The sequence below is a fragment of the Xiphophorus maculatus genome, chromosome 19, assembly GCF_002775205.1.
Source record: "Xiphophorus maculatus strain JP 163 A chromosome 19, X_maculatus-5.0-male, whole genome shotgun sequence".
Lineage (NCBI taxonomy): Eukaryota > Metazoa > Chordata > Actinopteri > Cyprinodontiformes > Poeciliidae > Xiphophorus > Xiphophorus maculatus.
This window is the reverse complement of record NC_036461.1, coordinates 3199041-3271129: the sequence shown is the minus strand read 5'-3', so window position 1 is coordinate 3271129 and position 72089 is coordinate 3199041. Positions and strand designations below refer to the sequence as shown.

Below are 72089 nucleotides of genomic sequence, written 5' to 3'. Positions count from 1 at the left end.
CCGAGCGCGCTTGGAGTTAATAATATGTGAGTGGCTGCTGTGATGGACGGCGTAAATTATTTGGACGGCCACCTTGAACCACTTGCCGAACTGCGTTCAGGCAAACACAAACATTTCGGTTTTACATGAAGTAAATCCAAAGCTTATCGCGTGAATTTTATCTTATTTTCCCAGAGGAATTGAGTGGTTAATCTATTTAAGACCAATCACGGATGTAAATATGTCCCCTCCTACTATCCATCACTTTTCAAAGACATTTGAGGGATTAAAAGAGATTATTTTAACTCCTTCTCCATGTTTTCAACTTTAACAAGCTTTACTCTAAGGCTTCCTATAGAGTTACAACCAAAGATGGAGAAATTAAATATACACCAATTTAAATAATTCACAAAGAAAAGCTCCACTTGGCTTAATCATATAATTCCTTCTAACTATTAAAAAGAATCATGAATCAACTTATGATTCATTGTTTTTAATCATTTGTTAGTTATTAAAGTGTCTTATAAAACTATTCACATCTTTTCCCGCTCCAAAACTAAAGTTAGACACATTTTATTTTGTAGGATTGAGGGAAAATATGACTAAACTGTAAAGGCTGCTAACACCTGATGTAATTCAACAGCACAACTACATTTCCTTTTATATAGTTCAATACAACTTTGATTTTTTAATTTTTTTGTAGCTACACTGTAAAAACACAACATCTTACCAAATATTTTAGTCTTGTTTCTAGTGCAAATACCTTACTACACTGGAAATAAGACAAACTTAAAATAATCTGCCAATGAAAACAAATTTTTGTCAATATTAAGTAATTACTTACTTAAAACAAGCTCAAAAGTTATTTATGAGTTAGTTTGACCTTATTTCATGTTTACTAAGATATTTGATCTAGAAACTAGACTAAAAATACTTGGTAAGATTTTGTGTTTTTGCAGTTAAACTTTGAATCAAATCGACTATCTGACAGGTTTGGTTGGATCCGACAGTTATGCACATAGATACGCCACTTTGCACCAGACATTAAATCAATAGCACTTTGGGCAAAGTGCTCTTTTAGATCCATGTTATAGAGCCGTCGTTTCCAAAGGATCCACAGAAATATCCGGTGAGCGAGGGTCCAAAGACACGGGACATTTGGGGACGGAGGGACCAATGGACGGTACATTCACCAGTAAACACGCAGGATAAGCTAAAACTGTGATTAATTAAGCAGCAGAAATTATTCTATAATTTTATTCTGTTTTACAATCCTTATAGGATTATTATGAAAAATGCAGTCATGTATTTTATTTGATGTTTAAGAGGTGAAGAGTCTTTCATAATAACATCACTGATGGATGAATTTGTTTAATTTTTCCCATCAGTTTTTTAAATTTCCCACAGTGCTCATTAGGGTTGCAAAGAATTAATCAATTTCCGATTTAATGTAAATTTTTCTCAGAATTTTGACTTCAGTCCCAGAATTCAGATTTTAATTTTAGACTTTCGATTTTAATTTGAGAATTCTGACTTTGTTTTCTGAGATTTCTGATTTTAATCTCTGAATTTTCACATTATTTCTCAGATTTATTACTTTTTTTCTCAGAATTCTGATTTTTAAAGTCAGATTTCTGAGAAAAAGCCAGATTTTTTTTTTTCAGTGGCCCTAATCGTCTTCCGTAGATCACAGCTGTGAAAATGCAAGACATTTTTGAAATCAACTACACCCTAAATAAAACATTTCACATTTCGATTCAGCTCTGCTAAAACTCTGATAGCTCAAGATGCATATTAAGCAATTAAACCCAATTCACCCTCTGCAGGGATAAAAATGTTTTTATCTATTCTGCGCCTTCTGGACCTTTTTACACCTGATGTCCGTCTCAGCTTTTTTGTGAAAGCAGCTCCGTTATGCTGACGCAGCCCTGCGCTTTGCTCCACTTGTCTGTATAATAGGGGTGTCACCCCACTGGCAGCCAGTAGCTGAAGTCTATTATGGCCTGTTGTTCCGGTACACTTTTCCAAATCTCAGAGTTCCTCTTAGCGCTGCCTGGATGGCGACGGGTCGTGTGAGACCACAGGCGTGGGTTCGGTCAGAGCGATGGAGAAACTCCATTATTGTTTCTGCAACATTTTACGTGCAGGTGGAAATTCAGTCATCCAGCGAGACCCGCTGCGGTCTGGGATGAACAAACACGTCATCACTGTTATTTACTGTACCTGCCTGAAATCTGACTGCAGAGCAAAAACCAAGAGGTGAGCGACCATCATCCACTCTGTCACAGCAGGTCTGTTCTCTGCGGCTCTGCGTTTCCACCCGCTTCAAAAGTTAAGGAAGGATCCAGAACAGGTGGAAAAAAATCACCATTTTTTTTTTCCTTTTGATCCCATTGTAAAGAAAACGTGTTGAAGCAACAGCTGCCACATTGTCGACATAAACAGGAACATAAATGAAAACTACGGAGGTCAAATTCAAGCTTAACGAGCCTTTCGATGAGACAACTGCTGATGACCGGAAGACCAGGACTGTGGTTAGTCTTGTACGTAGTACGTAGTACTCACGTGACGTCAACTTTGTCATAACTGACGGCCGTCTTGGAAGGCAGTTGCTATGGAGTTGCTATGACAACAGTAAACACGCTACAAGCTTAGAACTAGCTCTCATTCCTATCGAACTTATAAACAATATAAATCCATTACAACTATTACTACATTACAGTTTCAGTACTCTACCCACCTCTGTGTAATATCAACATAAATATCAGTGATATTTACTTACTGCCGAACTAGCTAAATTAGACATAGCTTTTATCTGCTAGCTAAGACGGACATGTAGAGCTGTGGTTCTCAAACTTTTTTCAGTGATGTACCCCCTTAAAAATATAATTTTAGTCAACTACCCCCTGACACGGGCAAAACGTTTTTGGAATAAAAAAGAGGTACAGTGCTGTAAATACCCTGTAAATGCTGAATATAAAATTCAGTGCATGAACACACATTTATATTTTATCGAACTTTTTACAAAATAATTTTTCCCAAGACTTATTATGAGGAGCCTACTGATTTTTTAAAGATATTTTGAAAAGCTTCACGTACCCCCTGCAGTACCTCCACGTACCCCCAGGGGTACGCGTACCCCCATTTGAGAACCACTGATGTAGAGAGTTTACTTACTCTGCCAGTCATCAGAACCTTGTTATTCACATGAAGAGCTTTTGTCTCTTTTGCAAATCTGTTTAAACATTTATGCGTCCATGGATTTTAACTCTTCGTGTTCACTAATTAGTGAACTATGTCACAGGAGGATATCAGGCAGCTTGTCCACCTCTCATACAGGTTGATCCCGACAGCAGCCAGTTTGTTGATATTTCTCTTGCACATTGGTCAACAGTATCAATAAACTCAATCAATAAATTCAAGCAAACATAATGGATCACCTTTGGAGCTAAATCTAATATAATTGTATTACAATCTGATCAAGAGGATATAAAACAGCAGAGTCCTGATAGCATAATAAAACTGAGAAGATTGTTTTTATTACATCTTACAGAAACGATTAAAGAGATAATCAAAAAGCAGAAGTGGAGTATTCTCCTGATTGATGTAATTCTGAGTCAGATCTTTGCTGAACCAGCGTTAATAAACTTTATGAGATAAATTAGTTTATCTTCCATCAGATACTCCACAGATAGTTGGGTTTAAAACGGCAGTGCTCACTGTTAGAACTTTACTTATGAAATGGAGGTTCTGGAGTGGCCTATACAAAGCCCAGATGTCAATCTGATGGGGAATTTGTGGCAGGACAAAAAGGTAAATATTGACTTGAAGTAGGTGCAATAGATTTCTACAAATCTATTGCATGATTTGTAGATGTTAGTTTTCATCTTGACATTGAAAGATGTTTTCTTTCAAAAATACCAGATTATATCAAACATTATTGATTTGCAAAAGCAGAAAAATGATGAAACATCAAAAGGGTTGAAAGCAGGGTGAGTCATGTACATCTTTTCTTTTTAATTCTGTGCTTAAAGGGCTACCTGTGCTTGAATCTAGGCAAAGATTTTCATTAATCCATTTTCCATCCCTGTTTAATCCTGTTCAGGGCTGTATGAGCCGTTCTGCACTGGTTGATGGCTGGAGGAGAGTTACAGTCGCAAAGATTCCCGCTGATTTTTCAGATTTCTCTTTTACCAAAGCAGATTTTATCTAGCTTTGTTCCACTGCTTTAGCCCTTCACCGAGCTGAAAAAACAAAACACCTCTGATCACTGAACTCTGTTGGCTTCTCATCTTCCTGCTTTCCGATGCACTATTATGCATCTGTACATCTTTGAAGAGCAGAAATGGAGCCTCCTGCATAACTAACAGGAATGCAGCAGGTGGTTTCTAGATCAGCAACAAATCACTTGTCTTTTCCAGCAGCCATTGTACAGCGCATACAGCAGTAAAACCAGATGACCAAATGTGCTGGAACTCAGCCTGGGTTGCTAGGTAATGGGCGGAATGCAGCCGGGGTTGCTAGGTAACGCTACCTGCTGACGGAAGACTAAAAACATGCAAAAACAGAATTTTTTCATAATAGGTTCCCTTTAACTTTCATTTGGAGGCTCAGAAAACTTTTGCAGGTGTTTTGAGTTAATTAGCTGGTTAGGTTTCCAGTATTTTTCTTTTTTTGCAGTATTAAAACTTTTACTCAAGAATGAATGTAATATGAGTTTTACTACAGCAGAGTATTGCTAATAAAAAGTAAAGGCATAAAATTATAAAAAACTTAGCTCGCACAAGAAAAGTTGAAACAATATGAGAATAAAGTCAATATTTCAAGAATAATCATTATATGTGAATATTGCACATTTAATATGAGGATAAAGTCATAATATTATGAGAATAAAGTTTGTAAGAATAAAGTTTTAATATTACCAGAATAAACTCATACTGTTATGACTTTATTCTCATGTTTTGGTTTTTTTTACTTTTCTTAGCGTGGCCCTAATTGTCAAATTTCACCTCCTGAATATTCTGTATTTTTTAGCCTCACAGCTCACAGTGTCTCATAAATGGTTAAAATTACAGTAAAAGCCACAAAATTTGAAACACAACATCTGAAATGCTTCAAAAACAAAACTCCTTAGCCATTTTCTCAATTTTGATGGAATATTTTCAGCTTTTATTGTCTCTTTTCTCAATCGATTTAAAAAAGAGAGAACATTGTAGCGTCTCTGAGTGAGAAAACAGCCGTGGGTTGAGTTTCTTCATTTGTTTGAATCGGGGGAAATGAAAGCGAATCCTGTGCAGCCCACTTTCCCTCAGGGAGTAAAGATCTGCTTTATTTCCCTCTTCAGGGGGTCTAACTTAAATAATCAGCCCAGGTTACTCATGAGAAAAGTTTGCAACTTAAGACTGACTTATCTGAACTTCCTGTTATGATGCTGATTGATAATGATGATTCCTTAAAAAATAAATAAATCACCCAAACCTTTGATGTGATACTTTGATTAAACACTAACAAAGCAATCTACCAGCCTAAATTATGATGCCGGGTACAGTGAATCAGCAGTAACAGGATCTTCACCCAATCTTCTTTCTAATCAGAGTGAAACTTCACACGATTTTTGGTTTTAGTTGCATTTTTTAAAATATCAATGACAAATTTCCCCTGCGATGGACTGGCCACCTGTCCAGGGTGACCCCGCCTCTCGCCGGTTCAGAGCCGGAGATCGGCACCAGAACCTGTCCTGACCCTGACCCTGACCTTATGGTGGAAGGAAATGGATGGATGGACAAATACGCTGCATGATCATTAATTAACTACAAAGTTTCCCATTTTCCCAAAATTGTCAAGACAAAAAGTCATATTTTTAATTAAGCATCGCACTGTGATATTTTGTTGTTTAATGTTTTAAATGAATAAATTATGGATTAGAGTTTTTCTTGTTCGAAAGAGAAATGTAAAGTTTTATTGAGCTAAAATTTAAGAAAGGTCTTGGTGCAAAAGAGAATCAGGGCTACTAAAAACAATCAAAAAGTCTGACTTTTTTCACAATTCTGACTTTAATTTCTAAAAAATTTTCTCAAAATTCTGGTTTAATCTCATAATTTTTACTTTTGATCTCAGAAGAAGTAAGAATTCTGAAGTTAAATTCAAAATTCTGAGAAAAAGTGTAAATTCTGAGATTAAATTCAAAATTAGAAGAATAAAGTCTGAATTCTGATCAAAACAAAAAAATCAGATTTTTTTTTTAAAAAGTCAAAATTCTGTGATTAAAGTAAAAAATTTTCTGGATATATTTGTCAGATATTTATTGAAAACATATTTAGTCAGTTCGGAGCAATAACAGCAGGATTTAGATCGCTCTCTATTTTTGAAATAAATAGATTTTTTTTCTTTGCATAGAAATGCAAAAAGTGTGTTTAGTTAAACGTGAACACTTTGTAATTCTTCCCCAATTAAAAATAAATATCCTCATCATCTCAAACCATTTGATTACAGTTAGAGGCCACACAAAATCAGTTCAGGGGCCACAAATGGCCCTCGCCCCACACTTTGATCATCCCTGCATTAATTAGAATACCTCATCGGTATCCGCTGCGTCCTTTTGCAGTTGCAGTGAAAATAAAGTCACTTCTTCAGCGAACTCGTCCTAAATATTCTGATCTCCCAGCTGTGAGTTTGTGCATCAGCGTGACCAGAAGCGATTCATCATATTTGCTAAAACCGGCACCGTTTGGAGCATACTGACCATCTGGACAGGGAAGTGTAGGAGGAATACGCTTCAGAGGCTTTCCTTTTTTTTTTCATGGACGTATTTAAACGCCGTCCTCAGCGGAAACCTGTCAGAGTGAGGCATCTTGCATCTGACGTTAATTGAAGTTGAGACGCAGCTGCGGTTTCCTAAAAACTGAGAAACTTCAAACTTTAAACAATGAATCTTTAATCAGGACGGTGAGAGGAGTCAGAAGCTGTTAAATCAGCTGCTGTAAGGTAAAAATAAACTTTCAGGGGGTTTTCCTGAAACTCCTTTGTTTTGTTTTTTTTTAACTCTCTTTAAGGATTAATAATTCTGCTCTTAAGCAGAGAAGTCATTACTGTGTCATATGGGGAATATTTAATTCTCTGATGTCTGTTTTTGAATAAAACACTGCAAAAACACAAACGCCTACCAAACATTTTTGATTTAGTTTTTAGTGCAAATATCTTAGCACATTTGAAATAAAACAAATCTGACTTAAAAGTAACTTTTTTAACACGGTATAGGTGCTTTTCAAAGTGAATAACTCCTTATTATTGATGAAAATTTCAGAATAATCTCAGAAATCTTCTTGAAACATGAGGAAATTTCTCAGTTTGAAAGGTCAACACTTTTTTACTTGAAACTCAGATTTCCGAGTTTTTTTCAAACATTTCAGAGTTTATTCTAACACTTCTTTGACTTTTCAAAGTCAAAATTTTTTTCTAGAGAATTTCAGAGGTTTTTTTATACCTTATTCTGACATGTTTTAAACATTTTGGTTTTGAATCTTCCCCATAACAGCCATGTTTGTATAAATACTTTTAATTTAATCAAGGATAAACTAAATGCAGGAAATCTAAAAGTGAAAGAATAAAGCAGCCTGCGGTGTTTTTTCTTCTAAAACCGTTAAACGCTCCTAATGAGACAGATGTTCCTGATGCTTTCTGGCATCTGTAGTAAACAATAACATGCAGGACTGAAAGTAATTACTTCATGTCCAATTAAAAGTATTACCTGAAGACATCCTCCAGTTTTTGTTCCATATGTAGTTTAATTTGCTGCTTTTGTTTTAGCCTCTGCAGCTGTAATTTATTAATTACAGCTCATTGAAGCTTAAAATTCAATCGTCTGGATTCTTCACCGACTCCAATTCATTTTATTCAAACGCTCCAAATTAGCATCTTAGCTTTTTAGGTGACATCTTGAATATAACTGTGGATATAACACGTTAGAGGATATAACAACTATCAACTATATGAGGTGATAGTTTATGTTTTATTAACTAAAAATCACTGATGTAATAGGAATTACAGGCTCAGTGAGAAACAGAGACGAGTTGATGTCAGTCTAAATGACCAACATTCACTCGTCTGAATCAAATATCTTTTGATATATAAACAACGTTTAAAGTGAATTTCTTCACTTTTCTGCTTAAAGAATGGGAGTCCAAACTTTTTGGCCAAAATTGTAGATTAAAAAAAAACTTAAAATCAAATAAATATTAAGCTTATATGTATTTATACAATCAAGCATGATATTTACTCTAGATCCAAAACTTTTTACGGCAGTATATTGGGGCCATTTCAGGCAGAAAAAAGGAGCAAATTTCCACCAAAAACTCAGACATTTTGTGATTAATCTCAGAAATTTCTGGAAAATTTTTCAAAATAAAATTTTACATGTGATATTCAGAAATTTTCAAATTTTTAGAGAAAAATTCTCATATTAATCTAAAAAAAAAAAAAAATTCTCAAATTTTCCTTTTTTTCAGTAAAAGTCTCTTGGTTTTACCTTTTGTTAAAACTTGGATGAACATTTTGTGTTGTACTTTACATTTTCCTGTTTAAGAAAATTATGTTGGTAATAATTTTTACCCTAATTACAAATTAAAAGTCTCCATCTGCATATACAGGCTAAATTTGTGTAATTTTTGAATTGCACTTGGGGGCCGCAAAAGATCAGTCTAAGGGCCCCAAATGGCCCCCGAGTCACACTTTGGACATCCTTGCCTTAAAAGAATCATAATAATCATATTTTCTGCATCACCTGAGTTACATGATGAAACACAGGATGTTTCTCCTGGCGGAAATGACAAAGAAGACAACAGGAAGTGGTCGGAGGATGATGATTTTTAATGACTTGTGTGTGATTTTAATTTAGTTTCTTATTCAATGGAAACACCGAAATGTGAAATTGTGTTTTTTGAACATTTGAGGACCATCGACAAAGTTTTGCTCACATTTTTAATGAAAACGCAGCTACTGTTGAAATCCTGGGCTGTTTAGTTTTCATTTGTGTTTTTGTCAATCTCTGTTCAAAATAAAAGTTCTGAAATTTAACAACAAAGCAGGAATATCCTACTTTAATTATGGCTGAAGGTTTTGTAACTGACTAAAATTTGGGTTTTCGCAATTTTTGCTGCATCAGAGCGACTGAGAAATGAAAAATGGATCATTACAGACGAATATCACTGCAATTCAAACTGGTTTTCCGGATAAATATTTGCTTGTGTTGATCTTTTCTACTGTCAGCAAAACAAACTGAATAATGACAGTAAACACAGATGTTCAATGTTCAGCGACTGGAAGAGCCGTTTTTAAACACAACGCTTTGTTTTGTTTACTTTTTAGTTTAAAATAAATATGATATGATTTGTTACTCTGTTAAATGATCCGTATTTACAGCATTACGAGTCATTTAACAACTGTCCCAAACAAACCGTAACAGAGGAAAGTTTAAATGCTTTGTGAAAAATACTGAGCTGCAGAGATGAATGATTGATAACAACATTAACACTTAATGGTTTTTTTACAGAAACTTAATTTAATTATCAGTAATAAAGGCCGAAGAGATCAGAGTACAATTAGTTTTAAAGATATTTTAATTAAAACAGTAATATTATACTTTACTGTTCTTCTGTCAGATCTCACAAACACAAGCAGTTTTTAAAGAGATAAACTAAAATTCATGTTATTTTAATAAACATTGCTTATCACTGCTTCTCAAACTGTTTGAGTGACGCAGCAGGTTGGGCCAGTGCCGCGTATTTTACCAGTTAGCTGCTCTCACATAATTATACATAATTGCATAAGATAAAAAAATCTGGTTTATAAAGTCAAAGTCTTAAAAAATAGACTATATTTTAATGTGTCTGGATATACTGAGTGCTGCATCAGAAATTCAAAAACAAAATCCTGAATTTTAGGCATTGCATGTTACACTGAAAAAACAGTGTAACATGTTAACATGTTAGACCAACTGCTAGTGCAAATATCTTAGTTCACTTGAAGTAAGACAAAACTAACTTACAAGTAACTTTTCAGCAAAATATAGAAGCAAGTTTTAAGTTAATAATTCCTTAATATTGACTTTTAAAAAGTTCTAGTTCCACTGGAAAATTGTTTCCCATATTATGAGTGGATTAATCTGCTAGGCAACTAGTACTTTTTCATCAATATTAAGGAATCATTAAGGAAAAAACAGTTTACCAAATGTTCTGGAGCTCCACTTGGGTTGCTAGGTAACGGGCTGGGCTTGACTGGGGTTGCTAGGTAACGGTGCAGTGCCTGGGAATGTGACTCAACATGTTACAACTGAAATAATCAGTAAAAAACCTACTAGTTCCACTAGTAGGTTTTTTAAAATAAATATTAAGGAATTATTTGCTGAAAACTTGCCTGTTGGTACATTTGTTTTACTTCAAGTGTACCAAGATATTTACATTAGAAATTAGACCAAAAATACTTTGTGTGTTTTTTCACTCCAAACAAGGTTCAATATCTGATGAAAACATTTTAACTGATTACTTTTGAATTTTACATTTTTATTTACTAGGTACATAGGCTATTGTCTACTGATATTATTCTTTATTCTTTCAAACAATTCAAACTGCCCAGGTAAATGCAGCACTTAGCAAAAGCAGTCATCCAAACTTTCTTTTTCTGAATCATTCATGGACTGTCACCATTATGAACCTGGCTTATGGAGTCTGCAGGAATATCCATCTATCCTCTCTTTGGAAACCATTTTCAGTGAGAAATACTAGAGTGAAGCCCTTTGCATCGGGAGAGATGCCTCTCATTTGCACTGCATAGTGTCAAATCTTCTGCCTCCTGGAAAAATAGATTGCTTCAATAAATCAAGAACATGGAGAACTACTAAAACTACTTGAAAGCAAAACGGCAGCTTTTTTCTGCTCTCACTCATCCAGACAAGAAAAAAACAATATATAGAAATGGCTCCGAATCCTCCAGTTGCTAAAATCTGATGCCTCCATTTTTGTTTACATGTTGTGAAGAAAGAAATTACGTTCATGTTTTCTTCAGAGGTTTTTGTATCGTTTCCTTCAGTGGTTCATGGTGCAGCGCCCCCACAGGCGAGGAGGGGAACAGCTTTTTCAAAGGCTTTGCTTGGTTTCACTCAATGCATTTTCAATGTGAACTATAGCAGTTGAAAATGTAACAAATGTTGCAATTTTCATCCCCAGTTGAACCAAATCTGCTGACCTATCAGGTGTGAAAACACCCTAAAATGTCCCGGTAAAGATGGCAGCTCTAACTCTGGAACTGATCAAACACAGTGGACCAAAACCAGCAGGCTTCCTCACACCTGTGCACCTTCTGCTTCAACACCTGTAAAAAATGATTCCTACAAAGACTGAGCAGGTATAAAGAATGAATGGACTTTTTCCTTCCGCTCAACCTTCCATTAATATTTTTGGATGCAGCGCTAATTTGATCAATGGAATTTTTTGGCTAACTTACTGATATCAGTCACTTTCTGAGAAATTACTGACATAATCATCAAAATTACCAGAAAAAAATATGATCTTTTAGCAATGAATCTATAAAAATATGAGTTTTATTTTTTGATGGAATAACTTAAATAAAAGCAACTTTTTAAGGATGTTCTACTTTATTGAGACACCAGTACAATGTTGATAAACTATGTAAACAATGGCGACATATACATGAAGTAAATGCTGTGAGCCTCTAAGCTACTGCATAAATATTTTATATGTCTGACTTTAAAAAAAACGAACAGTAAGACAAATGCGTGTGTAAAAACCCAGCTGGTGCCTCTAAAGGTTTTGTTAAACTTTGCTCACGTTTTCTGCTCTCCAGGCATTTTCATTCAACTTCTCACCATGAAATATTTAATAACGTCAAAACAGCCAAAATATGAAATGTATGTATAATGATGCTTTGAATGGGAAAGTACAGAACTGGTGCTTTGTATTGTATATTGTGTCGTTCTGCGGTGCCAGTTTGCTCTGCATGCAACATTTAGGGAAAATCATTCAAGCAAGTGTTGGAGCAATTTAAACTGATTTATGCTAAATAAAACCTTTAAACCCAGAAGTTTCACCCTGATGAGCAAACAGTGTCTGCAGCTTTAAGTCTCATATAAGAACATTTTTAAATGCTGCAGCTTCACTTTGGCTTTCTAATTATATTTTGTTTCTATGGAAACTTGCCGATTTTGATTATAAGCAGCAATTTGATGCCACAGTTGAGTGAATTTTACGCATACAAATACCATCCACATGAATATTTTCCATGAAGGTTTGCATATAAGATCCAAAACTACAACAGATTATTAGTACCTTTATAGTTACAAATAAAAAACAGAAGTAAAGTTCACCCCCAAAAAAACCCAGAGAAATTCTGAGGTCCAATAGTTGGAAATTTGCAAGAAAAACTTTTTAGATTAATTATTATTTTCTAGAAAAATGTGGAAATTCTAAGTTTGAAAAGTTGTAAATTTGCAAGAAAGAATTCAGAAATTTCTGAGATTAATTTCAGTAATTTTTAAGAAAAAACAAGCATGAACCCTGAGCTTGAAAAATGGTAAATATGCAAGAGAATACGAATAAATAAAATGAATATATTTTTAGATTAATTTAAGAAATTTTCAAGAAAAAAACAAGGAAATTCTACAAAATTCCAAAATTTTTGTAAAATTCTAAAGTATTACATATTTTCAAAGCTCAAAAAAATGGAGTTCAAAGAGAAAAAAAAATACTTTTGGATCTCAGAAAATGTCCAGTTTCAATTTTAATTTTAAATGTTTTATTTTTTTATGAAAATGTGAAATGAATTTCAATATTTCCAAGTCTCCAATTTCAAGTTTCAGGTGTCTTGAAAACATTTGAAATTGATCTCAAATTTATGACTTTTTCAGCTCATCAAATCATCCAGTTTTTTTTGTTGAAAATTTCTGAGTCTAATCTCTGAATTTTAGTTATTTCGCAGAAATTTACTGCATATAAAAGTTCTTCCACGTGAACAAAAATGTCTTTTCAGTGATCAGTTTCATTTCTGATTATTGATCTCTAATAGTTCAGAGGAAAAGAACCTTCAGAGTAAAAAGGTTTTTTTTTCTTCTCAAACTTTAAGTTCTAGTTTAGTTTTATTTTTTAACTCAATTTGTTAGTAAAATGCATTTATTGATTTTAAGCTAAGGTTTTAAACTGCGTTTTCAAACTGTAGGGTAGTTTCTGGGAATGTGTGTCTATAAATGTGTGTGGGCCGGCAAAATTAGAAAAAGTAAATCTTTTTAGGGATCTCATGTTTATTTAGTTTTGCTTTATTAATGCAAATCGAAATTTGTTCCCTTTTCTAAAACTGTTGCTACAAAACAAACACCAGTCGTTCATAGCGGTTTCCAGAAGTGCAGGTTAAAGGTCAAGTTTAGGACTAAAGTGTGAATTGAGTTTAGATTGGGATTAGTGCAGGGATGTCCAACATGTGGCCTGGGGGCCATTTTGAGGCTGTCTGGATGATATTTTATGGCTACTTGATAAATAATTCAAGATTGTTTTAATTTAATAGCAAAATCTCTGTTTTGATTGATTGGACTGTGTTAAAAACTGTAAGTGCAGACTGACTTTTGTTGCAAACATAAAAAAAATGACAAAAATCAGGACAAGGAACCAAAAACCGTGGAAAATATTTACCTGCCATTTAATATGTCAACAAGATTTGGTGATTTTTTTTTTCTTTCTACAAAACACAGACAACTTTGCTGTATTGAAATATTGTGAATTTAGTGTGTTGCTGTAGAGATACAAACAACTTTCTGTTTTAATTTTTTAAAAATTTTGACTCTGAAATTCTCTCAACTTGACAATTTTGGACACCATTGGTTTACCGTAGAGTTTGGGCTGTAGAAATAAATGACAAATGACTGGAAGTCAATGCAAAGTCCCTGTAAATATAGACAGACAGACACACTATATCCGTGTGTGTGTGTGTGTGTGTGTGTGTGTGTGTGTGTGTGTGGGTGTGGTTGTGGGTGTGGGTGTGTGTGTGCTGTTTATAGGACACCCAACAGGAAATTAAGCGACTGCTGATTATTGGACTTTCAGGAAAGGAAACGGCGACTGTTATTAAAAAGGTTCTGATGCTGCAGGTTGATGTTTCACAGACAGACCTCAGTGAAATCCCAGTGCAGTTTCCTTTTTCTTCTGCCTGTTTTTTCCCTTTAAACATTTTAAATGATCAGATTTTTTTTCATATTTGTACATGTGTTTGTGAGGCAGACAGATGTGATCTCCTGTAATCTGATTGCCCAGCAGAGCAGCAGAAATGTCAGCCATCCTGAGGGAAACAAGCTCCACAGTCTCACCTCACTGCTCCTTTCTGTCACTAACAATCACTGACTTCTGTTTTCAGATGTAAACAAAGAAAAGGGTCGTCAACTGCAGATTTTATTCCGACTTTAGCAACAAAAACCTTCAGAAAACATAGAAACCAGATCAGTTTGTTGCAACCTTTGCGGTGAACGGTCAAGGAAACTACAACTGTGTTAGCAACAGGTGTCTTAAATTAATACTATACCTATTAACAAATACTTAATACAGGTATATTAAGCCCTTACTATTGATTAAAAATATATTAGTTCCATTGGCAGATTATTTCACTTACAACATGAGGAAAATGTTTTGTTATGAGTGAAATAAGTTGCAAACGGAACAAATATTTTTCTGAAATTTTAAGAAATTATTGACATGAAACAAGCTCCTATGTCTTGTTTAAAAGTTACTTCTAAGTTAGTTTTGTCTTATTTCAAGTGTATTAAGACATTTGCAATAGGAACGAGACCAAAGTTACTTGGTAATTTTTTTTTTGCAGTGCACAAACAGCTCATATCTTTAGACATGTAAATAAGACCATATTTAATTTATTTTTATCATTAAAATGACATTTAACAGGTTGTTAAAGATTTTTTGTGCAACCTGCTCACATTTTGTTGTGCATTTATTCAACATCTTTGTGTTTGTAATCAGATTAAAATCCTATGACTTTTTGTCCGGTACCATTTCTGTCCTCATTGACGGTCCTTTTGGATTAGCTTCTCTGACTCGGCCAGCCCACCTGAAGGGCATTTTCCAAACTCGTTTTTGTTTCCCTTTTCATCACTTTCCTGTACGTTTAATTTTCTTCCTCAAAGCTACGTCCTTTCAACACTTACAATCAGACTCCAGGCAGTGAAGCCAAAATGGGCTGGCGCTTAAAAAACGGGACGGCAGGAGACCTTATGAATCTGAAACACTCTGTAAACATCTCTGCACAAACGAACCGGGAAACTGACATTTTTTTTTACCTTTTCCACTTCGCATAATGAATAGAAGATGGAGTTTGCATTAACATTTCCCTGTGAACATTAGAAATGCTCAGAAAACTACAGCTGTCAGGGTTATTTGGGCGCTTCGGATTCCCTCACAGCTGAATTTAATACATTTTATTCATATGTTATGAAGCGTTTAATGATTATTATTATTATTATTATATGCATTCATCTTTACAGCATATAAACTGAATTTTTTGGCATTTTGAATCTACCCCATGCATGTGTATATTTTGGTTCCAGTTTTCTCTGAAAGCATATTAAGCTAAATGTGTAGAAGTGAGTTTGTGAATGGATGTTTTTCTGGCAGATATTTTTCTTTGTTTTCTCTTTGACCTCTGGGGTTTATTCTGTACAGAATAAATTAACTTTGTAATTTAACTCAGGCTGTGAAGAATTGCAAACGTTGCTGGACGTGTTCCACAAAGACGTACAAATGACGCACTATCACAAAACATGAAGCATCATTAAAATTACAATTAGAGCAGATTTTTATGAGCTGCATCAATTGTTGCGTTTCCATTGACCATGTGATTGCGCAATTTTACATTTCGAAAATAAATTTGCTTATTGGCAAAATGCCAATTTTGAACTATTTTCGATCAATATTTTGCATTAAACAAATCATGTCATTAACAACTGGATGTTACTACTGGCGGAAACCACAAATAAGACGACAGACGACAAACTGGGAGCAGTTCGGTGACTGGGCCTTCTGAGACATCTGGCAGGTTAAAGCGAATGATAAAAATGATCTAACAGTGTAATAGAAAACACATCCCTGATTCATTCACATTCAGGAAAAAAACAAAACAAAATAAAACATATCTTCACCACTGACTTAGCATCTAAACACAGACATGGAGATGAGATGCGAAACAGAAGTCTGAAGAAAAACATCTCCAGCTCTGATCTTTATGGACCCGTCCTGATGAAGTCCCCGGGTCTCCGCGCTGCTCTCTGGGTTAATGTGCTTTCAGTCCACTTCAGGTTCGCTGTTATATCAAACAAATTCTTTTAATCTACATAAATTATAATAAACATCTCACTGACCACTGACGTACCTTAAAGTAACCATGGTTGGCCAGACAAACAGCGACTTGTCTTGCCAACTTCTAGGTAACCATGGCAACAATAAACAAGCGTCCGCTACAGGTTTCTCATTGCCTCTCCCTCTTTAGAAAAACAACACAGTATAAAAAAATTAGCTAAGCTAAGAAAATAGTCAGAGTAGTTAACTGGGGCAATTTAGTTGCAAAAGAAATATTTCTCTGTTGTTTAGAAGTTTGTTTCACCACGGAAATGCACAGTACCGGCCACAAAGTCAAGAAATTCTGCTCGTAAATTTATGTTATTATTATCTTTAATTCTTACCTGTGAAAGATAAAGGCAGTGGGTCCATTTTGTACTGTAAAACTGTTGAAACTGGTCCACGCAGCACGTTTTCTCCACTGCCACTTTCAAGATGGCGGCGACATAAGTAGGACTCGGCGTATACGTATTCATATTGTCCAATCAGCGATTTCTCAGGTCTCCAACTGGGACATACCCTTTCCGTTTTGTTAATGTTTTAGTGCTTCATTAATGTTGTTGTATTTTTGATTTTGTAATTGTGCTTCGTTAATGTTGTGTTTTTGATTTTGTTGAAGTGGTTTGCACCTCAGGGCCACCGTACTTTTCTCCAATTGAGCTGGTTTCCACCCAGAGTCTAAAAAATGGAGCCTTGGCGAAAATTCAAACTGGGAGACTCGACCAGCTTCACCACATCATCCAATCACTACGCCCGACCGCAGCCAATCCGGACCGAAGCTTCACGCCGCTCCAGCCAATCGTCGTCCAAAGACACCTTCAAAAGTCCGAGCTACCCTGGGGTCTTCCTGCTCGTCAGCCGTGCTTCGAACCTACGTGAACGCTTCTCCTACCTCTCCGTCATTCAGTCAACAAGTTTCAGCTGCCTTCCGTCCGCCCAGATCCAGGCAGTATCCCTCACCGGCCGGCTGCGCTCCTGTCGACTCCCCGCCACTCCTCACCAATCTAACCGCCCTCATCACGCCTTCCTTCGGCCTCCATCGGCGACGACGAGCCGGAATTTTCCGTCCTCCCCTCGTTGACGTCGCAGTCCTCCGCTATCTGCCCGGTTCCCCGCTCCGGCTCACCATAGGCTGCTGCGGCTCATTGGCGCTGTCCCCCGCAGCAAGCGCTGGTTGTCTCCACGATCCGCCGTGGCTGCACCGACGCACGTCGGCTCTTCCTGCTCGCCCCACCATGGACTCGATCCGTTGCCCGATCGTCTCTCCCAGTTCGCCTCCGAGAGGACGTCGCATCAGACCGCTACGCTCACCTCCACCTATCTCGGCTCGCAGCTGGCTTGTCAGCCTCATCAACCCGCAGCTTCATCTGCGCCCATTGGGCGTCGTCTAGGTAAGACGTACCTGCTCCTGACTCGTTCATTCTCCCTTCGCTTTACGTCTCTGTCAGCGTACCAGTGCCTTTAACTCATGTTTACCACGCCTCCTATCGCCGGTCAGTCTTGGCATTTCCAGGGTCGCGACTAGCTCGTTCCGTTAGTTCCCCGCTCAGGCCGCCGTAGCCCTCTCTTCCCTCTGTTGCTAAGATCGCTCCAAATTCTGTCAGTAGTTCCAGTTTGCATTTCAGCTCATTCTGGCCTCCGCCCCAGCTGCCGCTGGTCTCCTAATCGCAGCACCATTTTCTTTAAGCTTTTCACGACTAGTAGAGGGGATCCGCCTAAAGTTCCATATAAAACGCACCTGAAAACAAACGGAGTTATGGGCAATCTTTTATTTACAATTTCTCTTTATGGGAAAAAAAAAAAAAAAAAAAAAAAAGCTGTGCTGCCCCTTCTACTCCAGATCCATGCAAGCAGCCCATCCACACAGATGGCAGAGCATCCGAGCGCTGCAGCTCCAAAATGGTGCAGTCATCAGGTGTCTGAAAGAGAAAATACCTTAACTATGGACCCAGCAGGTAGATTACCCGAGAGCAGAGACGCAGCCTACCTAGATCCGCGCTTATCATCTGGTGAACCAGGTGGAAGCGTAACAACGCTGCAGGAACACACGAATGGCTTCATTAGTAGGTCCAGCATCCACAACAACCGCAATCCCAGCCATTGACCGTAGATGGCTTGACGATCTCAGTTGTGCAATCAGGAACACAAGCCACCCAGGCAGCCGACATACACGGGGAGAAACAGTCATGCACACACACCTTAGCAGCACCATCAATCACGGGGCCGCTCCTGGTGCACAAAGCGGGGAGGATGGTTCTCCTTCCCCCTCAGTCGGGCCAATGTCTCACCCCGAGTAGTCTGATCATCAGAAGCCGCTCATAGGCTCTCTAATTTTGCAGCTTCATTGCAGCCAGACCGGATCTCATCTGCGTACTTTCCAGTCGTCAATCTTAACCTCCACCCTCGAACAGTCAGCTTCACCTGCACAGCGATACGAACTTCACGAGTCCTCTTTCAAGTGATTCATAGTTCACATCGCCGCTCGCTCTGACAGCTTTCTTTCCTCGTCATCCATTGGTTCCGACCCATATCAAGGAGGCATACACACAGTTGGTACGCAGCCATGCGCGCTAGGTGGTCAGCGTCATCTGTACAGCCGTCAGTTCGATACACGCGACGGGATAAAACCAGCCAATGTTCTTCTGGTAAATGGATGGTCAGTAATTACCGCTGGAGCTAGTCGTAGCCGACCACAAAGCTCGCTCGTATAAAACAAGCCTCCCGTTCCCCGATAATCCGACTGCTTACCACCAAGCCGGACAGTCGCTGGCAATATGGCTCACGAAGATCTAACTTCCCTGTTATGTGGCCGATTACCTAAAAGCGTTTCGGTAATCCCTTTCTGTCGGTCGCTACTAGCCGTTGGAGCAGGACGTATGGCGATCCTCATTGGCAGGAAACTAAACTCCGGCCCGACGTCGACTCTCGGTCTCGTGTCCGTGCTGTAGTCTACCGCGCAGTAGGAATCCTGACTTGTTCTACCCTTTTCCTTGCGTTCTCTAAAGAGCTTTTGGGGGATTTACAGGCCCCTATTATTTAGCGATCCAACTTCGTCTCATTGCCCCAGCATAAGATAAAAACACTCCAGGATTTCGAGAATTACATCCACGCATTCATCCGTAGTTGCATTAATTAATTAATTAGTTAAGCAGGATTCGTATATCCGTACAACTTAATCATATTACAGCAGATCACAGGCAGCCAGTCTGTCCCTCCAGGTCCAGTTATAACTCCCACATCTGCCTCCGTGCAAAGCATTCTTACAGCTTCCCTTCTTCAGTTCTTTCCTACATCCGCAGTCTGCTCGCTGGAAGCAACTTTCACGCTAAGCTTTAGCAACCTACCACATCATCTAGTCTAGTCGAACCCCGCTGTGAATTTCTTCTCAAGGGATTTCTAAGCATAGCTCCTCTAATCCTGATAGCTGGAAACCCATCTCATTCCCATCACTTGGGAATCTTATCACTGCACACCAATCCGGCGCCTTCGTCCCCTACATCAGAGCTCCACTCATGCGCTTTCCTCCTAGCCTTCTATGGATTTCAGGTACGGAGTGAGTTCACACTGCATCTAAAGTATTCAATCAGTTAGAGACTATCTAACTCGATACTAAATTCTTCCCTGATCACTACAACCGCTGCCCGTTTCATCTGCCACCTCAGACTGATCTCAGCTGAGATCCTCCCCCTCGCCACTTCTCGGGCCATTCTTTTAGAATAGGCGTTGCCACATCACCATCGTCAGGCGTCCCTTCAGCTTCTCTCCTTCAGCTCGGCCGCTGGTCATCCCCGGCCTTCTCATCCTATATCCTACCAAATCTTTCAGCTGTGCTCGAAGCTCCACATGCAATGTCTGCAGGTGAGCATCTCTCCAAATTACTGGTGGTGGAGCCCAAAAAGAAGAATTTCACCATTAAGTAGCTATTTACGGTGGTAAATAGCTACTTAATGGTGAAATTCTTCTTTTTGTTCATTGGTCCCACAGTGACACTTAGTGGTTGATTTGTGCTTTATTTTGAAGAGCGGTAGATTTCTTCCTTGCGTATTTTGTGTTAGGCACTTCCTGTTTCGCTAACCACGCAGAGTCAGCGTTAGAGCCTGAAGAAACAGAAAATTTGTAAAATAGCGCTCTTGGAAAGCAGAATGAGGTAGGAATGTGCACAATTGTGTTTTGTGAACATTCATGTTTTATTCTTACATTATGTATCCTTTATTTATGCTACAGTTTTCACGGTGTCTGACAAGAAAGGTCAAGATTAAACTGCACCCGTTCGGAACTCCCTGCATCTGGCTGTTCATTCCAAGAGGCCGCTACAGTCACCTCTAACATTTATTTCACACCTAGGGAAGCTAGCAGGGCCCAACAGGCCCTCAGCCCTGCCGGCTTGGCCTCGCAGTCCATCACGCTGCTTCGCCATCAGTCCCGCCAGCGTGCGGGCCCTATCGCCTATCAGTCTCGTCAGACTGCAGGCCCTGACTGACGCCTATCAGTTCGGCAGACTGCAGGCCCCGACCCACGCCTATCAGTCTCGTCAGGCTGCAGGCCCGACTGACGCCTATCAGTTTCGGCAGACTGCAGGCCCTACCGACGCCTATCAATCTTGTCAGACTGCAGGCCCTACCGACGCCTATCAGTCCCGTCAGACTGCAGGCCCTACCGACGCCTATCAGTCCTGTCAGATTGCAGGCCCTACCGTCGCCTATCAGTCTCGTCAGACTGCAGGCCCGACCGACGCCTATCAGTCTCGCCAAGCTGCAGGCCCTACCGTCGCCTATCAGTCCCGTCGACTGCAGGCCCCGACTGACGCCTATCAGTCCCGTCGACTGCAGGCCCCGACTGACGCCTATCAGTCCCGTCGACTGCAGGCCCAACCGGCGCCTATCAGTCTCGTCAGACTGCAGGCCCAACCGACGCCTATCAGTCTCGTCAGACTGCAGGCCCAACCGACGCCTATCAGTCTCGTCAGACTGCAGGCCCCAACCGACGCCTATCAGTCTCGTCAGACTGCAGGCCCAACCGACGCCTATCAGTCTCGTCAGACTGCAGGCCCAACCGACGCCTATCAGTCTCGTCAGACTGCAGGCCCAACAGACGCCTATCAGTCTTGTCAGACTGCAGGCCCCAACCGACGCCTATCAGTCTCGTCAGACTGCAGGCCCCAACCGACGCCTATCAGTCTCGTCAGACTGCAGGCCCCAACCGACGCCTATCAGTCTCGTCAGACTGCAGGCCCCAACCAACGTGGTGCGCCTATCAGTCATCCGACTGCAGGCCAGCCAGGCCTCGGCCCGGCTCCCTCTTTTGGGGGGAAGACTATCCCGAGCTCGCCGAGCAGACCGCCTGCTCACGGCGATCCTCGGCTCACGGTCTTCTGCCGGGTCCGAGCGCCAAAGAAATTGTACCATTAAATCTTTTTAACTGCTATTTTCTTCTCTGTGTGAGTCTCTCCAGATTGAAATGGAGCCTTGGCGAAAATTCAAACTGGGAGACTCGACCAGCTTCACCACATCATCTAATCACTACGCCCGACCGCAGCCAATCCGGACCGGAGCTTCACGCCGCTCCAGCCAATCGTCGTCCAAAGACACCTTCAAAAGTCCGAGCTACCCTGGGGTCTTCCTGCTCGTCAGCCGTGCTTCGACCCACCTCCTCCCCTTCTCCACCTTCACCATGAGGGTCGTCCTCCAGGATCCCTTGTGCTCTTCCTCTCCAAGCTCCACTCCACCACCAGTTTCGGTCCCGGGGGGAAGACTATCCCGAGCTCGCCGAGCAGACCGCCTGCTCACGGCGATCCTCGGCTCACGGTCTTCTGCCGGGTCCGAGCGCCAAAGAAATTGTACCATTAAATCTTTTTAACTGCTATTTTCTTCTCTGTGTGAGTCTCTCCAGATTGAAATGCATATTAGGTTAATTCAGAAAGTCCAAATTGGCCTCAGGTGTGAGTGTCTGTGTGCATGGTTGGCTGCTGAAATAGATCCCAGCTCCCCCTGCAACTGAGCAAAATTAAACTGAAACAGGAAATAAATGCATGGATGGTTGGATGGTTCTGTCTTTAAGGGTTTTTGTTTGTTTCCCGATACCAATGGAGCATTTCTTGTTGTTTTTGCCATATTTTTCTCTCCTTGTTCTTGTTTTGGCAATATGTAAATTTATAATATGAGTTTCTTTATCACATCCTGCCTGGTTTGAAGGTTTAAAGGCATTAAGGGTTTTTTTAATCCCCAGTATCTATCCAGTGTGTTTGTGACAGCTCTTCAAAATAACACATTTATTTAACTCTTTTAAATCAGAGAGAAAAACTCAAAAATAAAATTTAAATGATGTGATTCCCTTTCTTTTAAGTTATGCTTCCTTGAATAGATTATGTCTATGGGATATACGTTAAAGTTTTGCTCAAAATCATTCATCTTAGATAATGAGATTTTAGTTTTGATCTCCTTCCAGAATGAGCTGTTTTAGGGTCTCTGTCACTTTAAATCAAAATAAACTGCTGCTGGCAACACTCGCACATGAAAATGGCTGCTAGCAGATTCAAATTCAAATTCAAAAATACTTTATTGATCCCAAAGGGAAATTTAATGTTGTTGTAACTCGTATTAATATTAATTCAAATCCTTCGAAGATTTACTGTAGATAGTGATAGTTGTTGATCTGACTGAACGTGCTGGCGCTCCAGTTGGGTTACTAGGTGACGGGTGGAATGCGGCTGGGGTTGCTAGGTAACGGTGTCGTTTACATTCCGGAGGTTTCCGAAACGGCTCAGTTTCCATATACCAAAAACCATGAACTTATTGCCAAAATAACAGCCGAGTGGGGGTTTGTTAAGCGATTTGGTTGTTTTTAGAAGCAGTAGAGACCTAAATGAAAATATAAAAATAATACGCGTAATAATAATAGGCCCCTCTTTAAAAAAAAAAAAAACAGAAACAAAAACTTAAAAATACAATTTAACAGATGCATTCCCCTTCCTTTAATGCTCTTCTTGGACACCTTGTTCTAGTTTCTAACGGATAAAATGTCTGTTTTCTTTCATTGATCAAGACAGAAAGGATCATCATGATTCGATTTGAATTGACAATTAGTTGAATATTGATTTTGTAACAGCTATTATCATTTCAATAATATATTTATGTAACAGTTTGGATCTGAAGCCAAGGTGAGCGTTCCTTATCCTCCTGATCATTGGGCGACCCAGATGACTCAAAGCTGGTTGTACAACGACTTGGCATGTTGTCACGCCCACGCTGCTGTCAGATGAAAGCTTGTCTTCTATCAGAAAACCACAAATGGCTAATGAATTTAAAAAAATAAAACAGTTGAGCTTTATTTCAGTCAGATTGCCCACAACAGCCATCAGCATTTAGCAGCCAAACTTGAAACAATGTGAGAGCCGACATTAGAATGATGAAATCGCTGAAACGGGAGAGTTGGCTTCTCTGTTTCCTTCGCACGTACAAACAAAGATCTTTTTAAATTCTCCCTGATTAAAATCTTGAACATAAAAGTGGCTGCTCTGGTTCTAAAGTGATACTTATCCTCTAAGATCTTCACATTTTGGGAAAGAAAGGCCACCGCAAGCCTTTGATACTGAACTTTGTCATTGAAAGGTTATACTGCTGTTATATTCTGCAAATATTCTCCTTAAATCACAAACCTGTGCAAAATAATTTCCTAAAACTAAAGCAGATGGGAAGATGTTTGAAATGACTGGCACAAGCAAGGAAGCAGATGCCGTTTTCTGCTGCTTAGAGGTAAATCCTACTGAAACATCTGCTGTTTAAGACCGTTTAAAACTGCAGAATTTAAAATAAAAATCCTGAATCTACCATCCATCCTGGCCTCTGACTTTCTCTGATTCTAGAAAATTATGTCTTCAAGGTTGGAGCAGTTTTTGGCTCCATTTTGCTTTATGATTGTCACAAGAACTTAACCTTAAACTTAAATGTTCATGTTTTGGTTTGGTCTGTTCCCCTCCTGGCCTGTGGGGGCGCTGCACCAAGAGCCACTGAAGGAAACGACACAAAACCCTCTGAAGACACTGAGTGCAAGAGTTTTTGTAAACAATGGAGTGGCATCAGATTTTAGCGGTGGTAGGATTTCTCTCTTGTTTTTGGTCAAAACCCTTAAGTTTTTTTTTTCCAACTATCTTAGTGCGCTTGAAATAAAACAAAACTAACATAAATAATCTGCCAGGAATATCTTATTTTTCAGTCACGAATTTAAAATATAATTTGAAATTATATTTTAACTTTTTTAAAAAGCACTAGTTTTAAAAATTTTCACTTAAAACATGAAAAAAAAAATTATCATTTAAAAAAATCTGCCAAAGGAACCAGTACTTTATTTTTCATCAAGATTAAGCAATTATTAACTTAAAATCTTGCTAAAAAGTTATTTGTGAGTCAGTTTTGTCTTATTTTGAGTGTACTAAGATATTTGAAATAGATTTTAGATTAAGAAAAAAATACTTGGTAAGATTTTGTGGTTTTGCAGTGTACTACACATTTGACTTTAGAGCATTCACAATTTGATCACTGGAGAAAATTCAATCTAGCAGCCTCGTGAAAATTTCATTAGCAGCTGCACATAGACAATTGCTACTGCATTCATTTCATGTCGCACATTATGCAGGTGCTCAGCTCAACTCAGCATGCTAAATGCTCAAATGAATTATGTTTAAACAATTATTTGCTTAAAACAAGCTTCTATTTCTTGCTGAAAAGTTACTTGTAGTTTTGTCTTATTTCTAGTGTACTAAAATATCTGCACTAGAAATTAAAAGCTAATTGGTAAGACTTTGTGTTTTTGCTTCCAATGACCATTAAGTGAAGTGTGAACTCGCTCTTCTAACTGATTTTATCTTTCTTTTTCTTTGTTTAACCGTCCCTCCCGTCGCTCAAACACTTTCACTCCGCTGCTCCAGTGGCGCCTCGACTCCTAATTACTCCCACAGTCACTCCGGCGAACACAGAACTGCTTTTGCGAAACACCTGAAGGCGGCGACAGTTTGAGCGCTTGTTATCCTGCTGATTGAGCCTCATACAGTAACATGACACAAATTGAAGTGAGGCTATCAAGGCTGTCATTTCCTCCTGCACTGATTGTAAAACACCGTGCTGAACACAATGTCCCGGAGAATTGTAGTCCGAGACAGCCGCCTGGTTTCAATCATGTTTTTGCTTTTATGCTACAAAAGTGCATTTGTTCGCCTTGGCACGGCGAGGGAAAGATTTGCATTTTAACCCATGCTCATTTTATGATATTTCACGAGCCTGCAGGCTGTCAGAGCTCAGTGGAGAGGAACACTCTCATCCATGCAAGCTAATGGACCAGATAGCCAGTTATTTATTCAAATTCCTGTCCAGCTCATGCATTTTCTCCATGCATTCTTTTTCTCCTTAACATAACTGCAATAGGTTTCCATTCCAGCTGAAAGTCGAGTCTGCTATTCAAATTGTTGTAATTGAAGTATAAAAATATTCTGGGCCTGTTTTTTTTTTCTGTCAGGCAATTTAAATAACTTGCAGAACTCAATTTAAAAAATTTCATTCTTGACGTTTTTATGTTTTCTGTATATTCTCGCATTTAAAGAACTAGCTGACTTGCTTTTGCAGAAGAGGGTTCAGGGCACTGGAATAAGAAATTCACTGAGACTAAAGTTGAAGCAAATGATGCTCCTCTGTTCATGAAATGGCATCTTTAAGGACGCCTCGGCCACAAAGACCCTGGTTTAACTGCATCATGTTCCTCCACAGCTTTCACCTTGGTCACTGAAGCTGCTCCTGTCAGGTGCCCATCGGCTTAAAGCCAGAATCCTGAGAAAATGTAAGAATTAAGAAAAAAAAAAGAAACATATTTGAAAAATCTTAATACGGAGGGGGGGGGGGGATCACGATTTTGATTCTGACGTTGGAATTCTGAGATTAAAGCCAGAGTTTTGAGAAAACAGTCATGATTTTAAAATAAAGTTGGAATTCTGCAATTAAAGTCAAATTTGGGGAAAAAAGTCCGAATTTGGCTAAAAAAATCTGATTTCTAAGAATAAAAATTCTTATATCAAAGTCAGAATTCTGAAAAATTGTCAGTATTTTCAGAAAAACTCGGAATTTTGAAAATAAAGTCAGAATTCTTCAAATACAGTCAAAATTGGGAAAAAGTCAGAATTCTGTGAATAAAAGTTAGAATTCTGAGAAAGAAAGTAAATTCAGAGAAAAACATCTGAATTCTGATTTGTTGTATTTGTATTTTGAGAAAGTTCTGAGACCAACATCAGAACTTTTTTTTTCAGTTGTCTGATCCTCTTCCTCCGTGCTTCACTGTTTTTATGATTCGGACCGTTAAATTTAAATGTCCCAGACGTTTCGCTGTCAGGCAGCCATCTTGTGCGCCGCGGTGTAAATGTAGCAGTGATTTACGGCGGGCGTCTAAGTAGAGCAGCCATGCACCGATGCACAGCACCAACCGTCCTGCACATCGTTTGTCAAACTCCACCATTTAGTAATCAAGATGGGAAACAGCACATGAATTTCCTGCTTTCTCAGTGGCGACGACGTTCATTAAATGCAGCCATTCCTGCTGTTTCACATTTCCTTCACAGATAAAATCATGTTCTCCTTTATTTTCTTGTATCACTCTGACTTCTTAAACTTATTGCTTTTTTTCTGCATACACATATTTTTATCTATGCAGCACTGGTCAGCAACAGCCTTGAGGCACATATGAAAAACAGATGAAAACTCTTTAAAAATGTAAATAAATTAGAACCATATGCATTTAATAGAGCAGAAAAATAAAAATTAACGACTTTAGGTTTTATTGAAGCTTTATTTACATGTGGAGAGACAAAATATGAGCCAAAAATTTTGATTTAAAATTATTTTCACAATATTAGCAAATTATTTATGATTTTGGTTGTGTGTGGATTTTATTTCAGTTTAATTTGTTTATTTTTTTATTGTCCTGTATTATTTTGGATATTTAAAACATGTCCAATATTATGTGTTGTTGAAAAATGTATACAATACTATTGCTTATTGCTATACTTTATTGTCCAACAAAATTAGTTATCATAAATTTGGAGCTATTTTAGGGTATCTTTAAAAACCATACAGCTTTGAAAAGCAGAAGTGGAGAATCCTGCACAACCAACAAGAATGCAGCAAGTGGTTTCTGATTAGTAAGTCAACAACAAAACACATATCTTTTCAACACAAAGTGGTAAAACCAGCTGACTAAATGTGCTGGAGCTCCACTGGGGTTGCTAGGCAACGCCTCAGTGTGACACTACCATCGGGAGGCTTCTGAAACTCCCAATGGCAGCTTCTGGAAACAACTCGTTTTTCAGAAGCTAAACAGCATTAACTTATTACACTTGGGCTTTTTAGAAGCAGTAGAGACTCACATGGAAAAACAAAAATGTTCAAAAATGTGAATTTTGCATATTAATCCTTAATATTGATGAAAAATTCCTGGTTCAAATGTGGGAAAAATATGTTTTTGCAAGTGAAATAATCTGCCAGTGGAGGTAGTACATTATTGAATTAAAACAAGCTTTTATATCTTGCTAAGAAGTTACTTGTAAGTTAGTTTTCATATTTCAAGTGTATGAAGATATTTGCATCAGAAACTGGAACAAAACTACTGGGTGAGATTTAGTATTTTTGCAGTGAAGGTATGAAACCAGACAGAAATGTGACATGCAGCATCCCAGCGACAGCCTTGGATTGTTTCCTGTCGGAGCGCTCAGCCGACCTCTGAGCTAGCTTCAGTCTGGCAGGGCGTCACAGGAAAGTTTCATATCCAATTTCCGATTTTCTTTACTGCCTCCAAAGGAAGAGGAGCGCCTGTGATCATTTAGCTGCTTCAGCCGCTTGATAAGCAAATACTCTGGCCTGTGATTTAAGCGTTGAGCCAAAGAGGAAAGTAATTTGCAATCATCTATTGCTGAGCAGAGCTGCTTTCAGTTTCCTCTCATATTTTGCACATTCAGATAATATTTCATTGGCCCTGTTCCTCCAGATCAGTGGTTTTAGCTCCGGTTAGCAATCTCACTCTGTGTGCTCTGTATTTTTCTGCAGATGCCTCATGTCTGCAGCCAGACTGTCAAGCAGGGTGATTTTCCTTGGGGCATTTTTCCTACTGTGTCTTTTAACTCCCAGCACTTTGATTCATGCGCGGCATTGTTTAGCTATGGCAAGGTTTCCCCCCACATTTGTTCAGTTTTCACACTTTAGTGGGATTCGTTTCCTGTTAGTTTGGATTTCTTGTTTCTGTAAGACAAAACTGTGAATTAGTTTTATTAAAAACACAAAATGAGGTTCAACAAACTGACTAATCTGGAGTTTTTGGTGTAAGAGCAACAAAATTATAGCTAATCTCACGGATATTTCTGCTCATTCGTGTTTATTTTGTTTCTACAAGACAAGTTTATATTTTCCTGACCTGCCAGTTTAGATTAACTGGGCTCCCAAAAAGAGAACCATTTCCTTTAAACTTTCTAACCTGCTGTGTTTCTTCGGGTGTTTTCATCGATAAACTCGGTTCGATTGGGCCCAGAATTTACAACATTTGTTACATTTTCAGCTGCTGTGGTTCTTTTTCACACTACTCTGTGTCAAATGAACCAAACCCTGTGAGCAACCTGTTCCTCTCCTCACCTGTGGGGGCGCTGCACCAAGAACCACTGAAGGAAACGGCTCAGTGTTTTCTCTGAAGAAGACACTGAGCACAACTTCCATCTTCCCGAAATGGAAACAGAAACAGAGTGGTGTCAGATTTTAGCGGCTGGAGGGTTTTTCTTTTGTCTTTGGTAAAACATGATGAGTCATTTCTCCCGCTAGCGCTAGGCTAAAACATTTGTTTTGGGTGTATTTACCCAGAATGCTCTGCACTGTAGTCTACTTCCTGATTTTGAAGCGGACTCCGGTCCGCTTGGCGTTCACATACGCATTCGAACCGTTCACTTCAACCAAGCCGAGGCTGAGGTTTGTAGGCAGACCAGAGTTTGATCCCCAGATGAACCGGACTTTCTAGACAGTCCGTTTTAATCGAGTCCAGTTCAAAATAGAAAGTCCAGTTCGTTTGGGGAGGTGTCAATGCATAATCTAACTGCTGTGAACCAGAGAAGAGTAAATCTATATTTATTTGGTTGAAGTGAACTCTGATTTGGTTCAAATATATCTGTGAATGTCAAGCGGACTGTAGGCCACTCCAAAGGCAGGAAGTGGACTACAGCGCAGGGCATTCTGGGTAAATACAACCTAAATAAACATCCTAGCTTCGCACTAGCGGGAGAAACGGCTCATTGTCTTTCATAAACACCAAAAGAGAAATCCTACAACCACTAAAATCTGATGTCACAACTTTTTCCTTTCCATTTCGTGAAGAAGATAGTTGGTTTTCCAAATTATTTTCTGCCGTTTGACTCAATGCAACGTGAAAATGTAACAAATGTAGAACAGAGTCTACCGGACTGTGAGGCGTGAATGCAGCAGTTTTATTTACAGGTGTCAGAGTAAATGTATCCAAATGCATACCTCACTTTTTTTTGCTTGTAAAATAATTCAAAGCATCATTTTTGCTCTCACTTCACAATTATTCACTCTTCTCTAATCTACTCCATTAAATCCCATTTCAAAAGTGAAAGCTTCTCGTTTTGGCATTACATGATAAAAGTGATAAAAGGTAAACTTTCTTTCAAATCCCTTTACAACAGTTTTCTCCTCCTCTGTCAAAAAAAAACTTTAATTGTTGTTTACTGGCAACGTATCGAACCGTATGAGGGATTTTTTCTGTTTTGAGAAAGTGCAGGAAGAGAATCGCAAAAACCACAAAATTGATGAACAAGCTGGTGACAAAGTCACTGCAGGAACGTTTCTTTTAATGATGAAGAGACATCGGTCTCAGAAACGGTTTATTGAGAGAGCAGTGCGACTCGTCTGCTCACTCATCATTACATCTGTATGTAAAAAAATACAATAGTATTGCATAAGTCTTTCGTCAGGTTGTTGTTTGCAACAATGCGTCTAGTTAAGACACGTTTCTTTCGTCCTCCTCAGATGATTAAAGCCCCTTTGATGCCCGGAGTGCCCTGCCTGCTTCCTGCACCTCGAACACCCACGCTACAGTATGCACCGCCTGCGCTTTATCTCCCAACTCTGCTTCTGTTACCTTGGCATATGATGCCTTCAGGGCCCTTTGAAGCATCGGTAGATCCTGCACCAGAGAGAGAAAGGTTCACATTTAGGTCACTGTAAAAGCAAATGGGATGAAATGTCGTCTGTAGCTGCAGAACTCTGTCAACAAACACAGAAAGCAAAGAAACAAACTGATGGATTATTCATAGAAAGTCTATTAAAACTGCAAACATGTATTATAAAGTCTAAACTTTTCCTCACATGGGCCAAAACCGTCAAGTCAAAACCGTCTGTGAATGAGTTTTCTGTGTTTAACGTTTCATGGCTTATTCAGAAACTTAAGAGTTAAATTCTTGTAATATATGAACCAAAACACGTAGTCAAGAAAAGACAAATACTTTTTATTCTACCAAACATTTTACAATTTAAGGATTTCTAATTTTGTAGTTAATAATTTTGACTTGAAATAATCCACCTGTCAATCACCTGTGCTTTTACAAATTTGTGTTCAGGGCTGAAACGATTAATTGTGATTAATCGTGATTAATCGACTACTGAAATAATAGTGAACTAGTTTAGTGATCAGTTCATCTTTAACTGGAATATGCAGGTTCTAAAAACGTTTATTTACAGAAAGCAAAACCTAAGCGTAACTCTGTACCTAGGGCTGGACCGATTAATCGTGATTAATCGTTATTGAAATAATCATCAACTAATTTAGTAACTGATTAATTGTTCACTGGAGCATACAGACTTTTAAAATGCCATTTGACTCTGACATGGTCAGAGTCAACAAAAAAAAAAGTCAAAACTGTACAAAAAGTATTTACCTTCTGTATTTAATTTTTGTCGGTTTCAAGTGTACTAAAATATTTGCACTAAAATTTAAACAAAAAATGTTGGGTAAGTAACTTCAGAACGATATTTAGGCTTGTTTTAAATCACTTTTTTCACTTATATTAAGACAATTTTCCTGTTTTAGGTGAAATAATCTGCTAGTGGAACTGGTACTTTTTGTATTCCAGAATCATTGACTTAAAACAAGCTGAAGTTGATTTGTCTCAATTAAAGTGTTCGAACATATTTGCTCCAGGAATTAGACAAATATTCTTGCTAAAGATTTTGTGTTTTTGCAGTGTAAGTTTTTTTGCAAAAGCTGTGTTTTCTTCTGGCATCATCACAAAGAGCAGCATTAGCATTTTACAGCTTGAAAAAATCTATTCCTGTCAATCAGATTTGTGATATTATTAAATTTATATTTACTCTGTTAAAACCTACAACGTTTTACTTCACTGACAAAGCAAAGCAACGCCGCAGAGAAAGAAATGAGTTGTCTCTGAATCCCTCTGGGTTTACAGTAGGCGTTTCCTCTGGCTTCGTTTATTCCTCTTAGATTTAGAAAATGTATTCCTGGCTGAATCCTTCGTATTCCCACAGAGCCGCACTGTTTCACAGAGAACGACGCAGATGCTGAAAATAGTCCAGGTTTTGACAGGAAGCAGAAAGAGACACGGCAGATTCACCTGTCGGACGCACACTTTGCTTTCCACAGATTTAATTCTGCTTTTTCTGGTTCGTCCTTAATGATTTTGGAGGCTTTGCATTTTCAGCATTAATAAACACTTCTTTAAACACTCAAACTCCCTGGATGGAGTCAGTAAAGGTTTACTGAGACATAAAACCAAGGATTTTCATATTCCCTCTGGATTTAACAGCAGTGAGACTCAACACAGATCACTGCTGGAATATAATGAATGTGTCTTAATGTGCAAATTGGCTGGAAATGAGCCAAAACCCACAACAAGCGATGCATAAGCCTGTCGCAGTAACTCAAATTATAAACTTAAAAAATATTAAAATGTCCATTTTTATGATTTATTGTTTTTCTCTTTTCTCTATTTTTAACAAAAACTGAATGATAAAAGTTGTTAGTCTGGTGTTTTGGTCTCAACCAGCTTTTTTTAAATGATTTTGTTTACACAGACTTTATAATTAATTTTATTAGTTGTTTTATTTATTTTGTATATTTAAAATGGCTTCCAGTTCTAGTGTTAGATATCAATTAAATATACACTTTATTGATCTTTGAGAATCTGTTCTTGCATTACATCATTATATCACTTCTCAAAACAATATTATTATTTATCGTAATAATTTCTTTGCACAAACATTTATTATAGTTGCAGACATAGTGAAACATAAATAGTAACTGAAACCTCTTTCTTACATTTTTTTTCCAGTTCTCAGATAAAAAACATTCCAGTAGCATATTTTATGTTTATATTCATGTTTGTCACTTTTTAACCACAAACTTTAGTGTGTGATTGTGATTAGAGACCAAAACAAATGAATGTGTAACTGTGAAATAAAATAAATTATGTTACATGATTAATTTTTTTAATTTTTAGTATTGTAACATTCATTTGTATTCAACCTCCCTCAGTAGGTATTTTTGTAGAACCAACTTTGGACCATTCTTCTTTTCAAAATAACTAAAGCTCAATCAGATTGGATGGAAGGTACGCGGTTACCTAGCAACCCAAGCCCAGGCCAGCCCGTTACCTAGCAACATAACCCAAGCTGCATTCCAGCACCTTTGGTCAGCTGGTTTAACTGCTGTATGCGCTGTGCAATGTGTTTTGTTGTTGACTTAATGTGTAGAAATCTTGCTAGTTGTGCAGGAGGCTCCACTTCTGCTTATCAAAGGTGTATGGTTGTATATTTGTGCAAAATAGGCAGAACTAAGCAGACAAACAAATCATTATCTAAAGATTTGTGGGGGAAAAAATTACTGAACATGTTTTATATCTATCCTAACCTGTTCAGTGAAGCATAATAAATAACCTTAATAGGTTAAATTTGTGTAGAGATGTAAATCCTGTTTTTATTTTCTATGCAAATAATCTAATCCTTCCTTTAACTCCCCCAGAATGAATGTCTCCCAGCTCATCCTGCCCACATTTCCAAACGCTGCAGCTCTGAGTTCCTACATATTCATAACTTTCCTGAAATCTGCAGCTTCTTCTTCTTCTTCTTCCTGCAACTCACATCGGAGCCGAGGTTTTCCGCCAAGAGTTTGGTAATTAATTCCAGGGCTGATGGGAGTTTTCTCTGTCCTGTCCCTCTCCGCTGCTCCCACTGTCTCTCAGTGGGAAGGAAGAAGTCAGGAGGAATGAGGAGGGACGTGTTGGTCTGCAGGAGGAGTGATTTATTCTCACACATTTCCACTGAAGCATCATGAATAAATTCAGTTAGGTGAGCCTTTACACGTAGCTCTCTGATTGTTTTCTGTCGTCCCAACGGACCAGAGGAGCTGCGTGCGATTTCCAAAGCATGTAAATCTGCTATTCTCCGAGGGCCTCACTGAGATATTTGGTGCTTTTTATTCATGCTGTAACTCTATCCTACATTTATCAACTGGAAAAAACTGATGTTTGTAAAGTAGCTAAAATAAATCCTTTTCTTAACATCATAGCTCTAAGTAAGAGCAGAAAGAGAAGATCTCGCTTCACTGCCTGACTCATTGATCCTCTGTGACCTTAGGCTGGTGAAACCCATTACCTGAAGAAAAGAAACTAATTGTTCAGCATATTGATAAATCAATGACACTGTCTATGTATTTATTTCAGACTGGTTTTTAAAAACAAGACAACAAGCAATCAGTAGGACAAGAGAAAACCTGCGCATATGTAACCAACAACAAAAACAATTTCTAACTTTTGGATGTGGAATTATTCACACGTCCCTAATCTATTTTAAAAAATCTAAAATCTCAAAGCTTCACTTATTGGCGAGCTTCGTAATTTTAGGTTTTTTAAATTATTATTATTATTTTTATTTTAGGCTCACAAGTTCTTCAAGTTGGTGGAATCAACTAACTCACTCATTCTTTGGTTACCTAGCAACTCACTCATTCTATCGTTACCTAGCAACGACTTGCTGGGTAACACTGCAAAAACACAAAATCTTACCAAGTATTTTTGTTCTAGTCTGCGAACATTTTACTGCAACTGAAATAAGATAAAACCAACTTATAAGTTACTTTTCAGCCAAACAGGATCGTGTTTAAAGCTAATAATTCCTTCATCTTGATGAAAAAGAACCGGTTACATTGGCAAATTATTGCACATACCACTTGTTTCTTGTTTCGAATTTCTTTCAAGTCACATTTGATGTATATATCACTTTTATAACAACTGAATGTAACATATTTACTTGATTGTGCTACAAAATGGCGTCATGTGCCTGGAAAACACAAAGTTCTGCCCCTTTAACTTTAAGAAGTACTAATCGAAAGCTGATGCAGCTATTTATTAATATTTCAAATGTTTGTTAATGGGTTGTTATCAATACATTCTGCCTACTGGCCTTTAAATACATTCATGATGTTTTTCAAAAGGGATTTTATTGGACCGGGGTTTTGTTTGCTGTAACGACAGAACCGCTCTGGTCCGTTAACGTGAAGAAAGAACAAGATCCAGGAGATAAGCAGCTGAAATGAGCTCAACATCAGAGATCCCTCACTGGGTTTCCATCTGAGCGCTGTTACTCTGCGGTCCAATTTCAGGTGGATGGATAGATCCACGTTGATGGAACCAGATCCTGAAGAATAATTCCCTCCATTTCCTCCTGCTGGATCTATTACAGTATTATGTTGTTTTCTTTTTGCTTGCTTTCTTAGACACAGTGGATGTTTTTGTTTTTCATTCAGTCCAGTGTAAACTGGACCTCAGCTGCAGGCGGACGGTCCACCGGGCTCACCGGGTCGTTTCCCGGCGGCCGGGTCGGCTCAGGATGGCTGAGGGGCGGGACCAAAGAGCCGGGTCAAGTCTCACTTAATAAAAAACAATTCATACGTTCATGTGGCTCACTCAGGTTTCTGTGAGGCGGAAATTCCCACAGCCTGCAGCTGCATCACTCAAAACATTGTTTACTGATGAGAAAATGGATCAAAATATAACCGATTAGGCAACTTTTACATGTTTCTTATCAACAAATCCACTAAAATGATGGAGATTTTGTGGCAAATTAATTCCAAAACAGGACGTTGGAAAAAAGAAAGTGACTCGATAATCATAAATCATATTCAGTTCAGGGCTCAGGCTCTCCTCCAACGTTTTTATTTTATTTTCTCTTAAGCCTCAGACTGAAAACATTGCTTATGCTGTAAAGCCCACAAGTCAAATTATAAGGACGTAGCTAATATTTTCTATAATTATTCATAATTTCCAGTGGGCAAACAATTTTACTTCACTGATCTGTCATCCATGAATAAATAAGACTTTATATACACAGACTTTTCCATGCAGTCAAAGGTAAATGTCAATGTTATAGTGAATAAAGCACAATATTTAAATAACTGAGTGACAAAATTGAATAAAGTGGAATTATTATTATTATTAATAACAATAATAATAATAATAATAATAATTAATTATTAATTTATTAATAATTTAATTTATTATTTAATTATGATTGTTTTTGTAGTTGTTTCGCACACTGATAATGAAATCATTCATCACTAACGCGCAATATTTTTTTTCTTCTTTTTATTAATGTAATGCAACATTATCATGTTGTACTGAGATGTAAAATAAGTTTAATTAAATTAAACATTTTAAAACCAGCATAAGAGTTTGAATTAAACTAGAATAAAATTTAATAAACAAATAGCTGAATAAATACCACAAATCAGGAAAACATCAGAAACAGACAAAATGATAAATAAATATTCTGGGATTTGGAAAAATATCAGAAAAGGCAAATAAATGAAGTGATAAAAACATGAAATTACATTTAATCTATGATAAAATCTAATATAGTGCTAAAAACTGACTTAAAAAGAAAAATAATAAATACAATTTAATCAAAAATGCAAGAAAACAAAAGATAAGCTTACAAAATAAAAAAAAATAGAGAAATTACATTAAATAACCAAAGTTCAACTAAAAGTTAAGCTAAAAAGATCAATTTTAAATTTACTTTTGCAAACATTAACAATGTTTGCTGCCTTCGATCCAAAGTTCAGGACTGAAATAAACCAACAGAGGAGCTTCACATCAATTCACATGAACCAATAACACTTAAAAAGATAAGCAGCATTTTAAATTTAGTTTCTGAAACAGTTTATCTCCTGCTGGCCTCAACGGAAGAGGAACCGAGTCTTTCTGGAGAAACGGCCGACAGTCTGCAGATGAAAGCAGCGAGTGGATCGTTCGATCCATAACCAGCATCAGAACGGCCTGTTCATAAAAAACACAGCCGCACGTTTTTATGTGATTGGACTGAACCGAACGGCGCTTCACTGACCCTAACTCAGCAGAGTTAATGGATTCCTCCGACTTCTGTGTCACAAAGACCCGGGAAGTGAATTCCTCTCACATCTCGCAGAAAGAATTGGATGACCTTTCAGGTCACTACGGCGATCGAGACGATTCTTTCTCTCTTTTTTGATTTTAAGATTAAGAACTGAACTGTGGAGAAGTGAAAGAGTGAAGAGATGAAAAGCTTTTGACACCCAGTTTTAATCACAGCTTCTCTTCAGTAACCAAACATTTTTAATTTTACTAAATGGAGATAAAAAATGAGTCAACATGGAAACACAGCAAAATATGATGCTGCAGCTGATTAAGTTTATGCTTTAAGCAAGTTTATAGAGCTTAATGCAAATTTTCCACAAAAACGTAAGAAAAACAACATTGGGCTTAAGAGGTGATGCTACCTCCCACCTGCAGGTGGCAGTATCCCTATTTGTGCTATACTGCTACCTCAGTCTTACTTTATGTCAAGTCATAATCTGTGATTGACGTAGAAAGAAAAAAAGTCACGTTTAGTGCAAATATCACAAAGTTTCTCTAAATTAGCTCCAGAAATCAGAGATTTTGACGGCAAAACAAAAACACAAATCCAGTCTCTTCTTTACGATGGCGTGACAGCAGATAGAGATATGGGAGTACGTTTCTGCCACAAAACTCAGAAATGTTCCAGAAAAAAAGCAACAACATTTCTGAGCTCCAAAAGTCGAAGACTGTATTCTCACAAATGTTTAACTTTTGCGAGTGCCGTAATTTGCTGACAGCTGACACAATTTATTTCACATTAATAGATTCATAAACACAAAACAAAATATATTATATCTATAATTTTGGTATGTTTTAGTTTTATAAACATTTGATATAGTTCCAGTTCGTGCTACTCAAAGTGAAACTTTAAAACTCCTTTAGAAACGATTCTACGCTGTCTAGCAGCAGAGGATCAATACTGAATATCATTTCTGCCTCTTTTTTTCTATTTTTTAAAAGTGTTTAAAAATGTCCTGAAATCTCATGAGTTATTTTCCTTCCCTCAAGCTGCACATATGGGTTAAGTGCAGAGCTTTGTTTGACGTATAAGCACAAAAACCAGCAGGAAATCCTCATTAGAGACGCTCAGAGCCGCGTGGGTTTCTGTATTCAAACAGATTTTTCTTTTTTTTAAAGCGAACAAAAGAGGAAACTCTGGGTGTCTGTAGATTATGTGGTTAGACTCTTCTCATTAAACTCTGTTTTTGTGGAAAATGTCTCTCCTGCGTTTCATCATCGGATCCAAACAGAACCAGATAAGATACTCTGGTTAATTTTTTAATATGTTAAAATGCAGTTGAAGCATTTTCCTCCATGAAACATATAAATGTATCATCTTCATTTAAACTGGCTTCTGCAACTCAGTGCAACCTCTGATTGTGCTTTTATTTCAGCAGGTTGTTACATCTTAAGCTGTGTTTTCCATTACTGGGAATAAAATTTATCTTGTTTCCTGTTTAAAAGTTTGTCACAGATATAATTTGCTTTATTGTGATAAAATGTGAAAATATGTAAGACTTTTTGCAAGGCAGTGCATATTTAATGTAATCCATCAGGAGCAGAAGTCGGATTGGATAATTGGGAAAACCGGGACAATTCCCGGTGGGGAGGTTGGACCTGTACGGCAAGCCATTTGATCATAAAATCAGTGTCACCTGAACTATCTGCAATTACATTCCAGATATCTAAAAATTAGTTTTGGTCACATTTTAAGATAATTAGTAGAGATGAACTGATATGATAATTTTAGTCGATACCAACATCCGATATTAAAACGCTGTTATGGCCGATATTTACTGATATTATATATATTTCACTACCATTTTGGCACCAGAAGAAAACCAGAAACAGATGGCAACAACTGGACCTGTTGCAATAAATCAATAAATCACTTTATCGCAAGATAAATTAAAATGAGCTCAATCATTTTTATTTGCATGATTTATTGTTTTTCTACCAAAAACTGGATAATAAAATTCTTCAGTCTGGTGTTTTTGTCTCAACTGGACATTTTTTTGAAGGACAATTTTATTTACAGAAACTTTATGATTAATTTAATTTGTTGTTTCTGTTGTTTTGTTTATTTATTTAAAATGTCTTCCAGTTCCAATGATATGAAACTGGGAGTATATTGAGACACTATGTATGCGACAGATAAAATGTGATAAAAAATTAGCTCTTCTGCTTCTCCCAGCGCTAACTAGAAACAACCAATCAGAGCCAGGAGGCGGGTCTTAGTGCTGTCAGTCACCGTCACCCGCCCCCATGACACAATGCAGCTAGCAGAGCCTGCCGTGAATGCTATGGCTATTTAGCATGGCCACCGATGATTGCAAAGAAACAACAGGAAGTTGTTTCCACATTTAGGAGCGTGTTCATGAGGATGACTGACAGCGCTAAGCCCCTCCTCCTGGCTCTGAATGGTTGATTTTGGCCAGGAGCGCTGCATTACCATAGTAGCTAACTAGGGATAAAATTTTTCACAGATTTTTTGCCTCATATGAAACTGTCACAACATTGTGACAGTTTCAACAAATATGTTAAAAAAAAAACATTTTTTATAAAAGTTGCGTACTGCAGCTTTAAGAAGAACTTCATCACGATTCTTCCTCCTGTGAAAAAAGGTGAAGCTGAAGGAGATCCAGAAACCTGCGACTGTTCAAAATATTGGCTGGGTACAAACACCGAGCAGAGCCGACAGTGAGCGAGAGAAACTGAACAAACTAATAAAGGAAAAAAGTTGTGTGTGTGTGTGTGTGTGTGTGTGTGTGTGTGTGTGTGTGTGTGTGTGTGTGTGTGTGTGTGTGTGTGTGGGTGGGTGTGTGTGTGTGTGTGTGTGTGTGTGTGTGTGTGTGTGTGTGTGTGTGTGTGTGTGTGTGTGTGTGTGTGTTAGTTCTGGAGACCCAGGAGCTTCTCATCATGATAGACCGATCCACAGATCTAAAACACAACGTCCTGATTAAACAGCATCCTCACTCTGAAAGGTCTTCATCTTTGCTGCATCACCAACTTTAAATCAACATAAAAAGTTTCACAGCAATACAACTGTTCATTTCTTTTATTGTAGCTTTGTGTGAACCATTAATCTTTATTACTCCACTGCCTGACACCAGTGTTGTATATTTTTATACTCTCAGCAGCAAGGTTTTCTCTTCTGATTATTTTTTTTTATCTCTCTCCAGATCTTGAATTTCCTGGAAAACAAACATCATGAATTGTTTTATAGTGATAAATAATGATGATATCTTCCTATTTCTGTTGGTACTCATGTTTCTTAGCTATAAACTGACCTGAAAGCTTCATATCTCACATAAAAATGGAGTTTCTAAACAAGTTTACTCGGATTTGAAGAAGGAAAAAACCTTCTGTGGTTTTTACTGAGGTTTTCCACCACAGAAATTAGGCTGCAGAGGTAAAGTTAGCATGCCAAACGACTGGAAAAGTCCTTAGCTTTTTGTCTCGTAATATGCTAACCAGTTTGAGATCTTATTTTAAAAACGGAATATTGGCACTTATTAATCTGTGCAAACAAAAATTAAACATGGCGTTCCTCAAGGCTACAATCTAGGGATACATTTAGTTTAGTCAGTGGTGGGAACACCTGCGCTAATACACTGATTTTTTTTTTAAGGTTTTGTTCACTCTAGTGGCATTTATTTGAAAGAAGTTCGACAGGAAAGAGGGTAATGAGAGAGGGAAGACATGCAGCAAATGTCGCCAGGCCGGGAATCGAACCTGCGACCGCCGCCAACAAGGACTAAGGCCTCAATACATGGGTCGTGCTTTGCCCCTGCGCCACCACAGCACCCCGCTAATATGCTGATATCACAGCTAATTTTTAGCTTAGCAGTTTAGCTAACTTTGAAAATATTCACTGCACTTAGCTTCCTAAAATAAATTTTTCCAGATAAGTTAATTTTCAGAAGAGTTAATTTACTAATTCACCATCTGTGTTGACCTTTTGATTATCAACTGCTAAAACTCTTTTAGTAGTTAGTGCTTTCAGTAAAAACAATGTATCAACTGCTTCTTTAAATCAGGACTTAACACCTTATTTACTACGTTCAGCTTTCTCAAAAAAGTCGGACATCATTTCATTAGTCATGTTATTTCAAGTTTTAGCTATTTGTTTGTTTCGTATTTACATATTTACAGTTTAATGTTTATTTTATGTAATTCTTAAATGTTTCTATCATTCTTACCGTGCACTGGATGACACACTTACGCTAATGTGCTAATAGAAGAGCTAATATTTCAGTTGGCGCTTTAGCAATCATGCTAACTTTACTTTAGCACAGTTAACTTTCCTCAATTAATTTTCCCAGATAAATCCCAAAGTGCTAATTCACTTGTTGGTTTGTAAACTTTTGGCAGAATAAAGTTTGAAGTTTTAGGGATTAATAAAGAACTATTTTTAAGTAGCTAACCGTTTATACTACTGCTCTTATTTTGAAATGGGTGATAGCTGTTTACGCAGCTCTTCTATTTGAGCCTGTGCAGGACGATTTAATGCAGGTTGTGTCATTGAAACATGGTGGGTATTAATGCGCTTAAATTTAGCGCTTTAGCTTCCACTAAACACCATGATGTACAGCATGTTAGTGCTACTAATGTTTATGATTAGAGCTTTAGGATTAGCGCTGCTAACTTTTTCCATGGATTTATTGTTTTTAGTGTCATTTTCCTTTTTTTATTTGTTTCTGTATTTCGCTGCAAACTATTTTTGAATTACAACACTGGTACAATAAAAATAAACCTGCCTGCTTCCTTGGCCGTTTGGACAGAGTCTGTAATCCCCATGACATTTTTAGCCTGAAGTGTTTAGCAGTCTGAAGGCCACTGGAAGCTTATCAAAATGTATCACACACAGTACAGTTAACGTAGCACCAACAGCAGCCTTGCAAATTATCTGCTTTACAATCTCCACCATCCAACACACAGGGGACGTCATGCAAATTGCACATTTCAAATGGTGTTGGGCTTTTTAGAGATTAAGCTCCCAGCTTTCAAAACATCTCCCCTAATGCTCAGTGGAAGGACCGCAGACACTAATGTCAGCATCTTAAGCCCCGACTGAGCGAGTTAACAAAGAAACAAACTGCTGGGAAATTATCAAATGGCTTACAGTTATAAAAGAGTGAACATGATAATTCACTTTATTTCTGTATTCTGGAGTTAGCGGCTCATGTTTCTTAATCTTGCTCTTATTTTCTCCAAACGTTGTATATATACATTAATAGTAGTAGTTGAAGTGGATTACTTTACTAATTTTATTGTATTGGGATATTTAAGGTGACCTATTGAACAAGTTTCAATAGATTTATCGGCTGCACAAAACATGTTAATTAGATTCTTTACACAAAACTATTCTTAGATTCTGAGATTTCAGTCAGTTCTGCATATTTTGAGCTGTTGCAGAACTGACAAATTTGTTTGTCACATCCAAACAAATTCCTGCTGGCCAAACTCAATGTTTCATGTGAAAACGGCTGCAAACAGATTCGCAACTGTACAACTGTACATCTTTGAAAAGCAGAAGTGGAGCCTCCTGCACAACCAACAAGAATGCAGGAGGTGGTTTCTGGATGGTAAGTCGACAATTAAACACGTGTCTTTTCCTGCAGCCATTATACAACGGTAAAACCAGCTGACCAAATTTGATTGAGTTCCGCTGGGGTTGCTAGGTAACAGGCAGAGTTCCGCTGGGGCTGCTAGGTAACGGCACCATACTCATGGAATGTGACTTAGTCTGGAGATTTTTGAAGCAGCTCGTTTTCCAGACACCAAAAACATAAATTTATTGTGTTAAACAGAAACTGGGTACTTTTTAAAGTGCTTGGACTGTTTTTAGAAGCATTAGAGAACCAAATTTAAGTACGAAAACATTCAAAATTAACCATATATGGTTTATCTTCCAAATAAAATTTAAGTGCTACTTTGTGTTGGTCTGACACAAAATGTCTTATGAAATACGTTGAAGTTCTTGAGGAAAAACATTCAACATTAAACTTTTCCTTCTGTCTTTTATTTTTTAAAACGTATAAAAACAGACAGAAAAATTATCCAATTATTTATCCAATAATTGGATATTTATCCAGTTGGATAATTGGTCCAATTTAATGAAAACCACTTCATAATTATGCTATTTAGTGTCGTCGTACCACATAAAAAGTGCCATTAAAAGAAACACTCCAGCTGCGGATTGCGTGTGTGTGGGTGCGTGTGTGTGTTATTCTTTTTTCTTTATTATGCAGCTGACAGTCAATCAGTACAGCAGCTGTTTTTCACCGTCTCAGTCAGAACCTTCCTCATTACAGAACAACTTCACACACATTTACCATCCAGCTCCGACAGAAGATAAAACATGATTTCACAAGAGCTGGGATTGATTCATTAGACATGGATTTTGTTCTGGATTCGTCTGTGTTTGTGCGCTTTGAGGCGGTTCACTTGCTGTGCCGACATATCTCTGCGTTCTTGTTAAAATGCCAGTTTAAAGGCCTCAGTCCAGACTGGAAAACCAAACGCCTCTGGCAGAAACACTGAATCCATGTGAAATACATTTATTTTACATTTCTGCAGCATGAATTCCTTCTCATTTGGCAATCATCTACTTAAAACCCCAGGCATGCGCCATCATGCTTATTTCAAGAATGCCATTTAATTTAATGGCAGTTCTTCACACCACACGACTCTACATCTATTAATTCACATCCAAATACCAAACAAAAAGTTTATTTTTTATTATTATAACTGATTTGAAGAGTATGAAGCCAGGATAGATCAGTAAGGTTCAGCATTGATGCAAATTAAGCTTTTTGTTTACTTGTTTGTACAAAAGAGAAGACAGAAGTATTCCCATTCCTGTTTTCTTTAAAGATTTGTTTTTCTTTCTGTTGAGCCAGAGCTTTGCAGCAGAGAAAGTCTTTGTTTGTATTCAGTCAGCCTGGGGAAAATCTTTTTATTCATCATCTCTGATTGAGTGAAAGCTGCTTTACTTGAGCGGCCATATTTGTAGTTCCCTTAGCTGTTTGCATACAATGGCCAATTTTTAAGAATTAAAATGAAAATTATGAGAATGTAATCAAAATATTGCTAGAATAATGTGCGCATAAAAGTCCAAAGATGATATATCATATGATATGTAATATAAGCATAAAGTCAAAATATTACAAGATGAAAGTTATATGAAAATAAAGTCATAATATTTTGAGAATAAAGTTGTAATAATGCGAGAATAAAGTCATATTATTACCAGAGTAAAATCGTAGTAATATGCAAATAAAGAAAAAATATAAGAATAAAGCCAAGAGAATAAAGTCATAACAATATAAGAATAAAGTCATATCTAATCTAACCTTTTATGGTTTGCCAACACAGTTGAGCCAATTAATTAACTCTGTCTGTAAATTTGCACTTTCCGACGATAAAAGCAAAAAAGAGCTAGCTAGCGCGCTAACTAGCGGGCTAGCTGGCGGGCTAACTAGCGGGCTAACTAGCGGGCTAGCTAGCGGTAGCTGCAACCGCCTAGAGTCACAGAACAAAAGGAAGATGTTCGGGTGACTCAAACATTTGCCTGACAGGAAATCATCTGAGGAAAAAGACTAAGAAATGTAAGTCCTGTAGTTAAAGTACATTTAAGACATTTTAGGGCTTTATTTTATTCATTTTAACACGTTTGAAGAATGAGCAGACACCTGCTGCTAACATCCAGTTCTTACATTTAGGAGTTTTCAAATTGAACTGTGTTGGTTTGGATGTTTTCCCCCTTAATAAATTAATTCATAGTTTTAAAACAGAGTTTTGTATTTAGTCTGGTTTTCTTTGATTATCTGAAACATTTAACACAAACAGAAAATAAATGTTTCTCTGCAAAAGTATAGCATCTTACCAAGTATTTTTGGTCCAATTTCTACTATAGATATTACACTTAAAATAAGACAAAAATAACTTACAAGTAACTTTTCAGCAAGAAACAGGAGATTATTCTGATTAAATAATTCCTTAAGATTGATAAATATTGGTCCAATTGGCAGGTTATTTCAATTTTAACATGACATTTTTCCCATTTTATTAGTGAAATAATCTGAAATATTAAGGAATTAATTACTTAAAGCAAGCTCCTGTATGTTACTAAAAAGTTACTTGTAAATTAGTTTTGTCTTATTTCATATAATAAGATCTTTTCTCTAAAAATTAGACCAAAAAATACTCTATATCATTTCGTATTTCTTGCAAGTTATGCCAAAGATTGGAGCTAAACTAAAAATTTGTCAAAAACCATAAATATTTTTACTGTTTATAGTAGGAATTATCCACTTTACTGTATAAAAGTTGCTTAGTTTCACCACATCGTTCCCTAATGTTGGTTTGATTTGTATATATGTTGAGGTAAAGACTTTAAATTTTGATAAAACATCTTTATTACGAGCATTTTGTGACTTTCATCAGGGATCTTTGAAGTTGGAGAAGTTGTCCCAGAAACTTCTGGATCTTTTGGTTTCTATAAGCTCACATTTGTAATTTATGAACGGCTGGAGGCGGCTCAGCAAGGGGCTCGTCTGCAAGGCTTCATGAGCTTTTTAGGTGAAAGGCGAATTACGAGACACATGGCGTGAGTAATGTTTCAGTAGAAATATAACTGTGACCTTGAAGCATCTGGGAAAAATCAAATATACAAATAAATCCCCTAAAAATCACACAGAATGATCAATCAAACCAGATTAAAAGATTACTGTTCTGACCAGGATAAGATTGGTCTAAGACTAAATATGTTTTTATTTTTAGGTTGTTTATATAAAATCTGAAAGATTAAACCATAAATTAATGACTTTTTTGTTTTCAAACAATTTGTCTCAGTTTCTGTCTTATTGCTAGTAGATAATAACTAATAACTTCCTCTTTTAAATTAATTTTTTTTCTAAACTTATTCATAATTTAGTTATTCTAATTTGACTTGTTTCACATGTCAACAGGTTTTTTTTTACTACATGCATAATTTCACTAATTCTGGAGGTTTTATAAATAAATAGTTGAACAGCTGCAGTTTTAATCTAATATCTAAGAGATGCTAACTGGTGTCAAGCTAAACCTTCACCTTCAGGTGTAATTATCACCGCTTCTCCTCTCCACTCTAATTTATTCTCTAACTTTATTTCTGTATTTACTCCTGAGATCATTTTTAGAAGAACCAGTGAACCGAAAGGTTTTTCCATGTGAGACACGACGGCGTCACTAGCATGCTTAAATAATGTCGGCACATTGCACACAAGCAGCAGGAAACACGTTTTATCGATCAGAAATACAAGACGGCTGTCAGAAATGTGTTACGCAACCAGATAGAAATATGCAGCTGAAATGATTAATCATGATTAATCGATTGTTGAAAAGATAGTCAACTACTTCATCGATTAATCGTTAACTGGAGTAAACAGCCTCAATAACGAGGCAATTGCTGAAAGACCAACTTGATCAGAGATGTAATTATGTCAAAATTGTATAGAAAAAAAAGTTAAAAGATTAAAAATTACATTTTGCTTTTAAGATAAAAAAAGAGCTTTATCTGTAAATACGTTCAACCCAGAACTCCTCAAGTTATATTTCTAGCTTCATATAATTAAATTATGTATAAAATCTCCAGTTAATAACGTTTTGCTATCTAATTATTAATCAGTTAATCCTAAACAGATCATTTTCACACTGTGTTTAAACGAAATCAAGCAGAAAGAGCGCTTTAAAATGAGTTTTTCACATTATTGAAAGATTTTCTTTGCTGTCGATGCACCTTTATTCAAGCATTCATTAAAGGAAAGCTGTTCGTGCATTTTATTCAATAAAATGTTCATATTCTTACTTTAAAGAAAGTAACATTGTATTTCTAATATTGTATAAAACAGTTTACTGGTTAAATGAAAAATCTGAACAGTGTGCCAGGTTTTTTTATTATTTGATTAATCGATTAATCGTTAATGATAATAATGATGATTGCATGATTTATTTATTTTTCTTGCGGTGGACTCATTGTGAGCTGGTCATCTGCAGCTGCTGTTTGGTTTTTGTTGCTCAAGGTCAATCGAATTTGGCCCTTCGTTGCGTTTCAAGCTAATGTGCATATTTTGCTTGTGATTCGTTAAAGAGGAGTTGATAAAGGTTTCTGACAGGTCATTTTCAGATCCCAAATTCAATTTGTTGCCCTGCGAGCCCAACAGCAGTCTCCGCCGGCTGATTTCTGTTACGACTGCCTTTTGTGTTCGAATGGATGTAATGAGTTCAGAATGACTGAGCGAATCGAGCCGCGCCGCTCTCGCTCTAAATCATCATTTCAATTACACCCGGGGTCAGCGAATGAAAACACGGCGCAGACATGCCCTGCTGCACCTCATGTTCGCAAGAATGCATTACTGCTTGCTTCACACCTGACATTTATCATGCAGAATGTGATTTGTTCGAATGACCTGCGACTGCAGCGGCTCTGTGTGGGTTTGTTTATTCTACACAGATTAGCGAGCTGCGTTTGGATTTACATACATTACCCTGCCAACTGAAAGCTGTTCTATAAAAACATTTATTTGTGTAAAACTGTATATAGGTTAAAAGTTAAGAGTGACATGTTGGAGACATAGCAGACCGGCACCCTACACAGAGATTTAAAAGCATTCTATGGTGACCTCAATCTGATTGTAATTCACTAAAAAATATAACTGAGTTTACGTCCGATGTCGGCAAATTACGGCGCTCCACTTACACTAATCCACAACATGGCGACGGCAAAAGTTTAGATAAAACACCAGACAGTTTGTTGTTCAACAATAACTGAATATTTTCTTGAAAACGGTATTTTCTGTTGAGTATTCTTAACCCAATCGATGTTTACATAATCACAATAAAATATGTTTTGAATTCTGCACCTAAAACTTAACCATTTTATGAAAATACTAAAACTATAACTAATGAGAACTAAATATTTTACCAATAATAACTAATAAAATATAGTATAAGAAACTAACTGAGTTAGACAAACAAAAAGTCACTACAAAATATAACTAAATTATGATGAAAAACCCAGAAGTACAAATACACCAAATCTTACCAAGTATTTTGACCTAGTTTCTAGTACAAATATATTAGTACACTTGTAATAAGACAAAACTAATGTATTGGTTTTGTCTTTATGTAGCTTATGTAGCTTTATGAAGCTTTATACAAGTTATACGAGCTTGTTTTAAGTAAATAATTCCTTAATATTGACAAAAACGTACTGGTTCCTTTGGCAGATTATTTCACTTACAAATTCAAATTTAAAAAATACTTTATTAATCCCAAAGGGAAATTAAATTAAATACATTTTAAAATAATTTTTAAAAACATTTTAAAATAAAAATAGCTAAAATTTCCTCATGGAAAAATATCCAGTGGTAAATTAAGTAACCAATCAATAACTTTTCATCCATATTAAGGAATTATTTACTTAAAACAAGAAAAGTTACTTGTAAATTAATTTTGTCTGATTTCAAGCCAGATATTTGCACTAGAAACTAAACCAAAAATACTTCGTAAAATTGTATATTTTTGGAGTCTGGCTTCTGAGTAGTAAGTCAACAACAAAATAAGTTTCTTCCAGCAAATACTGCGGAAAAACCAGCTGACCAGATGTGCTTGAGCTCCACCTGCGTTGCTAGGTAACTGGCTGGGCTTGGCTGGGGTTGCTAGGTAACGGGCTGACTTAGCTGGGGTTGCTAGGTAACCACACAGAGCTCATGGAATGTGATTCAGCATGTCAAAAGTGAAATAATCTGCTAGTACTAGTACTTTTTTGTCAATATTAATGAATTATTGCCTTAAAACAAGCTCCTATAACTTGTTACCTATAAGTTAGTTTTGTCTTATTTCAAGTGTACGGAGATATTTGCAGTAGAAACTTGACCAAAAATACTTGGAGAGATTTTGTGTTTTTGCAGTGTGGAAACCATTCTGCCAAAACATCACATTTCCTTTGCAAAGCATAAAAAATTTAGGCTAAAACTGAACATAAAAAATCCAGTTAAATCAATAGCATCATAAAGAACATTAACCCTCTATGGCATGACTTTTTATTTTTGGGGGGAAAAAATATTTTCCTGCATTCTTTGGGAGCTTGGTGGTCCCTAATTACATGTCAATCATAAAATCGGACTCTGACACCTCCTGGAACCAGATTTGGGTTTGTTGCCTCAGGGTAACATTGGTCTAGAACACCAAGATTTTCTACACTGATTATGAGAAATGAAATACAAATCAAACAAAAACTATATTCATGAAAAAACTTTTTTTTGGACAAAAATATGTCAAAAATCATGCCCCCCAAAAAATAAAATAAAGGAGCAATGTGAGGTACAGATATGTGGTTTGTTGCCTGAGGGCAACGCCATGCCATAGAGGCTTAATCTGGTCTAAATTATTGATTTATGGACGAACGCACACTCTGTCAAGTTTATGTTTTTCCAATTTGCCTTTTTGTTTGGTTCTTATTTCTCACTTCTTTAAGCAGCGTGAGAATAATTTGTCGTCATTCCAGGGTGAAATTAGCAGACACTGGAACGACGCCGAAAGAGGCCAAATCTCTGCAGCGTTTCGTCCCACCAGCTTTCATCAGGACTGAATTAGATATTAAAATGCTGCTCCTCGACGTTCCCCTCTCTGCTAATCTGATTCTGGAGCCATTTCTGGTTCAATAATGACTCTGCAGAATAATTCTGAGGCAGACATCTGATAGAAGCTTAAGAAACCAATCAGCTCATGCCGGCACGGAGGGAAACCTTTTTATCGTTCGTATTTGTCACGCAGAAAGTGTGTTAAACTCCCAGTAATGAAACATCGGGTTACAGGTTTAATCTCTCAGCTGTGCTACTGCAAAAACAACAAAAAAATTCATGCAAATGTAATAAATTTGACCTAAAATAGGCTCAGCGTTTGGTTGCTATTCCAGCCTGCAGTCTACTTATTCACAGGATGATGATAGTTTTATTTTGTTGGGACTTTTTGTCTAATCCGCTAATCTGCCAGTTTTTATTAGTTATTACTAGTTAAATATTGTGGAGAGGTTTTGGAGTTTTCCATTATGATTTAGTTTTATTTTGTTGGGACTTTTTGTTTGTCTAATTCAGTTAATTTTAATAGTTAAATATTGTTTTCTTTTCATCAGTTTTAGTTTTAGGTGCAGAATTTAAACAGTATTGAGTTGCGATTATGTTTATATCGATTGGGTAATAAATATTCGACAGAAGATAACATTTTCTAAAAGTTTATTCTATTAATGTTGAACAACGACTGACTCGGTTGTTGTCTCCAAACTTTTCCAGTCGCCATTTTGTGAGCTAAGGCGCCGTAATTTGCTGAAATTTGATGTAAACAGCTAATAAATAAATGCTATTTCACATCGGTTCTGAAGGCTAAAAATAGATTAATAAACACAAAAATTAAGACTATTACACTTATAATTTAAATATGATTTAGATGGTTTATTAAATGGATAATATATTTCCAGTTCTTATTATTTTTTTCCATTAACTGCCGTTTTTATTTATTTCAGTTAACAAAAATATGTTCTGAATTTCAGTTTTCTTTGGTTTATTCAGCATGACCTACATTAAATTATTTTTTAAAAACAGTTCAGGAACTAAATGAGCCTGTCTGATTTAAAGAACGAACCATTGTTGTGTCCCAAACTAAGCAGCACTTTGTCTGCAGCTACGATCATTTGTTCCCAATTCTTCAAGATAACAGATTATTGGGCATAAAATTGTATTTTTGTCCCTACAAGGTGGTTTTCCAAAGAGCCATTACTCAAACTGTGACATATCTCAACCCAGTGTTCAGCGAGTCCCTAATAAATTTGAGCAAACTGGATAACAAAGGGCAAAATAAGAAAAAACGAACAGTATCTGAAATTTTTTGACAAAACACGAGACCTGATAGAGGACATTTCAGACTAAAGTTTATAAAAATGTTTTAATGTTATATATAACATAATGTGTGCTATATTTAGCATTTTGTCGTCATATTTGTCAACAAACATGACAATAATTCATATAAGTAACAAAAAACAACAATAAAATTTTTCAGAATCAGTTTTTTTCAATAAAAATCTTTAAACTTTAACAGAAACTGCAGGTCCGTGTCTGGTGAATTTCTTGTTAAACATGTTTGTTTTTCATTCAGTGGGTAGAAAATCCAGACATTTTACTCAAGTAAGAGTAGAAATACTTCATAATTAAATTACTAAAGTAAAAGTTAAAAATACAGTGTAGTAAAAATACTCAAGTTATTAAAAAAAAACTACTAAAGTAAAAGTAATTAACTAGTTTCTACCAAACTCAGCAGCTGATAAAAAAAGATGTTAAAAAAATAATGATTTTTGTTTTTATGGACGTTCTTGAAAGACAGTCGGACCTTTTGATCCAAGAGAAAACTCAGATTTTTAAGAAAACGACAGTTTATGAATTACGATATAATCTCAGTCAGCTTCAGATTAACTCGTTAATCTGTACATTATTTGTTCAGTTTAATCTCTCGGGGTTAAACTGTAGATGTTTGTCCAGCTCTGCTCAGCAGGGAACCGTTCAGGTGTCTGTATTTGTAACGGGCCGGGCCTGCAGGCGCTGTTTCAGGCCGTCATGGCCGCCTCCATCTGTTTCAGCTGCTGTGATCAGAGCGCCGGCCCAATCAGCCTAACATCCCGCCGCCGCCGCGGCGTTGACGTCTCCATCTGCTCAGAGGAGCCATGACAGCTAACGCAGGCATCAGACCGGCTCTGACTCTCTGGACGACGGCGTTTTACGGGACGGTTTATGGTGGGTAACGGGGAGGAAGGAGGTTTTATCCACAGCTTTTATTATGATGCAAGAAATCCTCAGGGGGACATCTGTTTCTGTCTGGAAAGATGAGCAATACTTCGCCTCATTTGGAGTCAGTCGAAATAAAAAAGCCGTATGGCTGAAACATAACACCTATCCATATGCAACTAATAACTTTAAAGGGGCAGTATCATGTGTTTAGTGCCACTTTGCAGCATAATCTAATAACTGTTAACTTCAGTTGTTAAAAAATGTGCTATTTATATCAAATAAGACATAAAGAGCCATATTTGGGGAGGAGCTACGATTTGAAGGCGGAGCTAGGTCCACCCAGCTGTTTTGCAAAGCCATATGGTTGCCATGGAGACTAAAGGATTTCTCACACATGCATGAAAGAATCGAGGTAACACTATATGTAAGTTTTTGATGAGGGCATAATGTTACAACATGATGCAAAGCAAACCATAAATACATTTTATATGATCTTGCCTCTTTAAATCGACTACAGAAGAACTGGATTGTTAAAGGAGTCACTTCCAGTAAAAAGCTGAACCTTAATGATACTTTCTCAAAATAGTAGCTGAAAACAAACACAAATCAAAATAAAAACTTACTATTTTGTCTGCTTTTGATTTCTCTGTTAATCGGGCGTTAAAGGATCAATTTTCCTCTCTACTCCTGACAGATTGCTTCGTTTAGACGTCATCATTAGCTGCCACAAACCAGGCAGCGAAGGCGCTGCTCCGGGAAATCCCCAAATCAATCTGCTGCACCTGCTGGGGAATACTGTAAGGTGAGTTTGTTCTGCGTTGTTTTAACTTACTGCTAACAATTCAGGTCTAAAAGTCCCAGAGAGGAAATAACGTCTCAAAAAACAGGATTAAATACGGATTTCAAGCCTTGAAGCTGGAAAACGGCCACTGGCATCGACTTATTTCAAATAAACTGAGCTAGAAACCAAAGGCACAAAATCTTACCAAGTATTTTTTTTGTTTCTAGTACAAATCTCTTAGTACACTTAAAATAAGACAAAACTAACAAGTCTGCAAGATATAGGAGTTTGTTTTAAGTGAATCATTATTGAATATAGATAAAAAAGTACTAGATCCACTTTGAGATTATTTCACTTATTACAAAACATCTTTTACTTTTGAGTAATTTTATAAAGTATTTCTACTCTTGAGTAAAATTTCTGGATTTTCTACCCACTGAATGAAAAACAAACATGTTTCAACCAAAGATCCACCAGACACACACCTGCAGATTTTAAAGTTTCATAAGTTTTTCATTAAAACAAACTGATCTGGAAACATTTTATTTTGTTATTTTTCATTACTTCTATGAATTATTGTCATTTTCATTCTTAAAATACCAAACTTTCCATTTAAATTAGCATTTTCTTGCATCTGTTCATGGATGGACCTGCTTGGGAATGATGTGAAATTAGTTTTTTTATTTTTAAATACTAAATGATTTGATCAGTTACTCAGGACTTCAGTAGACTTTTTACCAAATACTTTTTTCACTCTTGACAAACTTCTTGGTCGGCTTTTACCTTTACTTAAGCCAGATTAAGTTTCCTCTTACTTCTCAAGTGTAATTTTTGACTACTTTGCCCATCTTTGGTTACATCCAAGTAGATTTTCATTTAAAATTTGCAATTTTGTCAAAATTTATTCTTGGGCCACACAAAATCAATTTAGGGTCTGCAAATGGCCCCCGCCCTCCACTTTTAACACCTTCTTGCTTTTAGACCAACCTTGATTCCGACAGAGCAGAAAGTATTAACGCTATCCGAGCTTCAACAAAGCCGTTTAGTTCTCTTAATCTTTAATTTCAGTTTTTTAAAGGTGTGATTAATAGGATGTAATTGGTCGGTAATAGCCTGAGAGTCTGTCCTAATTTCAGCTGGAAGCCATCCAGTCCGTCCCAAGAGATTCACAAGCAGAAGAAATTCAAATTAGCACAGAGCTGTCCTGAAGAGATATCTAATAACCTCAGTCTGCAGAGTGCAAATACTTCCAACACAAATTGATATTCAATGGAGAGCTGCTAGTTATTTAAATACTTACTGTAAAAAGGTTAATTGCAGAAAGGATTTTGATTTATTTTAATAATTTTAGATATTGTAGTCGACCCACTGAACCAAGGTTTGGTTGTATTTTATAGGATTTTAGAAAAATCAGTACTGAAGTAGCAGAGAGCGGCGCTGTACACGTGAAGCACGATGCTGCCCTCTGCTGGTGGAAAGGAAAAATTACACAGAGACGGATTTAAAGAACATGGCGGTCAGACATTTCTCTCTAGAAATAATTAAAAGTATTATTGCCGTTAGACAGAAAAATGAGACGATTTTCACCAGAAAACTGACATTTTCAGGTCAATATCTTTCTAGGAAAAACTAACAATTTATGAGCTCAGAAAATTGAAGATTTTTTTGGAAATTTTTCAAAAGTAAAAAAATACATATATACTTCTTTCGAGCCGAAAGCTTTCGGGTTTTTTCTAGAAAATTTCTGACTTTCTAGAAGGAAAAAAAAAAAAGACTTTTGAAGCTCAAATTTCCTGGTTTGTTCTGGTAAACTGATGCTGCCCTCTGTTGGTACAAAATGAGTTGCACGTTGAGACGGATTTTAGGAACACACTTCTAAACTAACAATAAAAACTAGACGCTTCTAGAGCCATAAAACTTTCTAAGTTTGTAAATTAAAAACTTCTAGAAAACATGGAAACTTCATGAGCTCTAAAAGCTTAAATTTTGCTACTCAGAAATTTTCTAGAAAAAAAAACCTTCAAGTTTCTCAGTTCCTAAAGTTAAATTTGCAAGAAAATACAGAAATTTTCTGAGTTGCAAAAGTTGAAAATTTTCCTCTTGATCCCAGAAACTACCAGTACATTCCCAGTACATAGTAAATTTCTACGTGTTTTGTTTTTTTTTGGCATAAATTAGCCCCCTTCTCCAATGACCCCAATAAAGAATCACTGAATTTATAAATACAGATTTGATATGAAACCTGTAAAAACCAGACCAGAGGGAAGCAGATAAAATGATTGGATGAGTGACTCTGGAAAATAAAATATTTTATCTTTTTCAGAGATAAAAATAAAACTAAACATCCGATAGAAAACCGTCCAGTAGACTTTATAATTTTACCAGTACACTGTGGTACAAAAAAAGACACAAAGTGAAAAATATGACCAAAAAAAGCCAAAGAAGCGTTCTGTAAACATTTACTTAAATTTTTATTAGCCACTGAAAGCCAGTTTAGACGAGAACGCCGTATTGTTTCAGAACGTCTGTGTACTTTGCGATCTTGCTCTCGACGTTTTTCTCCGCCTGCTTGGTCAGCTTGATCTGCGTCTTTTTCTTTTGGTAGCGGAGCTTCCCCTTCTCTTTCCTCTTCTCCTCCAGGGTGGCCGTGATCGCCTGGTACTTCCAGCCGACCTCGTGGGCCAGGCGGCCCAGGAGGGCAAACTGAGGAGGGAAAGACGGAAATCAGCACTAAAATTTAGCTAAAATACATGAAAAAGCTTATTAAATTTAACATACAAGCTTAAAAAAAGCAGAAAATATTAAATGTAATATTTTTGCTTTAAAAAAACATAGAAAACATCAAATTAATTTAATATATTAAATTGAAAACATAATTAAGTTAACATTTAGCTTAAAAAAAACTTGATGAAATTTAACATTCTAGCTTAAACATTAAAGACACAGAAAACTATTAAATTTAACACTTTAGACTTAAAAATATGAAAAAATCAAATAAAATTATACATCTTAAATAAAAATAACCTTCAATAAATTTAACATTTCAGCTTAAAAAAAACTTAAAGCAAATGTATTCACCTTACGAGTCGGCTTCAGACGCACGATTTTAAGAGCAGCAGGGACGACCATGCGCTTTCTCTGCAAAACAAAACCCAAAATTAACAAAAGAAAAACTAATTTTCCATCCATTTATTCCTAGATTTAAATGTCTCAGGGATTTTTTTTCTCTCTCTCATCTGAAACTCAGCTAAGGGAGTTAAGAATAAACATCATCACAGACGAAAAAGCTCAAATAAAAGCCAGATTGAAACATTTTCCAAACCTTGTCGTAGGGCGGCGGGATGCCGTCGAACACCTTCAGCCTCTCCAGAGCCGCCTGGCCTCGCTTGGTTTTATGAGGCAGCATTCCTAAACACAACAACATTATTCTTTAAAAAGAAAAACTTTTTAGTATCAAAGCACACATGTAACATTAGCTTAAAAATGTCCATTAAAAATGTCTGCAAAACTTCGTCATTAATCCAAAATACAACTTTGCAATTGCGGCGTTTCCATTAAATTAACTACTTCTTGTCTTCTTTGGCGTTTCCGCCAGTAGTAACATCCTGTTGATCATGTGACTCATGTGATCAAAAACATTTTTTTCAAATTGCAGTGTTTCCATAAAGCAAATTTATATTCAAAGTGTCAAACTGATAAATTATCCAATGAATGGAAACGCAGCTGGTGATGCTCAACTCAGCAGTCAGATCTGATGTTTGGCTCATCAACCGAGGATCAGATTCGGGATAAAAGGCCTCATCACTGTTGAGCAACGCCAAATTTATCATCATTTTTCATTAAAGTCTCCTTTTTACCTCTAACAGTCCTCCAGAAGATCCTGCTAGGAGCTCTGAAGTGATAAGGACCACGAGACGGATTGGTGTTCATCCTCTTACGCAGGAAAGCCAAATACTTCACTGTTGGACAATAAACATCTGGTTACACATCAAATCAACCAAACAACAACTAGAGCTGCTGCTGCGCTCATGTCTCAGATGGTAGTGCATGTAAAGTATTCTCATGGTCAATGAAACTCGAACAACATTGGGTAAAACATCACCGACAAGAAATTCCAATAAAAACACTGAAAATTCGGACTGAACTCACGTTTGTTACGGTAGAAGTTGCCAGAGATGTTGATGCCCTCACATCTCACCACCACCACTTTGTGCCCTGATGAAGCAACACAAGTACAAGTTAAAGATTAAGTCACATTTGATTTGATTAGTGGGTAAAAAATCTAATTAAATCGTACCTAGGAGGACCTGTTTAGCCACAATGGCAGCAAGTCGGCCCAGTAGATGGCCTCTGCCATCTAGTAGCAGAACCTGTCAGAGAAAACACAAAAATGAAGATTTTTCCTTATTTAGATGCATTTTGCTTCATAAAAAACAGATGGAATCCTCAGTCATTTTTCACACATTAGATCCAAGAGTTGGAGAAAGAATACATCGAAAAATGCAGGTATTTTATCCAATTATTTATTACTTTTGGTATCACACTTTGCTACCCACTTAGGACCTAAGAAAAAAATCATGCTGAATTATCCACAATTTAAAAGTTTAAATTCTTAATAAAAACAAAGCCTGGGCTGTAATAACAAAATCTTTAACATAAAACATAGAAAAGAAAAAATAAATCGAGTAACATCCCTAAATCCTAAAAGAAAAGTATTTGTGAAAAAAAACTAATAATGCAACCACCATCACAACCATAACATACTCCTTTGTTTCAAAAGCTGAACCTTCAGTCCCGTTTTTAATTATAAATATATAACTTACACACCCTAAAATACGTTTGTGACTTTGCGTCAAAGCTATTAAAATTGAGATTAGTTTAAAACGCAGCAGGTTTTATTTTAAACATGCAACTATGCTTTTTATTATTACATTAAATTGTTTTAAAGTTTAACCGTTTGTAAAACTTAGTCATACTTGCTACGGAGTCGGTAAATGAGCGTTGCGAGCGGCTAAGCTAACGTTAGCATCAACCACACAACACGATGGAGTCGCTTCAGAGAAGCATTGAAACCTGCTATAACTGTGCAAGTCTATAAACTATTTAACTACATTAAGCTTAAAAGGCCGCTTCCCAATACAACAGAAACAGTTCGGATAGTGAAGCTGAACGTGTTGTAAGGGAAGCTGCCATGATGGAAGACATGCTCACACAGCTTCGGCCAACCGCCTGTCATTGGCCTAAAAATGTATCGTCTCACAGAAAACTGAGAATCAAAGAGGCATAATATCGATAGAATATGATTATTTTCAGCATATTTGCTATGACGGGCTGACAAAAGACGAGTCAAAAGTTAAATTAGCAAAGTAAATAGGTCCGCAGTGACTGCTCACCTTATTGAACCGGTCCGCCATGATGTGCGAAAAGAAAGAGGAACGGGGCTGCTCGCGGTAAAAGGCAGGGGCAGCCGGAAGTGACGAAACTTAGATTTCTCCGTTATGTGCGTTTTGCTATAGCGCCATCTATGTATGAAAGAGTCAAGGGGTTTTTTTAAAATGTAATTTTCTACGGGTTTTTTTCCATTTGTATTAATAATAATAATAATAATTGTTGTTATTGTTAGTAATAACAATATGGAAAATTAAATAATTGTTATTCCACCTTTACATTTGTTTCTGGTTGGAAATTTGACAGTAAAACATTAATATCACTTCCAGTCAGGGGAAAAAAACATGTTGACAAAAATAAACAATTCATTTTAATCTAGAACTGCCAGTGATATTAAGAATTTGAAAATGACAGCCATTCCCTTTCTCTTTTAGTTTTGATCGCCATTGTACAGAAATATTTTTAGATCTTCACATAATTAGCAAACATGCATTTCTAACAGACCAGTGACCCTTTCTACATGCAAACTGCAGAAAGTATCAGCTTAGAAGGTATTTTGTGATGTTTTAAAGTCAGACTTTATGCTTGAATATCCTGTATTTAATTAAGTGGAAACATTTGTTAAAAGCATAATGTTACTGCAGCGTCTTCCAATAGCGCTATGAAGGTAACATTGGTTTAAGGAACTTTACTTTGCTTAAAATTAACTATTGAAAGCATTTTTACAGCTTTTTTGTCTTCATAGAAAATAATTTTAATTTGTAACCACCTTGGTATATCAGAGCAGTCCCAGAGTCCCAACAAGTTGAAATAAAACAAAGAAAACCAGCTTTTCGTGTTTCAAACTTGCAGTTTAATGCACAATTTTATCTATTTAAACGGTGCAAAAAGCTCATGTTAACAAACACAGTTTTTACTGTACTTCATGACAGTTTGTGACCTGAAACATAAAATGCACTGATGAACTTCAGTCTGAAATTGCTGATTGTTACTGCAGCAAACAACCAAAACACCAGTAGAGGAGGAGATTTAATATCTTTCAAAAGCAACTTCCACACATTCATGTCCTGGCTGGTAAATGCATGCAGCAACAGGTGTTAAGAATAAAGGCAAAGAAAAGTAAATTTTATTTTTTGGACTGTTCCACTTAGTCATCATGCTTCAGCTTCCTGATCTTTCCCTTGTGGCGATCAATCTCACGCTGCAGGCGTTCGATCTCCTTCTTGTGGTGATCGATTTCTTCCAGGTGATGCTGCTTCAGGGCCGCCAGCTGCTCCTGCTCTTTCCGTCTTTTGTGCCGTTCCACAGACAAACACAAAAAAATAAAAAGGGAGAAAACCAAATGTTAAATTTTTAATAATGAATCCACCACATTAGTTGTGTTTCCACATTAGCCAATAAAATTGTGTAAATTGAAATTATGTAAATAAATTTGCTTCATGAAAACGTCCATCCATCCATTTTATTCCTCTTATCTGGGGTCGGGTCGCGGGGGCAGCAGCTTCAGAAGGGAGGCCCAGACCTCCCTCTCCCCAGAAACTTGTTCCAGCTCCTCCGGGGGAATCCCGAGGCGTTCCCAGGCCAGCCGAGAGACATAGTCCCTCCAGCGTGTCCTGGGTCTTCCCCGGGGCCTCCTCCCGGTGGGACATGAACACCTCACCAGGGAGGCGTCCAGGAGGCATCCTGACCAGATGCCCGAGCCTCAACTGGCTCCTCTCGATGTGAAGGAGCAGCGGCTCTACTCTGAGTCCCTCCTGGATGACTGAGCTTCTCTCTCTAAGGGAGAGCCCAGCCACCCTACGGAGAAAACCCATTTCGGCCGCTTGTATCCGCGATCTCGTTCTTTCGGTCATGACCCAAAGCTCATGACCATAGATGAGGGTGGGAACGTAGATCGACCGGTAAATCGAGAGCTTTGCATTTGGCTCAGCTCTCTGTTCACCATGACGGACCGGTACAGCGCCCGCTTGACGGCAGACGCTGCACCAATCCGCCTGTCGATCTCCTGCTCCCTTCTTCCCCTCATTCGTGAACAAGATCCCGAGATACTTGAACTCCTCCACTTGGGGCAGGACATCCAAGGCTCTTCTATAAAATGGCCGACTGTAACAAGACTTCAACCTAGGATGGATGATTAGCGCTAGAATATTGTCTTATGTAACTATTTACGTCCGTCGCTCCCATGATCTTTAGGATTATTGCGTGAACAAGCGTAGTCACATGTGATTTCAATTTAATTTCCTATTAAACTGAATCACCACAACAGCAAAGTTGGGTTTTCTGTACATTAGCAGGGTTAGTTTTTGTTACAAATATTTTGTAACAAAAACACAGCTACTGTTGGTTTAAATATATACAAATAAAAAAAAACGTACTTGAAATACATTTCCTCCTCAGCGGCTTGCTTCTTCCCCATGGCGCCGCCCGCCTCCCTGATGGAGCCGCCGCCGCCGCCGCCTTTTCCTGCACCTTTTCCCAGCTCACCCAGCTGCAACGGGTGAGACAGAGATTCAAAGAACAAAAAAACTGAGCTGAGTCCTGAGGGGAAATCGCTTATCACTTCATCCAAAGTGTTAAATATTAAGTAATACAAATATAATCATAAGCAACATATTATATACAAAATGTAATATTGTAAGTCATTTAAATATGACCTAAATAGGCATTTGTTTTGTTGGTGTATTTTGATATTCTGTTTTATGATCATTTTTAGAGATATTAATGATAAATGTTCCCATTTAAAGGTCAGCAGATACACGTTTTACTTCCTAGCAACTTTTGATTAAGTTAAAAGTTTTTATCATGTTACTGTGAAATTAACACACCCAGGTTTGACTAATGTCTAAACTATATAAAACAGCATGTTTGACAGCATGAAGGAAAATAATCTAAAATAAAATATATTTAAAAAAAACACAATACATTATGATGTGCTACCATTTAAAGAAATTTAAAAATGAACTACAAAAGAGCCATTATCTACAAAAAACATGGATAACCTTCCCAGAAGAACCAAAAACTATTTAACCGTTTGACGCACTGCAGGCTTGACTTCTTTTGAGTGGCCTAGTCAAAGCCTGGATTGAAATCCCAGAGCAAAGAGCGACCACTAAGACTGAGAGGTGAGTATTTAATCACATAGGGCCAGGTCAGCTTGAATGTCTTCTTCCTTTTTTTCACCATGAATAATTTAAATCATCATTTGAAAACTTCATCTTGCATTTAGTCAGGTAATTTTTGACTGATATGAAAATATTTAAGTGTTAAAAACAAAATAAACCTGTTTTTTAAATATATGGGACAAAAAAATAGTTATAAACAATGACATGAAACAGAAATGCACAGTTAACAGAAGTAACATTGGTTTGAAATATTAAGGAAATACCAGTTACATAATGAATACACGCTAAAATACGTATAAGTATTTAAAACTAACTTCACAAATAATAAGATGCATTGAATACATAAAAACTAACTAATTTATCTAAATGGACTTTTTCAAAATGCTATAAAAATAGTTTAATAATCCCTGATAAAAATTAAAATATTTGTAATTCTTAATTTCCTTCAAAGAGTTGTAGATGCTTCTGTAGCAGTCTCTGTTACAGCAGTTCTGAAGAAGCTTCTGAAAGAAGACACTCTGTTGCTCAGGGATGTCTGTGATTTCCACCATCACAGCAGTAAGCAAATTAAGTACAGTAAATAAAATTTTAATTAAACACAAAACTGAAACTGCAGTAAAAATAAAAAATATAACTGTCCTAACACAAACTTCAGTTAGTTTCAAATAATCTTAACTATGAAAAGTCAAACAAAGAGGATATGTTTCAGGTTTGCTGCTTTCAAACTTGAAAATGCAGGAAATGAGGTTTTCCTGTGGGTTTTAATTTTTTACTTCTGGTCTGATGTGAAAAACTTCTGACAGAAGTAGAAGGACTGCATCTAAATATTAATGATAATAATAAAATGTATCTTAAAAAATATTATACAGTAACATAACGCAACATACTGATGTTTTATTGTGTAACCTGAGCAAAAACAATCACAATAGGTAAAAACAATTCACAGACCCTCTGTTATGACGCAGCTGGTAATTAATACCTTTTATAGGTCAGATTTAACCAGTCACTTTTTACCCAAATCACTAATATACTCTACAAACCATTACTAGCTATTTAAAATCGATGTTATTCCAATCATGTTTGGTTTAAGTTAGCTAAAAACAACATGTTGTTGAATGATAGGGTTGCGGTCTGGTTTTCAAAGCAGCCAGGAGGAAAAAGACGTTTATTACCTGATCGGAGGACATTCTCAGCTGGGATGTGACAAAACTCCTGACGTTTAACCTCAACAGCCTCGCCATGTTTGACCGTCAGGTACAAAAAGAAACGCTGACACTGACTGTTTGCCCTTGTCCACAGAAACCAGCCAGCGGACCGTACCATTAGCAGCGAAACGGAGGGGCGAGTCCGCCTGCTCTTTTGGTCTAAACTCTGTAGAAAATAATATTTTTTATATCGAATGGCGAAAAACTCTTTAATACGTTTGAGAAGTAACTTTGTAAAACTTTAATTTGAAGAAATAAACGGTATTTAGTATGAAATAGCGCAACTTACGTAATGGAACGTCCCCCAGCGTAACATCTTACGTAATTTACGTATCTGTTGACCCCACGTTGATACGGGTCATTTTCGCTTTCAAGGTAACATTTCATCCTCAAATTTACTCTTTTTCCTGGAAATGGATCAAATATGGAATCTCAATAAGGAACAAAAAAGTTAAACATTTTAGAAATAACATTCTGCTTACGTAGAAAATTTTACATTTATAAATGCCGTGTTACAAAAAGCATTAAAAAATGTTTTTTGTAAATCTTTAAAAAAATATGGAACAGGTCCTGTAATCAAACTTTTCTCAATTACATCAGAATTTAATTAGGTATAAACAAGATTTTATTTTCATTTGTGCTTTTATTTATTTTTTATTTAACTGTGGTTTTCTGTGATTAAAAACATCGCCTTGTGTAGAATTAAGCTAGATAATGTTGTTCCACTTGGTTAATTAGGTTACTGAAATAAATGAATGACAGAGTTAATTCTTACAGAATTTGAGGGAAAATATGTCATAAAATTGGGTATTTATTTACAAATTAGAGAAGATAAATATTTATAGCAATAAAAATTTCAGTTGAAAATTCATTTGTTATTTATGGAATAATTTGTCATAATTATGAGATAAAATCTCATAAGAAGAAAGGAAAAAGTTTGTGATTTAAAAAACGTAATTAAGAATTAAATTCAATAAAAGTATTTAAAAAATACATTTAACTTATTTCTGCCTCATTTTTGGGTTTGGTTAAAATTGTTTTCGAATATCTGAGCAGTTATTCTTTCAAATAAATTAACACAGTTATAATAACTTTATGATCAGAACCAGATGGGAAAATGAAATACGTTGCAGAATTTTATTCAACACAGCAAAGAAAGCTCCAATCCCCTTTTTTTAGCAAACCAAACTGCCTTGTGTGCTGAAGGAAAGTTTTTGCCTCCCAACGTCCCCAAAAATATTTTACATTTTGCTTGCCAGGTAACACAGGAAGAAACCAAACGTAAAATTTCCAACCACATTCACTACCAACGACATTATGTACAGGGCTGGTTGGACCCTCGACTGCAGGCAAATAAGAATAAAAACAAAAACAATTCATCAGTTCATGTAGAAAAAAAAATTTAACTAAAACTTTCACATCACTATCAGAACAGAAAGACATTCAGAGGCACTCACGTTTGTGATGATTACTCCCCTAAAGAAAATTAAAATGAATCAAATTGTTCATTAAAAACAACAAAAGAAATAGTTTTGATATTGACAGTTGAAGGGCTAGCAGCTGCAGGACGAATCAGAATCTGGCCTGTTTATCAGTAAAAAGCATCGCCATAATTACAGATGTTCTTCTACTTAAGCAATAAACAACTGGAATAGCTAATTCATAAACTATTCTAAGAAATTCCTCACTAGTTTGACATCCTAATACTGGAAAATAATCCTTTTATCCTTTTAAAATATGTACAGAATGTAATTAATAAATAAGTTGAAAACAAAATAAACTGCCAAATCAATCCGTAAACTGTAGTCTGGCTATCTTTTTCTAAACAAACATTGTCCAGATGATTCCTCACAGCAAGCCGCACTGAGAAAACGCTTTTCGCTGATATGTTTTGGTTTTGCTGAATGTTTGGACAGTGAAATGCTAAAATAAGGTAAAACTCAATGTTTGGAGGACAGGTGGGAAGAAAAAAAGACCAGGCAGCGTCACAGGGCGAGGAGGGGTCTGCGGAGGCCCGCAGGAGGAGGCGGCGCCCGCCGCTGCCCCGTCCGGCCGCGTCAGTCCTGCTTGACGTTCCCCAGCGCCCTGAGGCGCTCCAGCAGGGGCGGGTGGGAGTAGTGCCACATGGAGAAGAGCCAGTCCGCCACAGGGAAGCCCAGGTTGTCCATGTTGAGCTTGATGAGGGCAGAGTACAGCTCTGAGGCTTTGCCCATGTCACGAGCGAAGGCGTCCGCCTGGAACTCAAACCGGCGGCTCAGAACCGTCAGACAGAAAGACAGCAGCTGCAGAACAGAGCAGGAGAAGGTGGATTAATCGACTTACACTTAACTGCTGATTAACAGTTTAGAAGATTAAAATTAGTTCAAATTGATTAACTCAAAATGTGCAAGTAGAAATTCTTTGTGTTGTAGGTTGGCCTCCACCCAGCAGAGGGCGCCGCCGGTCATCCTTAATCTACATAAAAGGGTGTCGGAGCCATAACACAATGGGAAAGAAATGGTCCAGAGTCCGATTTGGGATTCAAAATGCACTTCATGCGGTTTTGTTTTGAAATATAAACACTCGACAAGCTCCTTACGTTTTACTTTAACAGCAGTCATTCAGCCGAACTCAAGCAGTCAACTTCTCATCGATTAACGAACAAGTTATAAAGTCCATTTAGACTTCCTTTCAGTGTTGTAGTTTGGCCGACAGCCAGCAGAGGGCGCCTTAAGCAACGCCAGTGATACCGTAACAAAGATGGCGCCCAGAAACAACAACGGTCCAAATGGAGCCCTGCACGTTATGCGGTTCTGTTCTCGACAAAGCTCCTCAAAAACATTAAAATAATACCATTTATTCAACCGAGCTGCATGACGGAGCGGCGTCCACTTTTCCTTTAAAAATGACCGATTTGCTACGGAGGTGATCACTTCAAGCAGCTAATTTTAAATTAACTCATTAATAGATAACTTTCAGCTTTAAAACAACGGAAAATAAACAGTTTGGTGACCCAAATTACCTCGTTGTAAGGAGAGAAGATGAACTGGAAGATAATCATCAAGCCAATTAATGTAGGCTGACTTTGAGTGAATCCAAATGCCACAAACAGCTCTATGCGCCCGATCAGAACCGCAAACAGGGAGAAGCAGAGGAAGGAGTTCATCTGCAGACACAAGATTTAAATAAATGAGATCTGCTCCAGTAAGCCCTGTTTGATTCAGGGTTCACTTTTCCCACAGGAAAATGTAAAATAACTTCTCAAACTTTTCCAGCACAGCAGCAGAGACAATTTAAGCAAAAATTGTATGTTTTGAAATGTTACAAAACACTTAATTTAACACAAAAAATCATCCAACTTTAATAACATCGCTTAAAGTATAAAATATAAGCCAACACTTCAATTAATCAAACAGGTAAATAAGTCACTGAGCAATTAGGAATAATAAATAAAACAAATTACTTTCCTGCTCAAAGTAAATATACAAAGAAAATGTAAAAAAGTCTCTAAATAAAAATGTTCTTGCTAAGTTTTCTTGAATTTAGGAAAAAGAAATAATTTTGTTAATTCGAACTGACCTAAAAATCGACGTTTACTCAGCTTTAACTTCAATGATTAAAAAAACATACCGTATATATCTTTTTATTTGGTGTATGTCAATTTTCCAAATTTAAGTATTTAAATGCGCTTTGTTACAAAACTGCATTTTGAAGGACTTTTCACAGAAATGAAACATTGAAAACAGCTAATTGAAAGTTAATCATGTTGATTATAGTGATGGCGAATTAAAAACCGATCCATTTCTGATTTAGTTTTGATCACCTGACTGATGACGATGTTCTTGACGGTGTGACCGAGCTTCCAGTGGCCCAGCTCGTGACCCAGAACCGCCAGGATCTCCGCGTTGTTGCAGCCTTGCTTCTTCTGTGAAGAAAATTAAAATTACCCCGTCGCGTTTCCACTTTCATAACTTCCTGTGTGAGGAGGATTTGAATGTTGATTTTTGCCACCTTGGATTTTTGCTTTGTCTCGCTGGACGATTCTTCCGGGTCCGACTCCGTCTCTGTCTGTGCGTCTGACTGCGGCTCTCCGGCGCTGTTCAGAGGGGAATAATCCTCCAGCAGCGTGTCAAACAGCACGATGCGCTTGTTCTTGAAGAAGCCGTAGAAATACGCGTTGCTGTGCGAAGAACGCTTCGAACCTGGACGGACGGAAAACAAAGTTATCCGGGATGCATTTCCTCCCAGACTTCAAGACTTCTCACAATCTAAACATAACATTTCTACCTTCAACCACGTAGAGTTTAGTGAGAGGGAAGCTGATGCTCTTGGCCATGTCCTCTATCGCCGTCTTTAGCTCGCCCTCCGGCAGCGGGGTGAATTTATCGAACAGCGGAGCGATGTAGTCAGCATAAATGGTCACAAGAACCTTCAAATACCAGAGCAAAGAGCCGATCATATTATGAGAATAAAATCATTATAATACAAGAAAAGTTGTAACAGTATGAAAATAAAGCCGTATGACAAAAATTAATTTATAAAGTCCAGAAAAAAATGAAAATAAAGTTGTAATATTATGAGAGTAAAATAATATGACAGTAGGTAAAAAAACTATGATAATAAATTTGAAATAATACAAGAACATTTGTAACAACAAGAATAAATCTGTTTGATAAAAAGTCAATATAATGAGAATAAAGTAACAATACAAAAACATTGTAATTACACAAGAACAAAGTTACACAACAAAACGTCAGGAAAATAAAGTTGTAATAATACAAAAAAGTTGAACTAACAAATAAAATCATACTACAAAGAGTCAACATTATGAGAAAAATGTCGTAAAATTATTCAAAACTAAAGTTGTAATATTAGTAGAATCAAATAGTAATTTAATGATAACACCTACAAATTAAAATGTGGAACAAATTAATATTAATAAAGTTATAAAATAGGGAAATACTTTGTCTCTTAATACATCAGCATCAAATTATTACCAGCAGGAATTTGAAACGATGAAAGAAACAAACTGATTTCAGTAACTTAATATCAAAGCTTTGCTCTCATTAAACTTCATTGTGATAAAATTATTTTGTTCTCATAATTTCAACTAGAAAAAAATAGCACCTACGATAACATTTTAAAAACATAATTTTTTTCCACTTTAAAAAACTTCTTGTTTGTCTGTCACCTAAAATCAAAACGAGAGAAACCGACAGAGGAAAATGGAGGAAGATCTTCTCACTAACCAGAGAGACGAGCAGCGTGAAGAGCCAAGCGTAGATGAAGAAATAATCTCCTCCGATCTTTATGATGTACAGGAGCAGCGAGCTCACCGGCAGCAGGATGCACTGGGTCACTGCAAACTTCTTCACCGCGTCCTTCAGGAAAAAACCCAACGTCTGGGCGGAAGGAAGGAGAGAAATTAGACGTTAAATCTGCCAGAAAAAAGCTTTTAGTCTTTAGAAATGAGAGGAAAAAGCGTTTTTCCAGGTGGGAAACCTGCTGGTTGAAGCCGTGTTTCTCCTCAATCACAAAGGTGCTGTACAAACTCCAGGGAAGTCCGGTCACGGCGCCGAACAGCGTAGCCAGAGTCAGGAACACCAACGACTGGGTGATCTCGTAGTCCGGGCCGAACCCGAACCGAGCCGTCACAGAACCGGCCAAGTGCCACAGAAACGGGATTCCGCCCAGCAGCAGGATCAGCTGAAAGGGCCACAAACAAAACGTTAAGTTTACTTATACACCGATCACATATCAATATCTGTATCGGTCCTGATAGTTAAAAACATTCTAGATCTATGCAGATCTGTTCAGTCCAATTCTATGCTTTATTGTTTATTTTACATTACAGTATTTATCTTCCTAATTTCACTTTCTGAACCATTTGAAAGGTTTGTTGCCGTTTATTTTTACCTGTTTATTTCACATTAGCTGTTATAAAGTAAAGACATAAAATCTGTTTTGTTTCTACATGTTTAGACCAAGTTGTGAAGCTGTTGGTGTATTTAATTGTGCTTTTCTTTTAATTAACTACATTTATGTTTGTGTTAAAAAAATATTCACAGCAAAAACACAAAATCTCACCAAATATTTTTAGTCTAGTTTCAAGTAAAACATCTTCGTTCACTAGAAATAAGACAAAACTAACTAAAGTAACTTTTCAGCAAGATAGCAGCTTGTTTTAAGCAACTTATTCCTTAATATTGATCAAGAAGCACTAGATCCACTGGGAGATTAATTGACTTATAACAAGATATTTTTAGTATTTTATAAGTGAAATAATCCACCAGTTTAACCAGTACTTTATCATCTATATATATATTTTCCATTTTTTTCTCCAAAGAGTTTTTGCGGCGCTAGTGGCTCGTATTTTTTCTTCAGTAGGCAGACAGGAAGGAGGGTGAGGAGAGGGGGGAAGACATGCGGCAAAGGTCGTCGGGACCGGGAGTCGAACCTGCGACGTCCGCGTCGAGGACTAAGGCCTCCAAACTAACCCACTGCGCCACCACAGCACGCCCCATCATCAATATTAAGGAATTATTGATTTAAAATAAGTTCATATTTTTCTGAATAGTTACTTTAAAGTTAGTTTTGTCTTATTTCAAGTTTATATTTAGATATTTGTAATAGAAACTAAACCAAAAATACTTGGTAAGATTTTATGTTTTTGCAGTGTTTTACATCAATTCATCAGTTTTTTCTGTATCTAAACCTCAGATATCGGTATCAGAAGAGAAAAAAGTGGGTTGGTGCATCACTACGTTAAAATTGCAGTATCTAACTTTTAGGGGGAAAAAGGTTTTTTTTTGTTACATATTTTTTAAAACTCTAAACATGTCGTGACAGTTTATTATGAGACATCTGGAAAAAAAAATCAACTTCTTCCACCTCCTTCCTGAGCTGAACCAAAAACAACCAATCAGAGCCAGGAGGCGGGGCCTAGTGCTGTCAATCAAGTGCTGTTAAATGTGCAGATGGTGGAGAAACAACTTACAGTTATAGGAAAAGCATTAACCCGCTGTCGTTGTGGCTGCGCCACATGGAGAGACGGGTAGGGGATTTCAGTTTTTCACAGATTATTTACTTCATATCAAACAGACACGACTTGACAATTTAAACAAATATGTAAAAACAAAATTTAAAATAATAGTTACATACTGCAGCTTTAGAGCAGCGAACTGTAAATATATTTGTAAACTGAGCGCTCTGGTTTTCTTCTTACTGTTCCTTCGATCTCTGAATACAGCCCCGACCAAAAGCTGAAGTTGCTTTTATCCAGCTGATACAGACGCGACTTCTCAAAGGTTTCAGGATCCATGATCTTTCCAAGCTCCTCTGGGACGTGAATGGTTGTCCGGTATATTTTCCTCTGCAAGGCAGAAAAGGGTCGAAAAATAGAGTTAGAAACCATAAAATTAAATTTATTCACACTATTAAAGTTTTAAATGTCTTTATCTAATGCTCAGATAGGTGATTATTTTTAAATAGAGATGACAAGTTGTTTTTGTTCTGTTTTTAACAGTAACCCATAATTTCTTGTAGTTTAATCTGATACTCTGCTCTATAAACTGAAGACATAAAAAGCTGAAAATAAATGTTGGAACGTTCTCGGTTTGTAAAATTGTAACAGATGTTAACTTTAATCTCACTTTCTTGTTTTAGGAGAACTAGACTCGCGTCTTTATCTACGTCCTAAAATGCCGTTTCACTGTGACTTTGCCGACATTTACCACAAAAATAGTTGTGCAAGCCAGAACAGCGATGAGTTATGAAGTCCATAACAACTTGTAAAAACTGTATTTTCTAACTCAGGATTAAAATAAGTGTTGATTTGATTATTTTTAGAGCATATCTTTATTAAATCTAGCAATCCCAACCTCAAACATTTCTTGAAAAAATAAATAAATACTAATAATAATAACTTCTCCACATTTTGGAACATTAAAAACCTCAAACGTCTCATTGGAAAGTTATATTTTGGGGGGATTTTTTGGTATTGAATAAAGTTTTTATCATTATTCACACTCAAAAAAAAATCAGAAGTGTGACTCATTTACTGTAATATTCTTTGAGATATTTAGCAAAAAAAAACAAAACAGCTATATATTAATAAATGAGCAGAACTTATTGGGTGTTTTATTTACAATATATTTGTAAAACGTTTTGTACATTTGTTCCCCACTTCATAATGATACATAACTTTGTGTTTATCTAATCACACAATACTAAAAATCCTATGTTGTTGCTATAACATCACAAATAAATGAAACATGCCTTAAAACACACACCTTTCAGACAAAATAATAACATAATTCAACATTTTATATGTGTTTATTTGATATTACAACAAGTAGAGCTATGTTTAATCTTTATTTGAGGTTTTTTCTTCTGTACAGAAAGATAAAAACACATTTACTCACCTGTCTGCAGGACAGGTATGCCTCCCAGAGATAAACCGTCCATGAGAATACCAGGACTGAATAAAATATCTGCGTCTCAACGGGCAGCAGAAAAAGAGTTTTTAACATCTTTTCTCTGGGTTTTTTCTCCTCTGATTAACTGACTTGACAGCTTCGGGCTAATGGCTACTGCGCTTCCGCTTCACGCGCTTCAAACTTCCCGCAGCGGAGAACAAGACGACCCTGCGACAATCCGACAGACACCGACTAAAACACGAAAGCTACACATCCGGCTTTCATTCCCAAAACTGCGACAATCGCCTTTTTTCCCATTCATGTAAGATTCCCAAAGCGCCCGTCGGTGAAGTGTTTCAACGTTTTCTGTCCCCAATCAAACGGCTTTAACGTTAGTTCCGCCGCGCACCGAATTCCGAGATGGTGATATTTCTGACACCAGGGGGCGCTGTCGCTTCATTAAAACCAAGTCGTTTCTTCGAGCTGACCGCTTCTTTTGGCGGTTGGCAAGAGAACTAACGGCTTATTTTTAAAACCGGGGCTAAACTCGTTCGAAATGAGTCAATAAGTTGTAAACAAATTGCATTACTCAATTAAATAAACCCACAATGTAGTAACAATGCTAGTTCATCCGCCATATTGCGAGTGGCAATCTCACCTGATTTCAACCGTTACATGTCATGTAACTTGGTGTGTCAGTTTAAGAGACCAACACTGATTATAAAGACAAAAATATTTGTAAATCAACATGTAAAAAGAAGAGATAAAGTACGTACAACCTGCTGCTCATCTTCTACTGGGTCATTGCTCGTCCATCGCTGCGATTGGAAACATCCTCGAAAACAGAACAGCATCAAACTGAAACAGTTCATCAAGGCTGAACTTTCCTTCCTTTTTATTATTTTAAAAGTCTATCTTGAGAGCAAAAATGACCCAAAGTAAAACCACAAAACATGGTGAATAAAGCTAATTATGTGTCTTCTATTATACATAAAACTTAATTTACCTGAGAAAATTTGGGACTTTTAGAACAAATGAAAAAAAATCTTGTTGCAACATGAACAGTTTATTTTATAGCAGTATTGTTTCCTATGTTTGGACAGTTAAGTTATAAGTCCTTAATAAGTCCCTTTTTGGTTGGGTTTTTGAAAGTCGCTCTTTTTCTAACAATTATTTGATGTTTTAACAATGCGTCCTCACATTCTTATAATGAAAACATGATATGTATATTTTAATAACATTGTTCAAACGGCATCATTAAACATTTAGTTCAGATATTTATTTTCCTCAAACAAATGTGGTGAACATGAATTATTTAATGGAATGGACTAGAATTATCTTAACATTAAAACTACATTATATTTTTAAATACAAATGTTGGTAATCCTAACTAAGATTAAAAAATGCTCAGTGTTTAATCTGATTCAATCTCAGGTGGTGAGAGAAAAAAAGTTTGATGTTTTTTTTTTTTACAGTAAATGTAAATATTTGAGTTAAATTTGACAGAAATTATCTGTTATATGAGA

General features: G+C 36.9%; 3 protein-coding genes and 2 non-coding genes across 5 annotated transcripts; all 5 read right to left on the bottom strand.

Moving 5' to 3' along the window:
* Window positions 1-54902: 54902 nt before the first annotated feature.
* On the bottom strand, window positions 54903-57913 carry rpl13a (ribosomal protein L13a). Its single transcript, XM_005801275.2, has 7 exons — window positions 57846-57913; window positions 56750-56822; window positions 56602-56667; window positions 56310-56411; window positions 55775-55860; window positions 55531-55590; window positions 54903-55155 (listed from the first exon to the last, which is right to left on the bottom strand). The coding sequence occupies exons 1-7, from the start codon at window positions 57864-57866 to the stop codon at window positions 54946-54948; spliced, it is 618 nt and encodes a 205-aa protein (XP_005801332.1). The 5' UTR covers window positions 57867-57913; the 3' UTR covers window positions 54903-54945.
* On the bottom strand, window positions 56188-56262 carry LOC111612322. The gene has a single exon (XR_002754553.1). It is a non-coding gene; the product is annotated as a small nucleolar RNA SNORD50 (small nucleolar RNA).
* Window positions 56480-56561, bottom strand: LOC111612318. Its single transcript, XR_002754549.1, has one exon. It is a non-coding gene; the product is annotated as a small nucleolar RNA Z195/SNORD33/SNORD32 family (small nucleolar RNA).
* Window positions 57914-58670: 757 nt separating the features above from the next.
* LOC102220860 (ATPase inhibitor B, mitochondrial-like) lies at window positions 58671-62262 on the bottom strand. The gene is made up of 3 exons (XM_005801276.2): window positions 62135-62262; window positions 60216-60328; window positions 58671-59129 (listed from the first exon to the last, which is right to left on the bottom strand). Exons 1-3 carry the CDS (start codon window positions 62201-62203, stop codon window positions 58988-58990), a joined length of 324 nt encoding a protein of 107 aa, XP_005801333.1. The 5' UTR covers window positions 62204-62262; the 3' UTR covers window positions 58671-58987.
* A 1028-nt stretch (window positions 62263-63290) lies between these two features.
* On the bottom strand, window positions 63291-70963 carry zmpste24 (zinc metallopeptidase STE24). Its single transcript, XM_014469619.2, has 9 exons — window positions 70570-70963; window positions 69372-69518; window positions 67649-67852; window positions 67396-67548; window positions 66434-66575; window positions 66158-66348; window positions 65970-66071; window positions 65169-65312; window positions 63291-64449 (listed from the first exon to the last, which is right to left on the bottom strand). The coding sequence occupies exons 1-9, from the start codon at window positions 70675-70677 to the stop codon at window positions 64225-64227; spliced, it is 1416 nt and encodes a 471-aa protein (XP_014325105.1). The 5' UTR covers window positions 70678-70963; the 3' UTR covers window positions 63291-64224.
* Between the last annotated feature and the right edge of the window lie 1126 nt (window positions 70964-72089).

Excerpts from the sequence above, each read along its gene's own strand:
- zmpste24 (XM_014469619.2), bottom strand. The coding sequence starts at position 70,677 with ATGTTAAAAACTCTTTTTCTGCTGCCCGTTGAGACGCAGATATTTTAT. Across the intron at positions 66,072-66,157 it reads AGACAAAGCAAAAATCCAAG|AAGAAGCAAGGCTGCAACAA; the intron begins GTGGCAAAAATC and ends TTTTCTTCACAG. Across the intron at positions 65,313-65,969 it reads AGAACATCGTCATCAGTCAG|ATGAACTCCTTCCTCTGCTT; the intron begins GTGATCAAAACT and ends TTGTGTCTGCAG.
- LOC102220860 (XM_005801276.2), bottom strand. The coding sequence starts at position 62,203 with ATGGCGAGGCTGTTGAGGTTAAACGTCAGGAGTTTTGTCACATCCCAG. Across the intron at positions 60,329-62,134 it reads TGAGAATGTCCTCCGATCAG|CTGGGTGAGCTGGGAAAAGG; the intron begins GTAATAAACGTC and ends CACCCGTTGCAG. Across the intron at positions 59,130-60,215 it reads GAGGAGGAAATGTATTTCAA|ACGGAAAGAGCAGGAGCAGC; the intron begins GTACGTTTTTTT and ends ACGGCACAAAAG.
- rpl13a (XM_005801275.2), bottom strand. The coding sequence starts at position 57,866 with ATGGCGGACCGGTTCAATAAG. Across the intron at positions 55,861-56,309 it reads CTTCTGGAGGACTGTTAGAG|GAATGCTGCCTCATAAAACC; the intron begins GTAAAAAGGAGA and ends TGTTGTGTTTAG. Across the intron at positions 55,156-55,530 it reads GTCTGAAGCCGACTCGTAAG|TTTGCCCTCCTGGGCCGCCT; the intron begins GTGAATACATTT and ends TTCCCTCCTCAG.